The sequence below is a fragment of the Podarcis muralis genome, chromosome 2 (assembly GCF_964188315.1).
Source record: "Podarcis muralis chromosome 2, rPodMur119.hap1.1, whole genome shotgun sequence".
NCBI lineage: Eukaryota > Metazoa > Chordata > Lepidosauria > Squamata > Lacertidae > Podarcis > Podarcis muralis.
The window spans coordinates 63,311,491-63,383,333 of record NC_135656.1 but is presented as its reverse complement, the minus strand read 5'-3'; the positions used below and the strand labels follow the sequence as shown (position 1 = coordinate 63,383,333).

Here is a 71,843-nt window from a genome sequence, read left to right as displayed (position 1 = left end):
ATCCAGATTGTAGTAGGGCATGCCTGCAATTTGCATAGCGGGAGGCATTTCCAGAAAAGTGAATGCGGGGGGGGGGGGGGTCCAATGCAAATTGCAGGTGTGCTGAACAGGAGCAACAGAGGTCTGCATTATGGAAGGTCTCGAAAGATTAAAGCCCCCAACCCATTCCTTAGACTAGAGTCTCAATCCAAATTCACCTCCCCCATAAAAAAACCTGAATATTAGTGCTTAAAAAAACCCCCACCTCTTTCTACACTTAAAGGCAAATCTATGTGGTTAGCAGAATGTGTAGCTTGGCCTTTAGTTGTACTAGGGAATGGGTACTAGGGGAAATGAATCAACAAATATTGGGAAAGTTGAAAGTGGTTGGGCTTTGGCCCTCCCTCAAGCAGAGAGTGCTGCAACCGAACCAACCCAGCTGGCTAACTTGGAGCAGACTTTGCTAGGCTTGCTGGTCTACCTGGCTGAAGAGCGCCTGGCTCCAGTTGCCAACCTCATCCTCTCTTCTCCCCCAGGTGTCCTACGTGAAGGCCATTGATATATGGATGGCTGTGTGCTTGCTGTTTGTCTTCTCGGCTCTGCTGGAGTACGCCGCTGTCAACTTTGTGTCCCGGCAGCACAAGGAACTGCTCAGGTTTAGAAGGAGAAGGCGGCACCATAAGGTAAGTGATACGCGAGCCGACGCAGCCGTGTAGAAGAGCACAGCTGAAATGGATGGGTCCTGGGGCAAAGCTGGCCTGATCGAGAATGGGCACTGGAGACCATTTCATTTGGGCAGGCAAGATTGGAGCACGTCGGCGATGAGCCAATAAGACGAGCCCGGCAGCCATATTTGAAAGGGAGATTTGCGTATCGTTTGGAAGGGGCCAGGAGCTACAGCCAATCAATGCTCTCTGGTGCACGGTGGGCAGATGTAGTCATCTATTTCACTCCATCTCCCATCAGTTCCAGCAAGCATGGCCAAAGATGGCAGAAGCTGTAGCCCAAAGACATCTGAGTGGCCCTGGTTTGCAGGCAAACACCTTCCCTTCAAATGCTGTGCTACTCGCCAATGGTCACCATTATTGGCATTATAAACCTGCCCACTGTGTAAAGGGTAAAACTCGGCCCATAATGTGTTATATTAAGGTGGCTTGGGAGGAGCATTTGAGAACGGATGGGAAACTACCAAAACAGAAGGCCAGTGCAGTAGCTGCTTCTCTGACATTCAGCTTGCTCTCCCAGTTTTGCAAAAAGTTAACTCTACCGATTCAAAGAGCCTGTGCCTGTAACTGAAGCTCTCCCGGTCATGCTGTCCCCATTGCTTCACGTGCTGCAATATCATTCATGGGTCCATGCTGCTTTCTTTAGCTGGGTTGGGAGGCAAGGAATGGTCTCAGAACTGCACTGCTGAAGTAGCCGGTTTCCTATATAAAGGTAAGTAGAACAAACTCTCTCACCAGTCAAGCTCCCTGTTGGGTTTGCCGAATCATAGAGTTGGGGGGAACCCCCAAGGGTCATCCAGTCCAACCCTTTGCAGTGCAGGGATCTCAACTGAAGCATCCAGGACAGATGACCAGCCAACCTCTGCTTCAAAACCTCCAAGGAAGGAGAGTTTTTAAGCAGAGGTTGACTGGCCATCTGTAATGATGCTAAGCTGTATGGATGCGCTTTGTCAGTGACTGGCCTCAAGCGGAATAAGGTGAACTTGGTAGGCCTCCTTGTGCCTCCCCGACTCTGAATCTGCCTACTCCAAAGAAGTGTTTTGATGGGGCAAGACATAGATGAGACAAAAACAGCAGAAGGTTGCAGTATATCCCCAGCCCTTAGCATGCTCTAGTTCTACGCCAGTGTGGTGTAGTGGTTAAGAGCGGTAGACTCGTAATCTGGTGAACCGGGTTCGCTTCCCCGCTCCTCCACATGCAGCTGCTGGGTGACCTTGGGCAAGTCACACTTCTCTGAAGTCTCTCAGCCCCACTCACCTCACAGAGTGTTTGTTGTGGGGGAGGAGGGGAAAAGAGAATGTTAGCCGCTTTGAGACTCCTTTGGGTAGTGATAAAGCGGGATACCAAATCCAAACTCTTCTTGTTCAGGGTTCCAACCAGCTTGAAACAGGTGCTTTATATTTTTTTTAAAAGATATTTATTGAAGTTTCAAAAAAAAATTATATAAAATAAAAAAAGCAAAAATACAAACACAGACAACAACAAGTATAATTTCTATCCCTTATTTTCTTAATTCCTTACTTTCCCAACCTCCTCATACCTCCCCTTTCTGTATTCCAATTTCTAATGAAACAGGTGCTTAGTAGTCTTGTTCAGGCTTTACCAGAGAGGGCTGCAGGGGAGGTGAAAGAAAAAGGATTGGCTTTAGACCTCCTCTTTGGGCTTCATAGAAGCTAAAGCTGTGCTCAGACCTTCCTCTTTATATTGTCATTAGCCCTTGGGCTCCGATAACTTGCAAAGTATTTTGCAGGAGGCAGCTTGTGGGAAAGGGTCGTAACTCAGTAGCAGAGCACCTACTTTACACAGAGATGATTCAATCCCCAGCATCTGTAAGTAGGGCCTGGAACATTCCCTGCCTGAAATTCCACAGAACTGCTGCTAGGCAGTGAAGTTACTACTGAGCTGGCTAGAGGCTCTGGCAGATAGAGTGGAGGAAACCAAGAGTGGGTTCAACAATCAAGAAGCAAGTTTCTGCACCCGCTGTAGAGGGGGGGGGCAGATTGGCTTATCAACCTGGGAAGGTAGCCCATCTAGAATAAGGAAAACTCTGATCCTAAATCTCTGCTGCCTTGTGTCTATACTCATTCATGAGAAAGGCTTCTGGAGTAAACCCCAGGGGGAAATCCATACCCATTGTCTTTCGGGACATCTTTGGGAGAAGAGAAGACTATGGAGTAAACCCTACACAAATCTGGAGTATAGTCCCTAAGACTGCTGGATGGCACCTTGTACGCCTCCTTCTGATAACTCCTGCAGCCAAGATGGTGCCAAATATATTGCTCTGCTTTCCTTTGGTCCACATCAGCAAAGCCGAGAGAGGGGTCTTGTTGTCTGGGCAGCCCAGGACCTCCAAACACAATGCCCATGTTTGCGCCCTGGAGAGGTCACTTTGGTGCTGCTAACACAGCAAAAGCAACACAGGAGGCATAGTTATGAGTTACCAGTCTCTGCAGCTACAGCAGGCGCTGTGATTCTCTAGTTGTTTTTCTTTCCCCTGGAGACACATTCTATTGTCTCAAGGCAGATGGATGCCAACACTGGACCAAGGGTGTGACTCTCGGCATAAGGCAGCTTCTTGACGTGTTCCTGCTACCACTCCAGCCATTTGTTGTTTGCCTGCCTCACTCATGGTGGGTTTGTGAGGGTGACTTCATAACAGCCGAAAGCAAATGGAGAAGAGGGAATAAATATCCCACTGAGCAGGTGGAAAAGAGTGGCAATCTACTATTTTGCCACAAAAATTCTGTGAAGGTACTTTGCTTCTTCTTTTTTCTGGTGGCCTGTCGACTTTCTGCAGAGGGAGAAAGGTTGGCTGGAACTACAAAAGAGAAAGGGGGAAAAGAGGCTAGCCTGAAAATGATACTGAGAAATAAAGGGAACTTGTAATGAAACGGAAAGTTGAACAATGTTATTTTTCTGGTAAGGCAACATCTCTCAAATATAATTCAATATTTCAATCAAAATGCATAGGGACAATTAATTTGAGTTATCATTTCATTAAAGTTTCATCACCATCTTGAGGCTTGCCTCTTTTCTTTTCTTTTCTTTTCTTTTCATTTCATTTCATTTCTTCCTCCCTCCCTCTCTCTCTTCCCTTTTCTTTCTCTCTTTCTTCTTTCTGAATAAGGTGTAGATTCAATATCAGTCTGTACACCTAGTCTCCTGAATCTTGTGCCAGAATTAGCACTGGACATGGCGGGCGGGCAGGGGGGAAGCAGTTGAACCAGATCTCCTGGCTGCTTTTTCTTTGAAAAATATCAAAACTGGCTGGTGGGATGACTAGGTGCGTGGGAGTTTAAGATTACAGGCTTAATATTACAATGGGCTTCAATTTTACCTTCCCAAATGTAAATATACCCACCATTTCCACACAGACTTTTCTAAGTCCTTAGAGTTGAGCTTCTACCCGCATGAGTTTCAGAAGTCTATCTTTGTGGTACGGCTAAAATGCAGAATGTGACTCTTGGGATACAGATAAGTTTCTTGCTTCGCATTGCTGCCACCTGCTGGCCAGAGCAAGATTTTATTCTTTTTTATTATTATTTTTAAAATAGAAAGATAAGCAGACAGTACGTTTTTTTAAAAACCACCTTTGAAAAGCCCCCAAGTCATCTTGAGGTTAAAAGACTGCCTCCCGTCCCAATTCTTAACTCGCCCCTTCTCTTTTAACTGGGTGGTAATTTTCAACGCTTCATCTATCACGTAAATTAAAATAGCAAATTCCATTTAATAACTTGATAACCCACATTTGCCTGTGTCACCATAATCTAAATCTGCCTATTAAATAAATTGGAATCTCTTTTTATAGTTTAGTGCCAAAACTGTAGAAATAATAGTTCTATGAACTCCTGACTTCCTTTTATCTTGGTTCTAATTGAGGACAAATATTATGCATGCATGGAAATTCCCCAGGGGGGAGTAGCATACAGATCTATTAAAGTACTTGAAAGCAGGCAGCACCTACACGCAGTGCAGAACACTGGCTAGCACTGAGAGCAGCTGTTCTTGGCAGACTGATGCTGTGATCTTTCCTATCTCTCTCCTTTTATCCATTAAACCAGCATAAGATCATCTCCCCTTTTCTAGGTATCTTTCCCCAGGAAGAAGGATGAGAGGGGAAGAAAGGGAGGCTTTCTTAGACCCTGGGAATATTTTTTCATCAGGATACATTATATGGACCATCTGGAAGTTGAATGCCAGCATGTTTAAACAAGAGGATCAAGGAGGTTATAAAGCACAAGAATGATTCATTGGGGGGGGGGGGGAGGAAATCTTGACAAACCTACTAAAACAATAAAAAGTGCCCCAGACCTGCAAGCCAAATGCAAAGATACAATGAGCTGGGATAGCTCAGTTGGTAGAGCATGAGACTCTCAATCTCAAGGTTATGGGTTCAAGTCCAACGTTGGGCAAAAAGAGGTTTGGACTAAATGACCTTTGTGGTACCTTCCAAGTCTGTGATTCTAAGGCAAGCCAGTAATAAAATTGTCAATGATATGAAGCTGTTGATGGTTTTTAAAAAATGAAAACAGGAAATGAGCCCAGGAGGAAGCAAAAGTTCCAGATAACAAAGGTGAAAAGACAGGGACATTTCAGAGATTTTCTTCCCTCACCTAGTGCTGCACATCCAAACTGTGTTGGACTTTTTTTTTTATCAACTTGCGCAGCAGTTCCCTTTGCTTTTGAAACCCAGACTTTCCAAAGCACTTTGTGTTATTTCTGCACATGGGAGTGAAGGGAGTCTGGAAAAAGTAAAAAAAAAAAAAAAAAACCTCAACAGGATAACTCTTTGAATACCACCTTTAGAACATTTCACAGCCGAGAAAGTGCACTGGAAACATCAAAACCAGCGTCTTGCGTGGTGCCAGTTCAAGGTGTAAAAGGAGACATTGTGAACAGAGAGCAGGTAGCTAAAGAAGAGACCCCACTCTTTTGGTGTTGACTGTAGAGAGCCAGTGCTATCCCCCAGGGAGGAGAGGGGAGGAAAGGGAAACAGGGATGATGCGCTTACAGATCCAACCTGCTCCTGAGACTAAACGGTTCCATAGGTAAGTCATATGCCTGGCAGCGAACTCCAGATGAAGCAAAACTTCATTCAGTATTATTTGCTCAGATTTGCCAAAGCGCTCTCAACTCCATTCATACTTCCTTGCTGTGAACTTGTGGCGGTACAATTCATCCATACCATGCAAGGCCGCTCTTAAAAGATACTCTGCAAAGAAAGGAAAAGGAAAAGCCATGCATAGGGAACTTGGTCTAAATTAAAGTCCATCGGTTAACTGGTGGCAAATTTCACCACACCTTTTCCTCCAACTGCTTCCCAGCATATAACTTGGAAAGGTCCTGCTTCACTCATGATAATGAATGCAGAGTCTTAAACTGGATGTCCTACTCTGTGTGTACTGATATTTAAGAAAGCTTGAAAAACAGAAGCTTCTATATGATAATATCTAGGCCAGGATTTGCTCGTGGACAGCTGCTTCATATTCTGAATTAAAGACCGTCAGTTATTTGGCTTCTTTTCCTGGCCCTGACAAGAATTCTTATTTATTTAATTAATTTACCGTATTGGCCCGAATATAAGCCACTCCCCTAAAATTCCGCAGGCACTCACACCCGTTCCATTTTACCAGATGTCTGATTCAGCAGCAATATCATAAAAGCCAATTTTTGTAAGGTCACAAATTTAAGCCACACTTTAACTTTTAACGGTCAGAGTTTGGGGGGGGGGAGTGAGGATTATATTCAGGCCAATATGGTATTAAATTCATCTGAGGAGCATAGGGCAGTTTACAGTATAACATATATTCATACATCCCGTAGGTGACGTCTCACTATCTTTAATTTAATAAAAAAAAAAACACTAACTCTTTCAAAAATAGGCAGGTCAGTCTGAATGTAGCCTTTCTCCAGCTCATAGAAGCATAAAATTTTCTTTATTGGGTTCTTAAGTTTAGTGAGGATGCCGTAAGCGCCACTCACATTCCCACAATCCAGCAGAACCCAGTCCCAGAATCCCTTGTGATGACTGTTAGCCCAGTTTGAGCCCGTAGCTGTGCCTCTATGACCTTGAGGATCTCTGCAAGAGACCAGGGAAGGAAACAGAGTGGAAAGGGAAAGCCCCAAAGAGACAGAGAGGAGCATCAACCATCAAAACTGATGCTGTACGCAGGTATCTTTTAAAGGACGAGCCTTTTCTGCTCAAAGTCCATGTAACTCCATAGAAATCCACATGGAACGACTTTTGCTATATGAGTTACATGGAGCCCACTCCTTCTGGGCAAGCCAAGAATAAAGAAGGTATGGATGGGGAGGAGGGGCAGAAGCAAAACAGGGGATATCTTGTTGAGGACAAGGAATGGTTCCCGAAGGAAAGGCAGGTCAACCCACTTTCCAATGGATCCCCTGCTTTGCATCTGTGCATTGTACTGCACCCATCTATAAGGCTGGTCTCTCCAAGAGGGGGTTGCCCAACTCGAGCAAGGCCTGACAAGAGGGACCTGTCCCCAGGGACTTTGGAGCTGTGGTAGGAGAGCCTTATAGCAAGGGTGCACTGCCTATATCTTATTTGTAAGTAGAGCCCTATGTTTAATATATTTCAGGAGGACGACACCGGAGAAGGCAGGTTCAACTTTTCGGCCTACGGGATGGGGCCCGCCTGCCTTCAGGCCAAGGACGGCATCTCGGTCAAGGGAGCCAACAACAACAACACGGCCAACCCAGCGCCGCCCCCTTCAAAGTCTGACGCCGAGATGCGCAAGCTCTTCGTCCAGCGGGCCAAGAAGATAGATAAGATCTCGCGGATCGGCTTCCCCATGGCTTTCCTCATCTTCAACATTTTCTACTGGATCATCTACAAGATCGTCCGAAGGGAAGATGTCCACAAGCCATGAGCTGGGGTGCAAGGTTCGTAGGTGGAATTCCAAGAAGAAGATGAGGATGGATGGTGGTTAAAGGCAAGACAGATGGTTACTCTATACACACTACGTGCAATAGCAATGCAGTGATGCATGAATTTAAGAATGTGGCAATATCTATTTTAAAAAACAAAAACAAAGTGGGTGACTTTTAAAACAAAATATATGAACTGAGGAATATTACGGGGGGTGGGCAGTGGGAAGAAAGCTTTCGAAAACTTGAGTGGGGTAAGATTACGGGAGGGGCAAGTTGTTTTACCGCACTGGGAAGTTTAGGATTGCTACGGCGGCAGTCCAAGCAGTGTAATATATTAAATATATATTCATGCTTAATTATAATGCAAAAATAAATCCTTTTTTAGCCTATTAACAGCTTAGATTCTAAAGCCGATGGAATGATTCATGATTCCATGTGCAAAGAGGATTGCAATTACGCTTAAACCAGACTCTTGCTCTGTAAGGCCATACCAGTTTCTAAGCAAGCACGCAAAAAAAAGCAAAAAAAGACAAAAAAAGACAAGCAAAAGAGAAAAAAGTCATATACTATATACTGCCCCATGTTGTTCGTGTATGGTTTGAAGATGGAATGAGTTGGGCCAGGGGATTTTTAAAAAAAAGAAAAGAAAGGAAGAGTCAGGGTCCACTGGGAGAGATTGAGGGGTGCCAAAGTTGCATATTAGAAAGCAATCATTTTATGATCCAAGAAAAAAGAACCTATATTATATAGATATATATCGATAGCTAGATAGCAGTCCTATATCCTTTCAGAGAGTGGTGCAAATCCATGGCATTAAATCTAAAATTGTAACTTACATCCTTGAACATCCTTTTGGAGATGTGTCCATAGATTTCAGTGAGAAGCTGGTTGCGCCTCCAATTCTTAAATTGCAAGAGGTAGGAGTTGTGTTTTGGGGACAAAGACACTCAGTCACAACTCATACCTTCAGCAAGATTCACCTCAGTGTGATCATGGAGTCATGATGCAATGTGGGGTTTTTTTAAAAAAAAAATAATCTTAAGATGCTCGCCATGTTTCTTTAAATAACAAAAGCAAATTGTTACTGTGAAAAGCTAAGGCTTTAAAATGAACCCACATAAGGAAGGTATTCTGCACTACAGGAAAGAAGGTGTGTGTGTGTGTGTGTGTGTGTGTGTGTGGTGTGTGTGTGTGTGTGTAAATAGAAGTAACAGAAAATTAATTTTAATTGGTAAACCTGGGGTGGGCTATGGGAAAGAATGATATATATCTATACAGAAAAGATGACCATTATTTTTTGACATTTCATAGCATTAGTAATTTTCCAGTGGGATTGCTAGCCCAACTATATTTTTGTAACTCTTTGGTGCTGCATTTAGCTTTCATGGCTAGCAAGACACGAACGAGATTTCCATTTGTGCATTTCTTTTCCCAACCCCCCCGTATGGCTTCCATCGCTGCTACGTTGCAGAGAAGAAGAAACGGCCATGCACATTTACATGGACTGGGGGAGGTGACCAGCTCCACAGGGGAAGTTAAAACTGGCAGTGAGGAGCCCTTTGGGGCAGCTGAATGTTTAGTCAGTGTTTGGGGTGAGGACGGGTGAAAGGGAAGAGGAAGGATAGAGATACAGTGTCCTTCGGTACGATCTTCCAGACACAAGCTTACTGCTTTTGGATTAATTTCCCCTTTTCTTGCACTTTAGAAAGTTAACATGAAAAAAAGATTTAGTGAGCAGGTTCAGCGGGACAATCAATTTGCATTCAGTGTTGGCCCTGTATTGGCAAAGAACAATAGCCCAAACCAGGAGAGTTCTCCACTTTCAATTGCTGTAGTAGACAACGTCAGTCTCTTTCTTGCATTGATGTCCCCTGTAGCAAACGCATAAAGCATGGCCGTCATTGATATGTGCAACTTGGATCCAGCGAGGGTTCACTGATGTGCTTACATGTGCAGACACATGCAGGAAACTCCAGCGCAAGGCTGGTTTTCCCCACAGCTAACCTAACACATGGAGCTGCTCCTAGAGGCATCTTACACACATGGTCAGGTCTGCCACACTCGGGATGTGTAAGGAAGAGACCCAGGAAACCTGAGTAGCACACAAGTAAAGCATAGCTTTATTAAAGCATAGATGAAATTGCCGAGAATTTACAGCCTTTATCCAGAAAGCTCCTTCCCATAAGCATATATTGTTGCGAGGCTGAAAGAGGCAGTGGCGTAGCGTAGGGGGTGCAGGGGGTGCCAGCCGCACCGGCCGCAACATCTGGGGGTTAGGGGGCGCAAATCCACAGGTTAGGGGGCACAAATCCACGGGTTAGGGGGCGCAAATTACTTGCCTTGCCCCGGGTGCTGACAACCCACACTACGCCACTGGGAAGAGGTCATGACGTGGCAAAATCAAGCGCTTTGTCTTTTCTTCTCTTTCTCATGGCAAAGGCAAAATGGGGTGAGGAAGACTCGCTGATGCCCTCTTACTCAGAGAGCAATTAAATGCTGGAATGGGCCCTGTGGCTTGAAAGTGTCTGGTGGGAAATGCCGTTCTATGCAGGAGGGGTAGATTATAAGGAAAAGCCAGGGCATTTGCAGGCCTCCCTGAAAGCTTGGTGGCAGGCTGTTCTTTCCTTCCTCTTCATTCAGAAAGCTGTCTTCCCAAAGAAAGCATGTGCACATGTGCACAGAAACATAAACATGTCCCTTTGAAATCCAAAGCATTATAGCTGAGCTGCTGTTACCATGCGAAGGGCTGCACTCAGAGTCTTGTCTACATCCCCCAATTGCCACTGGCGTTGAGCTTGCTTGCTGAATCTGCTGCAGCACAAATGGTAGCCCATTGCACAAGCTCTGGGCTCAGGAAGCCGGCTCGCCACCTGGTTGTTGTCTGGAGTCAGTGTGCAGATGGAGGAGTTCTCCTTCTTCCTCCCTCTGACATGAGGGCGGTGTGTACAGCTACAGCTTCTCGCACACGTGCAACACAAACACAAAATCCCTTGGTGCCTCCCCCACCGTTTATTCTTTCTCATGTGAACTGGAGTTGATGTTCACCTTGGCACAGATGCTACAAACCAAGACACATGAAGCAATGGCTTGCACGGCTACCTGCCTGTTCTCTGTTCAGACTGGGTTTCTCTTTACCGGGCCAATTTTTCTCAGGTGTGACTCTGATGGCTTGACCAGGAGGTCAAAACATGGCTAAATCCTAATCTTTGACTAGTCATTATCTTTTCTTTGAGTTCTGCCACCCCACCCAAACCCCCTGCCTTTATTTTGGGCATGGCGGGGTACTATAGCATATTGCTTTCTTTTCACAGACCTGTTTCATTTTGTAAAATCTCGACTCATGCCAGACCTCCCCTAAGAAGGATGCCCTTTCTTTTTCCTTAATGGCTCCCTTGTCTGTGTAAGCAACTTCAGCATTCTAGACCAAAAGACTTTCTGAATGTCACTCATGCAAATGCCCTTGGATTATTAGCAACACATTGCGCAAGGCATCCTGTTTCAATATAGCCAAAGCTAAGGATATGGGAGCAATTCAGTTCAGTTCACATCTCAAAGAGGACCTACCCAATTCACACTTCCCAGAGCATTACTCAGGCCATAGAAACCTATTCCCAGGGGCTGTGGGGGCTTCGGCCCCCAAAATGAAATATTTGAGGGGACTGGGCCCCCCCAAAAGTTGATGGGCATTCCCATTCAAATGGTGTGTGTGCACTGCGTCATGTGATCAGTTATGCAGGGTGGTGCTTACCTGGGCCCCCACAATATTTTATTCAAGTTGGCACCCCTCACTCAGGCCAAAACACAGCCATCCTTCAAAATCTGCCCTTCTCTGAATTTTGCAGTACAGTTCTCCAGCCAAGTAATCCATTCAGAAATGTATATACCAAGTTGGGGCATGCATTTTAAAAGTGTTAATGAAAGCAACATACAATAATGCATTATATTGGACCAATTTGCTTGCCAAAAAAAAAGTGCATTTGAGGCATATTATATTCAAACAAATCTCTTAAGAGAAATTCGCTCTGAAATACTGATGAATTTCTATGAGAAAATGTGAAAAAGCTAACTTAATATTGGAAAAGTGATAAATTGAGACTCACCAGAATGGACAGACTTGCCCATCCTTTGCCAAAGCCCACAAGTATGCCTCGTCGCACATCTCTGCTGGACAGATCATTCTGCATTATCAAAGACTTTTTCATTAATCAATTCAGATTTGGGCTAGGTTGAAATTTCTTAGAAAGGACCTAAAAGGGTTTATCAAACTGCTAGAAAAGTGGAAAATTCCAGATCTTCCTTGGAGACTGTTCTGGTCAAATGCCTCCCCAGTTTCGCTATCCACAAACTTTGGGTGCTACTGTGGATCTAATTTTAATATTATTTACTTTTATTTTAATAGTGTTGAAGGAGGCAGTAGCCTTTACTCCTTCTCCTTCCAATCCTCCCCTCTTAGCCTATTGCTTTCTTTCATTCACCAATGTGAACTTACAATAGCATTTCATTCCATGTTAGGTGAGACAAAATTCCTTAGAAGAGAATTTTTGGAGGAAAACCTGTTGGAGAATTTTACCCATTATCAGCCCCAAAGAATATCTGGCAATATCCCCACCCAATGCTTCAATTTTAGTACCAACAAACAGCTTAGAGAATTTTGGGAGGGCCTATTCAACTTCATTGAGGTAGAAGTTTGAATGCTGCATCCCATTCCTATGCCCTGAAGGTGGTGCACATAAAATCAGGCTTCAGAGTCTCAGTGGATCTGAATCTTGCCCCTTTACCAGAGTAGCAGCAGTCATTGACCCTTCTACTTGCTGCTGGTCCCAAGGGAGCAGGTCAATGTCCAGTAAAGTCTTTGTTTGATGCTGCCAATGAAGAAGAGTTGTTATGTTCCACCTATACATGGCTTCCCAGGATCTGTTAGGCTGGCCCAGGAACACTGCTATCAATGCAGCATCACACATTAGTTTTGATTATGAGCATCAAGGTGGCATTGCTTTAGCTAACGCATTTGCGCCCAGAACCAAAATGCTTTTTGCACTATGGCAGCTCAAGTGGGTGTCTATAATCGAGGTGTTTTTCTTCTTAATTTCACTTTGTTTGCAGTGTTATTATGCCAAGACAAAACCATCCTCTCCAATTCCAATAAGCAACCATTATATGGGATCTTTGCCTAGACTGGCAGATATCCTTTCTAACCTGCTGTTTGTTTACTATTAAAAATCATTCCTCTTTTTTGGACAGCCTCCATTCTAGCCAAAAATTATTCTCCCACTTTGCTCTACAGTAGCAGGATTAGATGCTCCTCAATGCACAAAGTCCTATTCTTTGGGTGCCCTTACTGTTGACTAAAGAGAGCAGACGGGAAGAAGTCAAGGTTTCCACTGCATTTATCAAGCCACTTCATTATTTTGAAAGATAATTACAGCAATCCGTCATCCTTCAGGGTATTACGATTAGCCCTGAGACAGAAATTATTGCGCAGTCTTTTTTTTCTTTTACTTTTTAGAGTCATTAAGGCATCCCTGGATTCTAGCCTAGGCTCATCATGCTCTCCCTCTTATCAGTTGTGTTTACATTTCTGGGGTTTGGGCATATCTTTTTCTAAACAAAGCCATTGCAAGTCCCATTGGAAACAGCATTCATACCCTCACACCACCAGGGCTGGCATCAATTTCCTTAGACCACTGGTACCAAAATGTATGGGAAACCGCCCTACTAGAAAAGTTAACCAACAAACTTAAACTAGCACAGGGACAAGCAAAGGAGAGCTCCTTCACCCCAGTGTGGCTCCCTTTTATCTCATATGCAGCAGAACAAGACAATTAGCTATCCCCCCCCCTCCAACAGCGTGCAAATCAATATGGCTAGCCTGACGCAACAACACACACACACCCCACACACATACATACAAACCAACCAACCACACTGCAACCAACTGAACTCAACCAACCAAGCTCTGGACCCGTCCCTGCCCCCCAATCCTGTAATGCCAATAAAAATATATAAACAAAGGACCTACCCACATGATGCTGACACAAAAACCCTGCATAAACTCTCTGCAATGGAACGAAAGATCATTCTTCCTCCCTATCTTTCTCCCTCCCTCTTTCTCTCTCTCTTCCCTCTGCTATCCCCCAACCACACAGTGTCTATGACAATAGTGTCTCATACCAAATCTAAATGAACTGTGAAACGACTCTACGAACTGAAAGTGGAGGCGCTATATGTACTTTTCCCTGTTTATTTGTTTGTTTTGTAACACACACACACACACACACAATCATCCCACCCCGTCTCTCTCATCTATACAGTGGAACCTCGGTTTTCGAACGTAATCCATTCCAGAAGACCGTTCGGCTTCCAAAACATTTGAAAACTAAAGATCAATGGGCTGGCTGCAAAGTCAATGGGGGGAAATGAAAAATGTGTCTCGGAAGCTGTTTGACTTCCAAGGCAAATTTGGAAACAGAAGGTTTTCGGCATTTGGGTTCCAAATTGTTCAGCTTGTGAGAGACTCAAAAATCTAAATTCCACTGTATCTATATCCAGTATCCTCAGGCAGTCACTAGGCCCTCCAAGGCCCTGATAGAGCCTGTCCCTTCCCTCCCCTTCATATTATTTATTGACTTGGGCCCCAAGCAACTGGCACTAACCATTGTTTCAATTTCCCACAGTGTCCCAAAGCAGCCTTCCCCAGCCATGGCTGATGAGAATTGTTGTTCAAAACATCTGAAGGGCACACAGTTGGGGAAGGGGGCCCTTGGGTGATACTTTGCTGAGAGCACTCTCAAACATGGAGCTCTACCACCCATAAAAAACTGGCATTGCTCTGTCACAAAGTCATTCCTTCTGTGCCTGAGCTCCCATCTCACTCTTCTGCTTAGAAAAACCTGCAATGAAATTCAAATCAGATGCATGATTCAGTGCAGCCCGATTATATTCACCTCAGAAAGAGTTCCAAATAGCTAATGACGAGGCTGACAGGACACGCAGCAGCTCCAGCCTATAATGACTTTTTTTTGTGCATGTCCTTTTTTCATGGCATTACTCTTTATTGACCTTCCTCTTCTCACTGAACTGTTTTATTGTATCTGTAAATGGTAGGGAACAATTAGATAAGAGTCGGCGGTACAAATGGAAATTGTTGGCAGAGGGACAGGAAGGAAATATCTCCTATCTGCTAATCAGGTCCCTGGCATAACCATTGGCTTGCTGTCTGCGACTTCTGTTTAAAAGCTGAAAGAGGGACTCATCCTTCAATAGGCCTCGAACAGATCACGTTTTAAGAACAATGCTGAGGTATACCAGTAGCAGTATTAATTTCCACCAAGAGTGTTTCACGTGCTGAAGAAGTAGCAGAGTCGGTCATTGGCTCATAGTCAAATTCATGGAGAATTAGACTGTTAAAAGCTACCAACCATGATGGCTGTGTTCTCCTTTGTCACTGTCAGAGACAATATGTCTCTGAAGGCCAGTTGTTGGGAATCACAAGTAGGGAGAATGCAGTTGTAGGCAGGTTCTGCTTGCAGACTTGTGGTTGCTCACTGTGAGATCAGGACGCTGAAGAAGATGGCCTCTGGCCTGATTATGCAGGGCTCTGCTTGTGGTTTTAGTCATGACTGAATACTAAGAATAGTCCCTTTTTTGGATTTGAGGAGCGAGAGTTTTGGTGATGACCACACAACTGCTTAAATCAAGTGAAGGCTAGAGCAAGACCAGGATTGCTGGTAGGCCATATTTGGCAATTGACTGAAATGAGGGAGTCTGAGGCTATATGTATTTGAAGTTGCAGGCCTAGGAAATCGCTATCAAAAGGGCTTTTCCTGGCCAAGAGGTAGACGTGCAATGGGATTGCAAAATGCACTGCACGCAGTAGAGGAGAGGAAGCTACAATGCATATACATTGACACCCTGATCTAAATTTCACTTTTCATGGTCTAGATAACGTCATATTTGTTTCATTTATCTGTGACGACTCAAAATGTACACTATTGACATTTATAATACAGATTTTTAGCCCTTACAATATATTTGGTCCAGCTTTTATGTGTAGCTCTACCCTTGCAGGAGTCTATCTGCATGAACATAAGGATGCTGCACACACAAATACGGGCTAATTCTGGGTCCGGTTCCTGTTTGGATAATCTCATTCAAAAGTTTTTTTAAAAAATTAAATCAGGTGTGTAGTAATAATTCTCAGGAACCATATAGAAATATATATATATTCTGGTCCTCATTAAAAGCAGAAATGTTTTAAACAAAGATTCTAATGAACATTACTAACAGTATGATGGAAACCAGAACTTTTCTAGACCTTACGCTACTGTAGATCAAAGAAAGGCTTTTCCATCACAAGATGTTAAGAAATCTGTCACCCACCCAGTCCTCATGGCTCCGAAAATAATGAGTTGCCATTAAAAGCATTGGAGTTCTTTTAATTATTTTTCTTTAAAAAAACATAATGTTACAATAGAACATTTTTGCTTTTCATGGGATCTACTGGTAGATCTCTGAGTGATTTCCTCTAGATCTGGAATATTTCTGACTCCTGGTTATTTTACATGAGCAGCACAACAATCTATCCTCACCAAAATTAGGCTTCTGAAGTGAAGAAAGCTAACTAGGAGTGGAATTTTGTGGGATAGGATTGTGGCCTCAGTTCTGATCAGTTCTGATACTGAATAAAATGCCTAGGTTCAGAATATGTCCAGATGCTCCGTGTTCTTTAATTCTAATTATGTGTCTTTTGTACCTGCCTCTTGTTGTGGATATTAGTGTGCTAGTAAAAAAAACAACCCAAAGTTGATCTAACAAGTAAACAGAAGCCCTCCCTCCCCTGGTCTACACTGCCAGCCCAGTCACAATATGGAAGGATTGTGCTTATGCGTGTGGGAAGCTAACCATCTTCCATCCCCCTCTACAAATATTGTCAAGACTCTTCAGTCCTTCATGAAAAAATTCCTTCCTCACGAACATTTTTCTTTAAAAATTAGCCAAAGTTTCAATCTACGGTGTTTTTTGGGGGGGAAACTATGACATTTTATGTGTGCTGTAGAGTTATCCAATGTAGTTATTTTTTCCAAAACGTAGATCCCATCTCAGAAGGAGAGACTGTGCTTTTCTGACTAATTTTTAAGGCTTAAGGCAGCCTTTCTCAGCCTTGGGTTCCCAGATGTTGATGGACTACAACTCCTATCATTCATAGCCAGCAGGGGCAGCAATCAGGAATGATGGGAGTGGTAGTCCAACCGCATCTGAGCACCCAAGGTTGAGAAAGACTGGCTTAACGCAATGCTGTCCCATCCTTGGCCTTGAATACTTAGGGAATCTTGTCTGTACCTTTCAATGAAAATAGAGAGTCAAATTAACTGAATTATTTCTATAGCACCACAACGTACATAGCACTTTGCAGAAAAACATGAGCAGAAACAAAACCAAAAAACACTCAGTTGTTCACAATCTAAATTTCCACAGAAGGAGTAAAAAGAAAGGAGTAACAGGGTAAAAATATGTGTCAATAGTTTCTGGTACTTAGGGTTAGTGTCCGTGGGGTGTCAGTATCAGATGGTGGCCAAGGACTTCAAGGAAGAGATTTTGAAGACAGGCTTGAAGGACAAGAGAGGTGGCATTTATTGGTGGCCATGACAGATGGCCATAGACCCCCCAAATGTCGATTACCATTTCCAAATGTTCATGCGTGAGAATAGGAGGGGGTTAATATCATTACTCTCACAGTTTGGCATAGATCTCTCATGCAGAAGCATGTGCACACTCGCACAGCAAGTATCCAGGTAAACACCACTTAGAACAGCAGATCACAGCCATTCACTGCAACATAAAACACAAATTTTGATGCGAACGCCACACTTTGTGCTTAATAATTGAAGGTGTCCAGCCCTCCTCGCTTAAATAAGTTCTCCCTGTTGCTCTGGCCTATTACAGCACTGTCTGTCCTCCAGACAGAATCAATTTTGCTCAAGGCATATTCCCCTCAAGCTATACTTTCAAAGCACTCTGCGGACACCGTCAGCAGTAACTCAGGCACAGCTCAGAGGCTCACAATTTCAAACTAATCACTTGGCTTCAGTGAATTGATTTTGTAGCTGTTCCCCTTTGCAGGTGGCTCTACCCTTTTTGTTAAACAACAGCAAGTATTCAGACTGAGTAGCTCCTGAAGAACTGAGAAAAGGGGGGGGCGAGTTATCTGCCAGTTTCAAAAGAAACTAAGGGGAAAGACAGGGATGCAGCAGACATACTCAGATAACGCCAGGCAGGGTGAGTCTGTAATTCTGTGTCACAGAACCTGCCTTTACCACAACTGGCTTGCCCCATATCTGGATTTGTGTGGCAAGCAGCTCCAGATGAATCAGGAACTTTCTGGCCCTCCAGGTGTTGCTGAACTACAACTCCCATTAGCTCTGACCATTGGCCACAATTGCTGGGGCTGGTGGGAGTTGCAGTTCAGCAACAGCTAGAGGGCCAATGGCTCCCCACACCTGTGTTAAATCCCATATTTCCTAAACATAAATGACTTGTCTTCCATTCCCTCAAGACTACCCACTCTGTATCCTTTTCCTGTTTCTCCTTTATGCAGCACTTAGCTGTGTTTCCTGCATTGCAGAGAGTTGGACTAGATGACTCTAAAATTCTGCAAGGTGGCGCTGTGGGTTAAAGCCTCAGCGCCTAGGACTTGCCGATCGAAAGGTCGGCAGTTCGAATCCCCACAGCGGGGTGCGCTCCCGTTGCTTGGTCCCAGCGCCTGCCAACCTAGCAGTTCAAAAGCACCCCCGGGTGCAAGTAGATAAATAGGGACCGCTTACCAGCGGGAAGGTAAACGGCGTTCTGTGTGCTGCGCTGGCTCGCCAGATGCAGCTTGTCACGCTGGCCACGTGACCCGGAAGTGTCTGCCGACAGCGCTGGCTCCCGGCCTCTTAAGTGAGATGGGCGCACAACCCTAGAGTCTGTCAAGACTGGCCCGTACGGGCAGGGGTACCTTTACCTTTACCTTACTTACACGAAAGGTGCGAGTACTGGGGCCTGGAAGGCATCTTAGTAACAGCACAAGCCTATAGATATCTGCTCAGATATAAGTTCCATTGAGATCAGTGAGCCTTCCTCCAACGTAGGCAGATGCAGGATTGCAGCCTTAGTGAACCTTCTTCCGTGTCATCTATCTGGATGCAACAGCGAGAATGAACCAGTAGAGGCTGCTCCACTAGGGTGAATGCAATACTGCCCAGGCAATCTCAGCCTGGCTTTGGTCATTCCCCACCTATCTGTCTTTGTCCAGTCACGTTCCTCCTTCGCAGTCTTCATATCATCCCTGCATTAATTCAGGAGGTAGATGGGGACAAAACTAGAATGAGTTGGCTCTGCCTGTGACTGGCTCTGTCTCTGTCTCCTGTTGGCTTCTCTGCCTTCTACCCTATCAGTCCTAATAGACACTGGCCACAATTAGGCATCCAAGCACTGTATTGCATGATGGGCTCTACAAGTCCTGTTACTCCTAAACCAATCACACGCTTGCTTAGGGCATGTTTACATTGCACCATTCATCTGGTTTCATTGCCATGGCCTCCCCCTCCAATATAATGTGTGATCTGTGGGTGCTGTTGTTAAAGTGCTGAGAATACTGTTAGAAATTTCCTGATCCCTTTCTAAAGCACCAGCACTCAGGGCTTCTTGAGTACAGAAGCTTGCTTTGAAATTGGTTTAAGTTGCATGAATTGAGGCCATGCAAGGCAGCCTGCATTTGCTAAGGAAGAAGGCAGATCCGAGAGGCAATGCAGTTTCATGGATTACAGTCCCATCCACTTGCAGCCTCTTGGTGATCTATCCATAAACTAATGATATTAAGCTACTTTGTTTGTTTATTGTACTACCCATCTGACTGGGTTGCCACAGCCACTCTGGGCATATTCAGTTGAGTTACAGTCCAGGGCTGGCTCCACTATTAGGCAGAGTGAGGCAGATGTTAAAGGGCGTGGAGTAGATACTGCTTTGAAAATCACCTGGCTTGCCTCACACCTCCCAAGCTAGCATGTCTCCAGCAAAATATAGAAACACAATAAAACGTTAACAACTTCACCATACAGGGCTGCCTATGTATGGAACTGCAACCTTAATCCATCTTTCTTTCAGAAGAGCTGTGAAATGAGACGGATAGGGCCAACTTTAGAAAGTGCGATGTCTCCAGTAGGGCTCTCATCCAGGCACAGATAAGGTCCTTGTCTGCTTACTTTGAGTGATGCCGGCAACTCAGTTCCGGCACCTCTCAGGTGGGTACTATTGCCATTCTAAGAGAACAAAGGAGGCATTCATGGTTAGTTCTGGCACCTCTTTTTCTAAAAAAAAAAAAATAGCACTGAGCTATGCTACAGAGTGGTGACTGGGCAACCCAGTCAGATGGGTAGTCTTATTTATTTATTTATTTATTTATTTATTTATTTATCCATCCCCACTGAATTAAATGAGGTTCAATTTGGAACAGGCACCCCCAGAAGGCTTGTTACTTGATTTATTGCTTGATTTAGGGGTTAACTTTTTAGTTCCTGTTCATACCATACCTATTTAGTTTGGCATACTCCAGGCATAGGCAAACTCAGCCCTCCAGATGTTTTGGGACTACAACTCCCATCATCCCTATCTAACAGGACCAGTGGTCAGGGATAATGGGAATTGTAGTCTCAAAACTCTGGAGGGCTGAGTTTGCCTATGCCTGGCATACTCAAAAGCTTTCAGGAGGAATTTACAGGGTTGAGAAACTCTCACAGCTGACCGGAGACAACTTTGATACCAAAAGGTAGGACGGTTCCAGTCAAAAAAACCCAGCAACATAGGTCGCAATCTATAGTGGCATTGCTTGAGTAAAACAAACTTCTGCTCAAACATTGGGGCTTCCATTTTCTCTCCCCATCCCTGCAGCAGCTGTATCAGCCACTTTCACCCATAACAGGTAAGAGTGACAACAATGAAATACGAGCTATGATCAAACTAGAACAAAAATACACAGGAGCTTAACATCCCAATGGATGTAGGGCTTTTCATGAGCACTTTGTGAAGAGACACGGTGTTGCAACTTCCTCTGAGTTTAAGAGTGACACTTGGGTTGAGTCAGTTTCAGATCAAATCCATACAGCTAGCATCAGGAACAACGAGCCAAATGACAAGATCAGGAACCTCACCCAACTGCTGGTCCATACCCCATCACAGAGTTTGATAGCCACCTCTTACCTGTAAAAAGCTCCTGGCATTTATATGACTAATATGTCAAGGAGACATTTCTAATATAGCCTTGTCTTAGAGCAGGCATATCCAACTCCCAAGAGACTGCGATCTACTCCCGCTATAAAAAAAAACACACCTGGAATTGATCTATCCATTGGATTGACCAGAGTTGTTGAGCTTTTTCTGAGGAGGAAGACCCAAAGTTGTTGAGCTTTTTTTATTTTTATTTGGTGGGCATGACCCCTAAGGATCACGCGGTCAACCAACATCGACCAGGGGCACTCCACAGTCATCAGCCCTTACGAGGATTCTTATATTGGCAGGGTGGTTTTGTTTTGCTTCCTTGTATGTTTATTCCCAACGCATTCACAGGTCTGGCCCAGCAGCACCCCTCCTTTACTCAAGATACCCTTAAGACTCTAACCCCATGCACTTCAGGACCAATTCCATCTTGCAGCAAAATATGCAAGTCAGTTGTGCAGAAACATACCCCTGCAAGGTACTGTCAGGAGCTCGTCCCACTCTCGAGTAGCATTACTCATTGTGCAGGATTACAGACTTGCAAGTTGTGCAATTTACAAGGCGTTTTGTTTATTTAGTGAACTGAAGCTGAGGGGAGTGGGGAGGAAAACCCTCTTTCAATTCAACAGTAGTTTTTTTTCTGATACTCAACCTCAACCTGAACTAGTTCTACTGCAGTGGAACTGTTAAGGTTCTGGGAAGAAGAGTGTGTTACACACCAATGTGAGACCTGAAATTAATTTGTTAAGCAGTGCCAAATGTATAGCTTGGAAAAAGATCTCTTCCCTCTAGCACCATGTTTCCTCCCCTCAAATGAAGTGCCATATTTTATATAAACAAACTCACCCTACTGATACTTCCATAATACGTGGCCCAATCATTCATAAAAGAGCAGACCCACTCTACTGAACAGGAACACATCACTGGGAATCCATAGCATAGAAGTGGTAAAGTTATCATGTGCCCCAAAGGCTAGGAAAACATTACAAAGCCTTTGCTGGGCAGTGTGGGGAAGCTGTGGCCCTCACAGATGTTGCTGAACTCCAACTCCCATCATCCCATCATCCAACTCCCATCATCCCATGCTGGCTGGTGCAGATGGGAGTTTGAGTCCACGGCAGCCAGGGGCCACCCGACTGGGGAAGTCGGGTCTCGAATGAAATGAACTAGTTCAGCCCAGCTTTCTTATATCAAACTCCAGATTAGGTCTCCTACACACAAACAACATGGAGAAACATAGGAGCTCTTTCTCCTTGAGCCTGTCCACACAATGAAGCCGCCACATGGACTGAGAAAACCACACAGATCCTTCTCACTCAGCCAGGACACAACTGGGTAAGAAAGATCCATGCAATGGGTCCCACCCACATAGCTATGATATGCACATTCTTACTCAGGCCGTAGGGAATCTGCTCCCATGTATCTCTCTCCCCGTATGTGTGAAGTGCACCTTAGTCAAGTGAATCCTATAGTCACGTTTAATCCATTAAAGTAATAGCAAATTGACAGTGCCAGTACACAAGTCCTGCCTATGATAAGTTAGCACTAGGCCAACCATCAGTTGCACCCAAAAATACGACTCAGGTGGGAAATAAAGCAGTGGGGGGGATAGTTTGTTTTTAATGCCAATATTTTCAATCTAGAATTGTTTGAACACTGAAAACATGCACTTTAGGAGGTATTTCCTCAACTGAAGGACCTTCCAAAAAAAGGAAATCAAGTCAATGTGAAACACAGTCTGAGTAAACGATGTGGCTTATCGTTTTATAAGGAAGTGAAGGACTGCCCTGCCTTTTCTATGTGAAATTTGTATGTATGTGTCCCATTGGTATGGCCTTAATGCTCCATTAAGGATGTGTTTTGCTACATCGGACCCAGAGAACAAAGCAACTGCTTCCTTAAGAGTAAACATTTTTACATCATGATAACCTGTAACTTATATGAAGTACAGCTTGCATGAACACACACAAGGAGAAAAAGAAAACGTTCAGATATCAATGGCAGATTATTTTTTTGGCTTGTAAAAATAAATTTTAAGAGAAAAAAAATCTATTTCAGCAGTTTGAAGATGGAATGTAAATTTCTGTTAAGTGTATATAAAAAGTATATTTATTCAACCATACATTCATGCCAATTCCAATTAAAAACAAAAATAAACATTTTCTGACATTTTTGTTTGTTGTGTGTTACTGGCTGTGGGGGCATCAGCCCAAGACCTAACTATGGTTCTTAAGCAATGCTCTTCTGACTTTTATAAATATGCTGCCTCACTCTCCACACTGGTAATCAGGCAATCTGTATCCTGCCTTTTCAGCAGACAAAATAAGCATATGGTTTGTGTTTGCTGCTCAACTTCAGACTTCCTTGAAGAAGACCCATTCTAGTCAGGCTTTCGGCCTGGATGTGGGACCAAACTGGCCCTGGTTGCCCTAACAGATTGTCTCCTCCAGGAGAGGTGGAGATGGGCTGAGACAGGGGATTGTCCTGAACCACTTTTGATACCATTGACAATGGTATCTTATTGGACAAGACCTGGCAGTTGAAAGCAGAGTTACAGTGGTTCTTACCTACAAGGCCAGGTCCAGAAGATTGCGAGACATGTGTTTGACTCTGTGTCGGCTAACCTGTGGGGTCCCAGAGGATTCAGTTCTGCCCACAGTGCTATTCAATCAATGTCTGTATGAAGCTACTGGGCAAACACATCTGGCCTTGGGGAGCCGGGTATTATACCAGTATGCAGATGCCACCTCACCTGAGGGCATCAGGTTGTGGACCAGTGTCTGGCTGCTGTAATGGACTAGATGAGGACTAATAAATTGAAACTGAATCTAGATAAAACAGAGATGTTGTGTCTCTTGTGTCTGGGAATCAGGTGAATGTCTTAAAAGACCTACTTTGGCTCCCAGTACGTTTCTGAGCACAATTCGAAGTGTTGGTGTTGACCTTTAAAGCCCTAAACAGCCTCAGCCGAATATACCTGAAGGAGCGTCTCCACCCCCATCGTTCTGCCTGGACGCTGAGCGCTGAGGGCCTTCTGGCGGTTCCCTCACTGCGAGAAGCAAAGCTACAGGGAACCAGGCAGAGGGCCTTCTCAGTAGTGGTGTCAGCCCTGTGGAACGCCCTCCCATCAGATATCAAGGTGATAAACAACAACCTGACATTTAGAAGACATCTGTAGGCAGCCCTGTTCAGGGAAATTTTTAATGTGTGACATTGTAATGTATTTTTTATCTTTGTTGGAACCTGCCCAGAGTAGCTGGGGAAACCCAGCCAGATGGGCAGGGTACAAATAATAAATTATTATTATATTATTATTATTGTTCTTGACAAGGTTGCACTCTCCTTGAAGGAGCAAGTTCATAGGCCAAGACTGGTTTTGACTTCTACTGTCACTGGAGCCTCAAGTTTCTTCAATGGCATGAAGAAACTTTTTAACAGTTTGCCAGCCTGGCCTCAGTAATTTATGCTCCAATTCCTGGCAGGACTGCTGCAATAACAGGATCTCCAGTATGGCACCCATGGGCGCAACAACACCCTTAGACTTTTCCTGATGTCCACAAAGTCTCTGCGATCCTCTCGCCACTCCCCCATTTATCATGTGGGGGTGAGGGTAATTATCTTCCCCGCTCTTTAAAATACATGGAACTGTAGTCCAAAGAACGACACTCAGATTTCCCAATTTCTGTTTTGTGACTTATGTGCTTCTCAAGGCTCAAATCAGAAGTGGAGTAACCAAGAGTGGAAAGGGGCAGAGACTAGAGGGTATGGAGCAACTAAGAGGGGGGAGTGGGGTGCTTCGGGGGTGGGCCATGAAAATCTGAATATCTATGCCTTGATTTGTGGTGCTGGCAAGTACCAGAAGTGATTTTTACAGAGCAGTGCCATATAAAATCATGCAGATTCAAGTGGATCCATTTTAGTGCCACTGGATCACTTTCGCTCAGACCCCATGGAAAGCCCAAGCGTGCACGTGCACAGATGTGAACACACTTTCTCTCACCACAGGTGGATGGGGAGAGAAGAAACCATAGATAATGGTGCACATGGTACTTGCTCAAATTTCCCAGTTCCCACAGTATCGAAGTTTGGTGACCCTTGCAATGTGCTCTAGAGACTACTTGGAAACTGCAGCTATTGCAAATGCAGCAGCACAGCTATTGCATAGAACCACTAGTAAAGAGTTGCACTGCAGTAGTCCTTCAAGGACAGCACTTTGTGCCAGTATGTTTCCAGTCCAAAGTCAAGGCTTTGTGAGTGACACAGAAAAGCCTGAACAAGTTGGGACCTTCTTACCTGAAGGAGTACCCCACTTTGGCTGGAAGTTAAGCAGCTCCACAGTATAGAGGATGCATCACACAGGTGAGCCTTCTCCGTGGCAACCAGTCTTTGAAACTCCCCAACCCTTGAATTTACACTGGCCTATTATGTTGCTGTTGAACAGAGGCTTTTGGAAATTGGTGTTCAGTTGAGAATTATGTCTCCTGTTCTACTTGTTCGTGTGATTTTTATTCTGTGGTACTGTTTTATTGAAGTGACTGTTCCCCAGAAATCTTGAGATTAAGGGGCACAATATAAGTATTTTAGATCAATATTTAAAGATGCCGTTAGGAGCACACAGAGAAAAAACACTTATGCACCTACGATGGGATGGCATCAAAGTAAAACAATTCTGCATTGCGGTGTTGGAACTAGACAGCCAGCTTTTGGCCCCAGACCTGATGTTAACATTGCTCTCAGCTTAAAACAATCGGAATCCCTTGTTGCAGCATAAAGAACTAGTATTGCTAACAGCAGCTCGGATGGAGGCAGCTAGATGGTTGAAGGTCGCAGAAAGGCCCCAAAAAGAAAGGTGGTGGGTCAAATTATACGACGTAGCTTCCTTGGAACACTTAATCCATCAGAAATGTAGCAGAACATGGTCATGTTTGATACGACTGTCATTCATCAGCTTTAATTAACAGAATTAACACCTCCTATCGGTGCCCAATGGGACGCGGGTGGCACTGTGGGTTAAACCAGAGAGCCTAGGACTTGCTGATCAGAAGGTTGGTGGTTCAAATCCCCGTAACGGGGTGAGCTCCCGTTGCTCAGTCCCTGCTCCTGCCAACCTAGCAGTTTGAAAGCACGTCAAATTGCAAGTAGATAAATTGGTACTGCTCCGGCAGGAAGGTAAACGGCATTTCTGTGTGCTGCTCTGGTTTGCCAGAAGCGGCTGTCATGCTGGCCACATGACCCGGAAGCTGTACACCGGCTCCCTTGGCCAATAAAGCGAGATGAGCGCCACAACCCCAGAGTCGGTCACGACTGGACCTAATGGTCAGGGGTCCCTTTACCTTTTTATCAGTGCCCACTGACTCACATTGTGCTATAGCGGGGATGGCTCTTGGTGAGACCTTTATAGTATTGTTATGAAAATTATGTACTTGGCAATTTCCAGTTGTGCCAAAGCTGGAAATCTTGGTAAGAATTCTGCCATGCTGTTGTTTTCTTAATGTTTTGGCAAAAAAAACCCACCCTAATAAAACTTTGTTTGGGGGGAAAGAGCACACACAACTAAACAACAGGAGAAAACCTTTTTGTTGCTTGTATGCTGCTTCTGTATTGAAACCAAGTGGCTTATGTTAAAACAGACAAGATAAAAAGTTTATATATTGGAATAAAGCCTGGCAGGAATTAGTGCAATTAAAATGACAGCAACATGAAACAAACAATTCCAGCCAATGGAGCTAAACTGAACTGCCAGTGTTATTACGACTGGCACTGGAATAGATGAAGCCTTTGATAAAGCAGTGGTCATAGGTCTTTAAGCCCCTGTGTAGCACAGGTAGTTCCACTGGAGACAGGTCCCATGGTCCCTTGTTATTTTTGGAGCCTCAAAATACCACCATGGTCAAGCATTCTGGGTCAAAGTAGTCACTACATATTGGTGTGGTTTTGTTTTCATGGGGAGGGCTTGTAATGTGTGTCAGCTTGCAAATTTAGGACACAATTATTAAACTGAGATTTAAACATTTTTATTGACTAGTTAAAAGCATTTTGTTAATCCATCATTGTATTGTAAACACTGAGACAGTTCAAAACTGTCCTCTCTTATCACTAATCGCATCCCATTAACTGAATGTATTAGATCAGATCCAAGATTATGAATGTCCTGTGCTGTAAGAAGCTAAAATAATTAACTACCAAGAGTAACTTTTCCACTCTCTCACACCTTCCATATACTCTCAGGAACTAGCCAAACTCAGAATAGTACAGCTGGATTATATGCACCATACTGAACAGCTTATTAGATACAAAAGCTTTAAAGCTTGAGGAGGAAGTGATTAAGCATCTCCTGGAATAGTACGCTCAGCTTTGCAGAGTGAAATGCAAGAGAGACTATAGAGAAATTCAGATTCAGCTAATCTCTTGAATCATACGCTAGCAGAGTGAAGCTAGGGACCAAGAAGAAGTTATTTATATGAGATCTCCAAAGCCAGAGGAAGTGGCTCAATAAATTTAGTTAACTCAAAACAATGGAAAGTCGGACTATTGGTCCATCCAGCATATCATCAAAACTGAATGGCAGTGGCTGTTGGGCTTCAGACAGGACACTTTCCCCGCCATACCCGATACACAGGGGACTGAACCTGGAACCTGATGCATGCCAAGCACACATCCTACTCCTGACCAAAGGACCTTTCACAGCATAATAATAAAGCCCAAGTAGGGCTGGGGCTTCAAAGTGGACTCATGCAGATTTATAAAAGTATTACTTCGTTTAATGAATTCAAGCTGAATTGGGACTAGCTATTCTGTATCAGCAGAAGTAACAGCTCGAAACACTGAAACCCACGCACATTTGTGTAGCACATTGAAAAAACAAGTTACTTACCTTAACTGATGTTTGGGCACATTTGGTAGTCCATGGTATCCACAAGTTAATTATTTGAACTTTATAGTCAATTTATTAAGCAATAAAATACTCTAAACAAACTTTTGGGTTTATTCAAATCACACAGACCCTAATTTCCCATTTAAAAAATTCTAGTCCTTATGTTACAGAGATGCTTGAAACAGTTTAACAAAAAGCTAAAAGGTTGACTTTTAACAGAAATGGCTTAAAAGTCTTCTGAGGTTTGGCATTTCTTCACATTATCAATTGCAGAATGCAAACACTGCATAATTCAACTGCAGCACACCACAACTGTGCCATCATATTTGTGTGAAATAGGCAAGTTTGGATTAAATGCAATTTAAAATTGTGGCCCACAACACTGACCCAATTCCTACCGACATCACAGCCAGAGTGCTTCTAAACTGGGAACCCCAGTTATTCACCTAGATGCCTTGCACGTTGCCTTGTTCTCATTAAATTGTGCGCAAGACCATCAGCAACTCCAACAGCTGCAATGATGTTTCTGCATTTTATTTTATTCTGTATATACATTCAAGAAAAACAGATGTCTTAGCTTATGCAATACCATGAATATATCACAGTGATAAAGGTTATCATCAGAACCAGGGTTTAATCATTTCACCCTTATTTGAATGGCATTTTAAAGCCAATGATGAGTAACATCATCGCAACATACTACATATACTGCATATGTGCATACTGTAAAAATAACACACTGTAAAGATTTAGGGTGTCGTTTCCCATAGTCACATATGGAAGGCACTCGCTTCAGAGCTAATGACAGTATCAATACATAGTTGGGAAGTCCTCAGAAAGTATTATAAAATGTTACAGAATTCCATGAGGCTATTAAAAAACAAAACGTGCAACTCTAGAAAACATATATACCCATGAGGAGACATGAAGGACAAACAGATCTCTTGAAAGACTTCAACATACTCCAAAAACTGGATAAAGCAAATCTAGACTTTTTTATTTTTTTTAACAATTTGCCAAGACTGGAATGAGAGATAAATAGAAGGCACAACAATTTTGTTTTCGTTTTAATACAAATACAAACTAAACATGAAAAAAACTTCCCTATTTCAATAAAAAAAAAAATATCACAAGTTCAGGAACGGTGTTTTAAAGAGTCAAGTTCTAGACATTTAAAACCTATCCCGCAATCCTTGTAAGTGGTAAAACAGTAGTGAGAATTCCTTTTCGTGATCATGTACCAAAAGAGAGCATTCTATTGATACCCTTTATTCCACTTTTACAGCGCCACAGAGAAAGGGTAATGTCAATTTTCAAGCGGCAACATCTCCAGACCAAGGTCCAACAGGTCATGTGACCCCACCCCCCCCAAAGGGGTGACGGATTTCCCTGCCCTTGAAACGTTTGTCACGTACTAGTTTTTCCTATAGGCTCCTGAACACATGCAGCTGAAAAGGTTAATTCCACTGACTGAAGCGCACCCCATTTCAGTAAGGAGGGGAAAAAAGCGCCACACATTCCATTAGGAAAAACAACGGGTACCCAAAAAAAAAATCCAGTCCACATGTCTGCAGCAAGCAAGGATTCAGTTCTTTTCTTTTTTAAAAAAAATCCACTTTTCCCCGAAATATTGTTCCACAAAGCTGGAATCTGGGACAAAGACTAGAAAAAAAATATCACGAAACCAAACACAAACAAAATGGGCCAAAATAGTATCAAACGTAGCAGTCTATAACAGGGTAGGGCCACATTCCAAGATACCCAAGGCTGAAATTCACAAATCTGCAGGAAGAAGGGTTTGTCTCATCATGTCATCCATTAATCACTGGCGTTGCCCGATGCCCCTTCCAGTGCCAAATCCTGGTTTCTGAGACATTCCTCCACGTGGAGGCCCTCGGATCCCACCTCCCAGCCCCCCACGGGGGCCACCAGGCCCACGGGGTCTGTTGTCTCGGCGATCACCCTCCCTGGCTGCTCGCGTTTTTTTCTCTTCCACATTTAAACGCACTTCTCCTCTGAACATGATCGGCTGGAAGAGAAAAAGTGGTAAAGTGGAATCAACAAACAGGTAAGAAAGTACTAAATACGTACAATAATACATTGAAGTGAATTATTGCATGCAACAGACATTGCAGAAAAATAAGATCCTGATCTCCCAAAATCCAATGTCTTTGTTTACTCAGGTTGTGAATTCTTTCAACCTCCCACCCCACCCATATTTGGCAAGGATAGTTTTTAACTGTTGTGTAGGCCATTATTTTTAACTATAACTGCAAATTAATATTGTAATCTAGCCAAGAGCACCAACAGCTTTGTCTATCTATTCCCACTTCAGCTGCCACCCCCAAGTTAAACAAAGAAGCCATTCTAATTAGCTTCTCTTGGTTTTTTGTGTTTGCTTTATTTCAAAACATCAGTTTTTAGTACACCTCAGTATAACCTTTATCACTTAAATATCGTTTAATGTACCCTATTGGCAAGGATCTTCTGAACGGGCTCTGGATCGTCAAACACCACAAATCCAAAATTAGGGAGCTTTCCTCCACTGTTGATACGGAGTTCCACAACATTCCCATAACCTGCAAAAGAATTTCCAATTTCTTTGATCACACATTAGACTGTTCTGTAGAAATAGGCATGTACTTTTAGACACAACCCTGAAGCCCCACCACTAGGCAAGCAATATTCAAGACTTACGTTGGAAGAAATCCTTTAGTTCTGCCTTATCCACATCATGAGGGAGATTCCCAACAAACAGCTGGTGACTGTCTGGGTACCTCACAATACGCCTAGTTTCCATGTCACCTGGCTCCCCTTCCCGCACTTAAATTAAAAAAGATAGACATAAATCATTCATCATCTTTTGCTTTCTATAAACACCATCATAAGCTTTGCCTACTGGAATAATGGCAGAAGTCAATAGACAATAAAGCTTCAAATAAAACACAAGAAATGAGTGACTTGGTGCTCCCATTCAAAAGCCTGTAAGCAGACTGAAGTATCCACTTTAAGATTAAATTGTGGTACTTCAGATTTTGAAAGCATCTGGTTTAATTTATTCCCAAATTTTTTCCAACTCTTACGACATACTCTTATTGTATTTAGTTTAACATCTTTGAGTATCACCACAAAAGTTGACTTTATCTGTTCCAACAGTGAGCACTGCTTTAGTAGCTATATTGTTATTACCAAGTACACCAAATTTCTTACTTGGTCTAGGGCCTCTTTGTGGTGGGATATTTGTCCGTTGTTCTCTCACCCTCTGGTCTCGCTGAGGTCTCTGCGGTGGAGTCTGGGATTCAGGCTTTGATTCAGGACGGGGCTGCAAAAATGTGCCAGCACAAATGTAATGCATCTAAGTCATGGGTAGGCAAACTATGGCCCGGGGGCCAGATTCAGCCCAATTGCCTTCTAAATCCGACCCACAGACGGTCCAGGAATCAGTGTGTTTTTATATAAGTAGAATGTGTCCTTTTGTTTAAAATGCATCTCTGGGTTATTTGTGAGGCATAGGAATTTGTTCATTTATTTATTTTTCAAAATATAGTCCGGCCCCCCACCAAGGTCTGAGGGACAGTGGACTGGCCCCCCTGCTGAAAAAGTTTGCTGACCCCTGATCTAAGTCAAGCTTTGTCAACATCCTCATACCCTAACCATTCTAAACCTGGGAATCCCAAGGAAAAGGAAAAACACAAGTTCAAATGCCAGAATAGAGGAAGATTTATCGGCCCTTTCACTTGAAATCATATGCAAAGCAACGAATTTCAAGAACATTTCCCCTGAAAAGGATGCTTTTGCAGAGAAAAACAAAAAACGAGCATGTCCTAAAAAGTAAAAATAATGCTCTACTTCTTGAAATACTATCGATTTGCAATTAACCTGACAGTTGTTGATCCTGGTTCAAGTTCATTAGTTGGCTGGTATATTTTTACCTGTGATGCAGGCAATTTGACAACGTGAGGTGGTATGCCCGATACTGGAACAGCTCCACTAGGTGGGAGATTCTTACTGGTTACAGATGCCCATGAAGATGTCTAACAGGAACAAACAAGATTTCATTATTTCTGAGTAACACCAGGTATCTGTGCTCTTCAAAATTACAAAGTTTCTTGGACATGTACAAATTTTGACATCTTTCTTCAAATAATTCTACAGCCACAAATGTTTATGTTAGAGACAGCATGTGGGCAGACTGCACCTTACTTAGAGGCTTTCGGTAGATTTTGCTGTGACTGCCAAAACTGCAACCCCCCTCCCTCCATCAAATTCATGCCACCAAATTTAGTTGTGCTCCTCACTTGCATGGCAGGCTGAGGGGAGCACTGCTTTCACGGGATGGCTCTCCCTGCATGCCTTTCTACCTTCGGAAACTGCACTTTTCTAAGCCCAAAAGGGTGTTTGGTGGCCCGGGGGAGTGTGATTATATCCATGAGGGATATCCCTGATGTGTTTCTATCCTTGGAAACCACACTCCCCCAGCCATACTGTTTAGCATGCTAAGGAAAACCCCATATCCGTGGGTAGCTGGAGCACAAAGACCCCCAAAAGCCCACAGCCTGTGGCTACTAGAAGAAAAAAAGATTGCCCATTCATTTTTATGTCTTTAAAATATTTATAAACTGAACTCACACAAAAATATATTAGAAATGTACAAAAATAAAATCAAGGAAGCAGAAAGGCTATTTATAGAGAGCCTTTATATAAATAGTATTTAATCCTTGGAAATTAAGGTTCCTTTCAATATCTGGAATGCAAGCTTAAGGTGTGCCTTACAAACTGTCCTAAAGGTCTAACAAATGGCTAAACCTACACAATTTATGAATGGCTGCTATTGTCAGGCTCTTTTTGCCAGCAAGATACCCAATAGACAAAGAGTATTCTTCCAGATACTACTTAGAGCAGTTATGGGGAACAAAAATAGAGAGGTTTTTTGGACTTATACAATTCTTATGCTACAATGTGATATAGGGAATGCTGTAAAGACTGAAGCTCTACAACTTGGCAACTACAGTACAGTCCGAACAATTGCCTTCTTGTTATCAAGATAGCAGCCACTGACTTTCTGCTAAGATACAACTGCCTTTTCTTCAACCAAATGTGAGTACACAGGAATTATCTTGAACATCTTGACAGCTCTTGTAAACTTTCTCACTTCAAACTTAAAAATACACACGAGTAAATGTGAAAGGGGATATCATTAAAATCATGCATGTTACCCTTGAGTCCTCTTGCACTACGGGAGCAGGGTCCACAGGGACTGGAGAAGGACTCTTCTCTACAGTCTCTTCAGGTGCTGCTTCCTCCAGCGCTGGCTCAGCTTTCTCTTCCTGAGCCTCTGGTTCAGGCTCCTGTTCAGGTTCAGGTTCAACTTCTTGCTCCGGCTCTGCAACTGGTTCCTCCAAATGTTCCTCCAAGTCATTGCTGTTGGTGGAAAAATATTTTCATTATGGTAACAATGCATTTGCAGAGCTCAAGCACCAGGACCATAAATGGAATCCCAATATTGTGCTATTTCAGTACCAGGGTTACAAACAAACATCCATCCAATCTGAACCCTCATGCAACAATGCTTTGTTAAGTCAGCAATGTTCCCTTTTTAATCAGTATGGCTTATACTCATTCATGTCCTCTCTCTCACATACACACTCCCCTAGAAATCTGAACTTCAATGCTCCCACCTCAGTAAATTTTAAGAAAGGCCTGGTGGACTTTTAGTTATGCAAAAAGACTGCAGCATTGTTGAGTATATTGATGGACACTTGTTAGAACAACAGTCTTGAGATCAGGCCCTAAATTATTATTTTTTGCAGTAAAGTCAGCACTGATTCTGCAGGAGACCATTATAAAACAGAAATGAGATTAGGTTTAGTCTGAAAAATTAGTATTCTACAGAATATGGATCTCCTTCCTACATTTCAGCCAGCAGTTATAGGCAAACTGGTTAGAAGCAGTGGCATAGTTATGATTGCAACCGTGTCTGAGTTACCTGACAGACTGCTCATAGTAGGCTGCTGAATCATCAGCAACTGCCTCAGGAGTCTGTTGCCTATCCTCAGGTTCCTCTGCTTCCTCCTCAGATTCTGGTGAGGTAAAAAAAAAAAAAAAAAAGATTTTACACCGATCAAGTACAGGACAAATTTCCACATTGCAGTCAGAATGTACACACAGTGGCTGCATTCTCATGTTATAGTAAGCCGTGCTAATGGTTGACCATGAACATGCAAACTGCTTCTATCTCGCTCCTCTTTCACTAGCAAACAGGACATCACTAGCACACCACAATGCTTACCTTCATGTTTTGTCAAAACTGGAGACTGTTGCTTGTTTCAATCAAACGAATTATGACTGCTAAGCCAAGAACAAACCTTGGCTTCAGATTGGGTTTGGAGTGAAACAAACCGCAGCCCCCAATCTGGACATTAACACTAGGCCAAGAATTTTGATTCGTTGCTCCTGCTCGCTAGCAAGGAGTATAGGAGAGACAAACTCTGCATTCCTGGTCAGCCACTTGCAAATATACTCAGTGTTTTACATATTAGGCATGGGGAAATTTGATTTTTGTTAGCTGAAATATCCCCTTACCTTGACATTATTTTAATTAAATACTTAAGATTTATAGCCTGCCCCCCTCCAACAATGCTAATACCAGGCCATTATAAAACAGAGTACGCAACCAAATATATACATAACCAACAGTAGAATGGTTATGTATCCCAATCTAGTTGTTCACATCATTGTACAAACAGCTGATCAATGCTCAACACATATTTCATAGGCATGGTTTTGACTTAAGCTTCTAAACTTCAAGTAAGTACAAAGCACAGGGTTACAAAAGGTATGAATGACAGCTGCTAAAGTTAAGAGCTGGTTTTAGCCCCTTAACCAGCAAATCTGCTTCTATGTCTTGGCATGGCAATTACAGGAGATTGAAATGCTGAAGAGAGTAGTGAATCCCAGTAGTAAACCTAAACCATCACCAGCAAAGGCCATACCTCCAGTGACATGTTCACTATTTTTTCTTCTGTTTTGCCATACTACTTAACAGTCTCTTCATATACAGCTCACACCAGGAGCCATCTTAGATAAGGCGAGTGACAGTTTATGGATGGGATTGAAATTACATAAAAATGGCAGTGAAACTTCTCAAGACTGGTCTTCATCAGTTATTGACCAAGATCAAATTCCTACATTTGGTAACTTTAAAAACTCTTATATAGATGTAAATAAAATTTGGCTGGCTCAAGTTTTAGCACTAAGTTTTACTGTTGCTATTAAGGTTTTAGCATGTTCTGATGTCTGGGGAAAAGGTGGGATATAAATATATTAATAATACTAAGTTTATTATTTGTAAGCAACTAGAATTTGACTGGGCAAATCGTGTTACCATTTTTTTATCACAGAGAACTAATTTAGGAGGAAAACACATTGACAGTCTTGGTACTTACCCTCTGGAGGTTCAGCATCTAAATCACCAAAAACTTCATCCTGGTAACGGAATATGTCATTATGGACATAAAACTTGTTTGCAACAGAACCCTGAAGACAACACAAGGAGAAAAGGACGTTTAGTCTACTGCATTCAGTACCAGTGTACTATGAACACGGTGTTCATGTTTAATCTGGCAGCACAAACCCACTTTGCTTATGTTTGAAACAATCTAACCCTGTTTTACCTACTTGCACCATGCTACAAATATAGAGGGACACTTCAATTGTTACATAAACATTACTTCCTGAACCATATCAGAAGTACGCTCTACTCAACTAAAAAGCATTCATTCAAAGTGTCAATGATCAGAAGAAAGCTAAAAAACAGTTTTTAAAAACAAAAACATAATAGCTTTTAATGCTTAATTTATTTATTATGATTTACTAAATTTATATACATCATGATATAGGATTATCATGGAAGCAGAGATTTTTAGTAAACTAACACAGCCAATTAAACAGTGAGACGTCAGGATTAAGACAATGAGTCTACCAAAGCCAGCAAAAATTTAAGGAGCCGTCACACTCAGACATTTAGAGATTTCTTATTTATAAATTACTGGAACCAGGCCTTATGACAAATAGTGCTTTTCAGTCATGAATGCTGATAATTATCCCTTTGTCTATGGTATGCAACAAGAACAGAAAAAGGACTTAACACATACACAAATGCTAGGCTTATTCTGGCAGAGCCACATATCCAAACACAAGTGCATCACAGTTGTTAATGACTCTAAAGTAAAGAAGTTCTGCAGCCATTGACAGAGGGGAGCCAACTGAACCTTCCTGGCATCCCAATCCCACTGCACTGATATAAAGTCACACACTGATGTTGGGCATACTGGTTCACAGACTAAGATTCCCACAGGCTACATACCTCAGGAGCAAGGACAAAAGTCTGCATGAATCTCCGCATGGGCTGTGTGTTATTGGAGAGCTCACCCATGACCTGTACAACAACACCATCATTCAGAGTAGCATGAGCGTCCACGTGGTGGATCTTCGTGCGGCAATCCTTAAAATTCAGTGACAAGACCTTCTTGTGGATATCCTACAGAAATCATATTGAAATATGTATGAGCTACTTTAAGGATTCAAGCAGAGATGAACTAGAAGTGTCATGTGTTTAGTACTGCAAAGAATTTAAAAAAACCAAAAACCTGAAACATTAATAGGCCCAGACTACCTGCAGTCTGATTTAACTGAAGTCTTGCCTTTCTTACAACAGTCTTCTATTTTATGAAAGCTTTCTCCATTTAAAAAGGGACTTAATAATTAAGAACATAAGAGCCTGCTAGATCAGGCCAATGGCCCGTGTACACTAGCATCCTGTTCTCACAGTGGCCAAACAGGAAGCGGAGCATAGCCATCATGGCTAAAAGCCATTGACAGACCTCTCTTTTAGGTCTAATCCTCTTTTAAAGCCATCCAAGTAGGTGGCTATCATCAGCTTCTGTAGGAGCGAGTCCCATAGTTTAACTATGCACTGCATGAAGCAGTACTTTCTTTTATCTGCCCTGACAACATTCAGCTTCATTAAATGTCCTCAAGTTCTAGTGATATGAAGAAGAAAAAACTTTTCTCTATCGACTTTCTCCATGCCGCATCACTCCTTACTCGCATTTTCTCTAAACTAAGAAGTCCCAAAAGCTTCAACCTTCCTTCACAGGGAAGTTGCTCCATCCCCTTGATCATTTTGGTTGCCCTCTTCTGAATCTTTTCCAACCCTACAATATTCTTTTTGAGGTGGGGTGACACAGCATTCCAAATGTAGTTGCACCATAGATTTGTATCATGGCATTATGCTACTGGCAGTTTTACTTTCAATTCCTTTTCTGATTATACCTAGCATGGAATTTGCCTTTTTCACAGCCACTGCACACTGGGTCGACATCTTCATCGAACTATCTATGATGACCTCCCATTCTATGACTGCTAAGCTTACTCATGAGTCTTTGGTAAGGTACCTCGTCCAAAGCTTTTTGAAAGTCATAGTACACAATAACAACTGGATCACCTCTATAAGTTTGTTGACACTCTCAGAGAACTCTAATAGGTTCATGAGACAGGACCTGCTGTTGCAGAAGCCATGCTGTCTCCCACTTCAGCAAGGTTTGTACTTCTATATGCTTGATTATCCTATCTGCAACAAAACTTTCCACCAATTTTCCTGGGGCACATATTAAGCTAACCAACATATACATTCCAGCATCCATTCTTAAAGACTCATGCCACCTTACCTGAAAATACATGACCCATAGAAATCTAGCAAATATCTACTTCAATCGAAGTCCATTCACTGAATACCTAAGGACTAAGAATTCACATAGCTGGCACAGAAATCTGATGCTAGTTTCCCACCTCCTCAAATTCTACTTTCTAATTTGAAGGTGTTTTCCCTCACTTTGCACTGCATCTTGACTGTGCCTCAGTCAATCATAAAACGATTTTGCAAATGCTTACAGACTGCCCGTGGACTGCATCAGCTGGTTTTCCATTCGAATCCAAGCCACCGTGGACATAAGAAGAATTCTTTCCATAGAACCTGTGAAAGAGCAATTTACATCCATTTCATCAATGTACAATTCCATCACATGGTCCTTTGCAGCACTAAAATGTTAGCCATATTGTTGACTTTAGGCGTAAGCAATCTTTTGTTTCAATGTGGGCTGATGGAAGTTATCAAACCAGTTTCTGCAGCTGCTCGTTTTCAATAACAAGTCTTTTAACTGTCTGTCTCCAAGGAACACAATCCCAACTTTATCATGATTACCTGACCACCACTGGTAACTAGAAGTTCCCTGCAGGTAACAATCTACATACTGGTGGCACTCAGCTCCCAATCACTACTGGTGACCTTATTCCCCAGTGCCATAATACTGATGTTAAAAAGCATGGGGGACAAGATGAAACCCTGCAGTATATACTACAGTCAACTGCTAAGGAGTTGAGTAGCAGTCCTCTGATGCCTCTTCTCTGGTAAAGGTCATCAGCCTGTGCCTTAAGGCTCTTTCAGTTCTGATTTTAGGCCCAAAGCCAGATTGAAATGAGGTCAGATAATCCTTTTCCTCCAAGCACATCTGAAGCTGACCACCACTCAACAACCTTGCCCACCTACCCCACATGGTTTTCTCAATGTATAGTTCCATGCAAGTGTCTATAGTTCGCATAGTCACTTAGGCTTCCATCCACTGCAGTATTGCAAAACAATGCGTTTGATAACAAATGGACTTGCTGTGCCCTGTTGGCTGTTGTTCTGGAGTAAGGTTCCATGTGATTGTGAAGCACCATGGCAACAATGAGCTATCATGACTTGCTTATTGAATTGTATTGTTTTGTTTAATTTGTTGCTGTTGTTTGCTTTATTTATAAGCTATTGCGTTTGATATTATAAGGAATGCAATGTTTGGAGTTTTTAAAAATGTTATTGTGATTAATGTGAGCCACTTTGAGCTTTGGAAAAGTGGAATACAAATATTAAATCAAATAAAAAACCAGGTTTTCACAGATTGCTAAATTTGCCTTATTTTGTTAAACAGTCCTTTCGCATTAGAAGCCCCTTGCTGTTTGGATAAGAGCTCTACTGTATGTAGAAAAGAGCTCTGCTTTTTGTGTAGTTCACTGTTCAATAAATTAAGATGATGCAGTCCACATATTGCCTGTAGCCTGATGTGGTCTTCGCAAGGAACTCTCATCTCAGGCATAGGCAAACTCGGCCCTCCAGATGTTTTGGGACTACAACTCCCATCATCCCTGACCACTGGTCCTGTTAACTAGGAATGATAGGAGTTGTCCCAAAACATCTGGAGGGCCGAGTTTGCCTATGCATGTCTTATCTCCTTATATTTGCATTTTATTTGCCCAGAGGCTGGGTTATAAGGGAAGATGAGACTGAGGTTTTGCTGATCCTCCAGGAGCTACAACTTCCATGGAAGAAACCAACCTGGAAACTACTTTTGTATGGAGTTTTATTATTACTATTTTAGGGCAATGCAAGAATAGTGAGTGACGAGAAGAATGTTGAAACTCCGAAGATTATAGGCACTATCCAACTAAATCATATTCAGAGAAGACTCAATGAGATCAATAGGCTCAAGACCACTGATTTCAAGGAGTCTTCTCTGAATATTACTAACACTGAATATCAACTTATTACTTCACAGTGGTGATAGAAGAGGGAATCTGGTCCTGGAGCATATACAACTCTGGCTCAAATTTAAACTGCGGGGAGGACAGAGAATGGAAGAGATGTAGAAGTTTATCTGCAAACTCTACATTGCACCCATAATTTTTGTTTTGCTTTTGGCAAATTAAACTTGTGAAGAGGAGCCAGTATTTCTGTACAACAGTGCCCCTGATTCTGAAATATTATTTTAATTAATTCAAATAGGAGACTTTACCTGTGCAAGAAGTCTGGTGCTTGGTTCAGCAGAATATAATACTGTCTTACGAACTCCCGCCCAACCAGCAGGGGACTTGGCTTCTCCATCACCATTTCTTTGGTCAACTGAAAACTGAAGACCAAAACATTTGTGAAAATATATCCAATACTCAACCTTGCCGAGGAAAGCTTATATAAACTATAACCAATTTCTCACACAGTTGCCAATTTACTGCACACACGGCTAAATTACTTGAAACATTTCAACGGTAGGGAAAAGAAGACAATAATCCAAATATAGCTTCTTGAAGTGATTATATATAAAAAAAACAAGTGCCCAAAATTTCAAGTATAGCAGCAGAAAATTGGTGGCAAGCAAGTAAATCTTCTTGTAGAATTTAAGAGGCTATATATGGCTGTACTAATTCCCATTAACCTTGTCTGACTTCAGTAGCTGAACTGAAAGGCTTCAAGAAAAGGTGCAATGACCTTTAAGTTCACATACAGTAAGTCATCTAAGCAATAAGCTGGGACATGATACCTCTTATCTAGGAACCCAATTTTTTACTTGATTGGCTCTCCACCCACCCACTTTGCCAAACTCTTCGCGTGCACGCACACCTCACAAACAACCCCCCACAAGAAAACAGTGGAGTCCAGAGCAGAGTAGGGTAAGGTGCACAAAAAGGTTTCTGCAGTAGCAAAATTTGGGCACCATCATTCCTTCACCCACCTTTCAGTAAACTGGATTATTTTTTGTACACAAACAATGCTCTTCACTTGAAAACACATTATTTTATAGGAATGATCATTCCCCTCCATAACAGTACATCTGTTAAAGTCAACTATTCAATTGTTTTCCATTGAAAAACAGCCACTTCACAATACAGTACACATTTCCTAATGCATAAATTTGAATCCTATGCTCTTTCAGCTCGTGTGTAGTATGAACGCAGAGGGAAACTTAATCACTCACTAGCCCATCCCACTGCACATCCATAAGAAGCCTAGCACGGGCAAATGTATTCCTGCAGACCATGTTCTTATCTTCATCCAGCACAGAGGGAACCTGACTAGCCAAAAGTGAGAAACAGGGCTTTCCTTTGTCAGGAGTAGGATGGGTCTTTAAAAGCTGAACTGCCATTGGAGCTTTGTCCTTATTCTTGTTGACCGAACTGGAAAGACAATAATGCATTCACCTTCATGATCATGGTATTTGGCTGCAGGAGTTGCCAGAAGGAGGTGTACAAGGTGCCATACAACAGTCTTAAGGACCCCACTCTGTATTTGCGTAGGGTTTGCTCCTTAGCCTTTTCTTCTCCCAAAGACAAGGCAGCTGCTGTTTAGGATCGGTGTTTCCCTTCTCCTAGATGGGCTACCTTCCCAGGTTGACAAGCCCCATCTGTCCCTCACTTCCCTGTACACCAAATGCAGGAACCGCCTTCTTGACAGAGGGACACACTATTTGTCTCATCCACCCAATCTGCCACAACCTGTATTTGCATGCATAGCTGAGTGCATTGTGGGGACCAAAAGTTGACGAACTACTCCGAAGGAGCAGTGTCCCCCACCAGAGGTACTACCCCCTCCCCTAACATCCCATACACCAGTAAAACAATTAAATACCAGTAAACAATTAAAGTTGATGTTTTATTGTCTTATGGCTGTATTAGGAAAAACCCTGTGATCCTATTTGGATACAAATCTAAAAGTGATACAGTCTAAAAGTGTGTGGGGGGGGACTGTCTAAAATAAAATGAAGATTGAACCTTTATCTCAGCTACCAGCTAAGCAATATATCATAAACTTGGGGGAAAGAGTGGATATAAATACATCAAATAAATAGATAATATCACACACAGATGTTGTAGGAAGAGTCAGAGTGGCCTAGTAGACAAGGCCTTAAATTTGGGGGGCCCTTCCATGTTCCAAGAAATAGAAACATATTGGTGGTCTTAGAAAACTACAAGTCTGAGTTTTAAAAATGGAAACAATCATCTACCACACTGAGTTATCACAAGGAGTATAAGTGCTCTACAAAGGTCTGGCTACATCAAGCATCAGCACATTTGAGAAAAGCCAGCAGTTAGTTTTATGTTTACACTATGAAAGAGTTTTGATGTATAGTGAAGTTAACCGTAATGCTTGCCTGTGGCTGTTGAATTTTTCTAATATTAAACAGTAACATAAATGAGAACTCTTAAATATAGGTTGGTCATGACTAACTGAGCATTATATGGTTTGAATTTTCATTGTTGCTTAATTTAAAGAACAACAGAAAGAAAGAAAGAAAGAAAGAAAGAAAGAAAGAAAGAAAGAAAGAAAGAAAGAAAGAAGACAAATCTTTGGAGGGCAATAAAGAACTAGGTTTTCTTAAAAAAAAATTAAGACACATCAGGTGGTATCCAACTAAACAGTTCTGCTAGTGCAACCAACAAAACAGAACTTCTCTTCATCTCCTTTCCCCATGCGCTCCCTAGATCTGCTCCTGAGGGTTGGGGAACCCCAGAACAAATTTAGTGGCAGCAGGGGGGGGGGGGGTGGAGTCTTGTAGCACAGCCAAAATTGCCTACACTACCATAACTGTTTAGTTGGCTACCACCCAGTCATTTAATGCATAGTCACTAAGAAAGATCACCAGATGGCTTAGGTAAGTTGGTCTGTACTAAGGGTTACTTTTTAAACCTGAACTGCTTGATCTACCCCCTTAGTTTAAATCTGCAATAGGCTAACATGGCGTTGAGAAAAATGTATGTTTAAGATGGTTCATACCTGCTTTCAAATTTACATCAAACTTTAGTGCATGAACAGTTATGTATCATTCAACCACTATTTTTAATGACTTATCTGAAAACAGGCCATAACCCCCAGTGCTTAAATTACTAATATGCCAACATTTACATTCCCAAGCACACTGAAGTTTGACATCTGTCAGACTTGACACACATTTGTTTAGAGCTGCTTCCAGAGAGATGGCTCCTAAAATTAATAATCAACCTTTCTTTCAGTGTAAGATGCAAGTGGAATTGCAAATGGTTTTCCGTGCTATTAGGGATATTGCACTTCTATATGTTCTGTTCACACTAGTGCGAGTGACATAACTGCTACAGATGGGAAGAATGTCCAGTTCACCTGAGCAGCCACCTGAAGCTCCGCACATCTTCACTATGTGTAGAATTTTATCACCCAGCCTTTTAAATTGACCTTTAATCAGCATCAAGACTTTTCTGATATATTTTCTCCCCAAAAGTAACATATTGTTGAAATGTAACTTAAAAATGAAACCACAAGAAGGCATTAGTTTTGCAGCACATATTAGTCTGTGCACATAGTAGCAGCATAACAAAGGTCTGTGATCGATAGAGCAGAGCATGTAATTTACTTCCAATACATTACTCAACACTTTTACACAGCAGTCCAAGGCATGCTGCTTGTGGTGGTGGGCGGGAGGGGGGGAATTTTTTCAAGATAAAATATTGCAGTCTGACTACTGCAGTGCAATCAGAATATTAAGTCTTCCGAATTTCTGGATTTTTCAATGGCCTGGTCTCGTCTTTACAAAACAGTCAATACGTATGTTAAGTTTCCCTTGTGTTGAAGAAGAGTTATCCAGGTTTGGTGACTGTTTAAAGTTTTTATGTCTGGAATTATTAACACAAGCAACTCAGAATTGTGGAAAACTAATATAATCTCTTGCAGCAAGGAAATTACACCTACACAAAAACACATTTAAAGGGAAGGGCACGCTTTTAAAGAAAAGCACATGCTTTCATGAAATACAGTAGGTTCTTGGTTCAATACCTGAATCTCCAGCTTGGGAAGGAATCCCATGAGTGGGCCAATGGGATGGACAAATCGGCTGACTCAATTAAGTTAATTTCCTATGTACCTACTATGATTCCCAACTATAAAGAGCCACAAATAAAAGCAGAGTAAGAAAAATGTTTATTGCTGTACGTGGCTTCACAAAACAGTGGCAAATATCAAGCTCAGCCTATCCACTGACACCCTAATGCAAATTATTCTTGTATCCCCAGTCCCCATTGCACGTCTGCCAAAGTCACCTTACAAAGACCCTTTTTCCAGGCTAAAAGAGGTCCAGCCATTTAAGCCCTTCCTATTATAGACTGAGGAAGAGGAATCATGTGATCAAAGCTGCTATATTTGAGCTCATCTCCTTAAAGGGAGATGAGCAAAGTCTACAACTCTTCTTGTACAGTATAGCCATTTTATACCCAAATTACCCTACTACAAACTCAACAAAAAACCCTGGAAGCATTCACTTGTTTCACAGCTACATTTCATTTCAGTCATGTTGCAAACTGAGGAATATCCAAGAATCCTTTATTTCTGTCACCTATTAATGAATGAATCAGCTGGAAGCTATAGAGGGTTCTTATGACCATAAACACTTTGTACGATTAAATTTCACCCTACATGTTAAGTTCCAGAATAGGGCTGGGCGATATCTGGTTTTCCACATTGTGATATATCACCAGCTAAACATCACGATATACTGAAATATCACGATGCCTGAAATAAGGATGGAGCTGTGTAATCATTGGCTGGCTTCATGGATTTTGCATTTGATTTTTGCATAGTGCACACACACACACACACACACACACACACACACATATTAAGGCTAGGCAACGTATCAATACATAGTCAAAAAATCGGTTTAAAGTCCACATTATGGTAACAGTTTCATAATATTCAACATAGTGATATATCATGAATCACGATGTGTGTGCTATTTTAAAAAAAATTGTGATGTGGGAAAAACCGTGAAGCCAATCACTGCTTCTCTCATGATTCCTGTCGCTTTGTACTATAAAATAACAGTTGTAACAATGTTACAGGTAAGTAAAAATGTATCAGTTTTAGACTCCTAAACAGTAGCAGTTGTCAGGACATTACCTCGTGCACCTCTACATAGTTAGAGCCTTATTTCAGACATCGTGATATATCAGTATATTACAATAAGGCTGGTGATATTTCACAATGCTGAAAGCAATACATTGTTCAGCCCTAACACACATCATGATTTGCGATATGCCAGGTCAAAAATTATGAAACTGATATCATATGGACTTCAAACTGGTTTTGGATATATCAGCATATTGCCCTATGCTACCACCTGTCCTACTACAGCTACCTTTCCTAACCACAATTACAGAAGACCTCCTCTCAGGCACACACAGAGGTTAAGTGCCCATGCTGTTTTTGGCAGCACAAGTACCACTTAGGAACTCTCATGGCACAACTGGTCATCATCTCTTGCATTCAACCAACTACAATTTGTCTAAAAATTGTGTAACATATACTTATCTACAAAGCAAGAGAGATATGACTTTCCATATTCAGCTACTTCTCATTCATTCTGCTTTTCCAATCTCCCAATATTAAGACAGACACTATGAGCAACCCCAGCCAATATGAATAATTCTGGAGATCTCTTGATTTGGACCTACTTTTGGAAGTTGGAACAAACTGTTTCAGTTCTGCCTCCCTTTTACCACTGTTGCACCTTGGGCTAAATGAAGGACACTGGCTGATGTACAGAAATTCAATCTTTACGTGCTCTGTAACTCACTAACCTGGCTCCAACAGATACTCAGAACTGAAGGTCACCCTTTTTTATGACGAGCCTGATTGAGAGAACATTTCACAGTCTAGCAATTACTGCATACTCAAGACCTATTATGTTTCAAAGACTTACAAACTAAATTGCTTAATATCAAATAATGATGCTATAACCACATTAAACATTTCTTACTGCCTGATTCTCTGCATGTTTACTCAAAATGAAGGCCCACTGTGTTGGATGAGGCTTACTCCCTTGTAAGTATATGTAGGACTAATCTCAGGCTGCAGTTGAATACTCACCCAAGAATTAGCCCCCTTTAAGTCAATGTAGTTCAGCAGACATGTACAGGGATAGCACTCCTAATCTCTGTGTTTGTGCCTGAGGCTTACACCATCTCAAACACCAGAACTGATTTTAATTCATTGGAAATATTGTCTATTTTCTCCAGAGTAAAAACATTGTCATTTAAGAGTGGAGCTGGGTTCCATATGCTTTGCACAAACAGAATTGGGGGATCCTATACTCCAGAGGACTGGAGGGTGGCTCTTAAGTCCAACAGCTTAACCTCCTACATATTCTTGGTAGGAGGTATTAATAAATAAGAGGGCAATCTAACACACATAAATGGTATTTGACTTGGGGGGGATCTAAAAAATAATAATTACCTCACTTTAAGTATAGTTTTCTTTGTTCATCTGATAATGTATCTTTATTTTCCAACTCAAATAAGTCCACAAGAAGCCTTCAAGAAATAAAGTGCTATAAACCACAAACTTTAACGAAAAACAAGTAAGTCCAGTAGTAGGACCAGCACCCTTTATCTGAGCGCACTTAAGTAAGATGCATGTGGCTTAAATTCAATGTGTGATCTTAGTTGCTAAGAAACTAATCTCAATGACTTAGAAATCCAAAGTTATACAGTGGTGCCTCGCAAGACGAAATTAATTCGTTTCGCGAGTTTTGTCGTCTTGCAATTTTTTTCGTCTTGCGAAGCACGATGTCGGAAAAGTTTTGGAAAAGCTTCAAAAATCACCAAAGTCTTCAAAAACCTCAAAAAAGGCTACCACACCGCGTGCTATGAGTTGCTCCTCGAAACAAGTCACAACTGTATTAACGGTGTTAAGAAAAAGGAAACAAACTTGCAAGACGTTTCCATCTTGTGAAGCAAGCCCATAGGGAAAATCGTCTTGCGAAGCAGCTCAAAAAACCAAAAACCCTTTCGACTTGCGAGTTTTCCGTCTTGCGAAGCATTCGTCTTGCGAGGTACCACTGTATTTAATATTGATGGTTGGGTAGCAGAACTGTTAGAATTGCCATCCCTAGAGTATGTGATGTCATACAATTACCTTACACAAATTTAATGCCATGAGAAACACCATTCCAGAGTGCATTGATGGCCATAGTATATTGCTCCAAGCAAGAAACATTGTGACCCAATACTTTTATCTGGCTCCTAGCCAAATTGACAACAAAAATTCCCTCCCAACATTTATACTGAGTCGCACCTTCCTACCGACAGAAAACATTTGAACTGTGCATTCACAGAAGCGAGGCAGCATACAAGAACATAAATTATTAGGAGCTTGTTTTCTTTTGAATAATTTTATATCATGTGAGAAAGGCCTGGTTCGTGTCCCTTTAAACCAGGCATAGGCAAATTCGGCCCTCCAGATGTTTTGGAACTGCAACTCCCATCATCCCTAGCTAACAGGACCAGTGGTCAGGGATGATGGGAGTTGTAGTCCCAAAACATCTGGAGGGCTGAGTTTGCCTATGCCTGCTTTAAACAATAAATGAAACATTGGGATAAAGCAAGCAGCATGCTGGTTCACAGCACTGTGGCACTCCTCTTCCAATTCTACCCACAGGACCCTGGAGAGAAAGCAAGAGAGAAGCTGACTTGGCATTATATGTCAACCAGTGCTCATGCCTTGTAACTAGTATTCTGCACATTCTTGCTATATCATATTTAACTTTTAACAATGATTTACTGTAGTGTGCCAACTGGGCCACTGAATTTGCTTTCCTGGGTTCTAAGATTAATGTTGTTGGGGTTTTTTTTATAAAAAAAACCTATATTGTTATTTGTAAAGAAAATAAATATTAAGACATCAATTGACTGATTCTTGCTATTTTTAAGCTTTAGCATGGGGGTCCCGACATTAAATAATTCAAAAGCAAAGAAAATCTTTGAGGTGTCGATTACAGGTACCACAAAGTTCAAACATCTACTCAGAAATTCCATTTTTGCTCAATTTGTTGGAGCTACAGATGTGACAATGCCAGGCTAGTCTATAAAGAAGTATGAGTTGCTTGGATCAATTTTGAATATATCCCCCGTGAATGCTGACAGTTTGCCATTATGAAAACCACCACATGTACTTTGGCTCTTGAACAGCGGAGTTGGTGAAGGTCAGCGTCAACGAACAGTGGTCTTCTAGCCAAGACACTGAATGTCTTCCTGGAGAAATGGAAGGTTTCTCCTTCTTTAAAGAAAGTACTGACCATTAGTTAGGTAATTTATATATAGCTTTTCATTTCAGAAAGCTAAGAAAGCCTTATTCTGAGTTGGATCTTTGGCCCATCTTCAGCTTTGTACATACTATACCTTTAAAGCACACTCAAAGCATATCCTTTCCCTCTAAGAATTCTACTCATGCCTCTGTAGCTTTGCATTTGCTGTGGCTAACCAAACCACAATTTAAAACCATGGTTAAACTAAAGGAGTTGGATTAGCTCATAAGGCCAAATCATAGTTCAAACAAGTCAGTTTATAAACCAACAAACCATGGCATCACATAATGGTTTGTTATCTGAGAACAAACCATGATGAGTTGGCATACTTAAGACATTTAAATCAGACCTCACTTTGACTACCCCAACCATGAGAGTCAGATCTATGTGAGCAAACCTATCGGCCAATGCAAAATGCTACTGTGTGCCTTCTACTGCAATTTCATCAGATACTACTGTTTCTGAGCTCAATTAAAAGTATTAGTTTCTGTGTTAAGAACCCTTCAAGTCACTGAACACCAACTTGGACTAGTTGCATTCAGAAAATAAAGCCCTGTTTTATGTCCCCTTCATTACCTGAGGTATTATTTCCTGCAGCTAGAAGCAGAGCACTTGCAGCAGTGGCTCTGCATGTATGGAGCCAAGTTCACATTCAGACCTGCTAAGACTAAGTAGTGTATCTGTCCTGATCTTTGTATAACTAATCTTCTGGCAGGCTTTTGAATGAGTTTAGCTGCCATTATATAAGCACATAAAGAACAAGAACTTGTCATTTGCTCTGGTTGAACTGTGGATTTCTGGATTTTCAGTGGCTGTAAGCATCTTCAGCTGCACATATCAGTATTGCACTCAAAGTAAAAACCTCTCTTAAGCCAGGATTAGCTTAAACAATTGCTACCTAATAAAAACAAGAAAGGAAGCAACTGGATTCTTTTGCGGGCTCAGACCTTGATGACCAGAAATGTGTAGTCATAAAGAAGCACATATTTACGTAATAAAGAAAATGTTTGCACATAGGTACTGTCTTTTTGGGGGAGGGGGACAAGCCAAACAAGTCCCAAGGATTGAACAAAGGGAAATTCATCGCCCCAAAGCTGCTGCTTTTGTAGCCAATTTTGCACTAAGCAGCCACCTTATTTCAAGGATAACTTGCACAAGTTAAACCAAAATTTTCCCTCCAGAAAACTTTATATGTACCGCTGGAAAGAAAACATATATGGGAAGAGGAGGGTCATGCCCATATGCTCAGCTGGTATGATTTCATGTACAGTACTTTGGTTCAACTATTATTTCTGTAGCACTGACCCAAGCCCTCCCACAAGTGTTTATGTGCTTAGTACACGCAGTGAAACTAAAAGTACTGTATCAGGACCAATTTAAACAAAATCCTATCAAACTATTTTATAATATTTGAGAAGCAATTCTACACCACAAACTTAATCCTCTCTTCTCCTACATGTTGAAGTAGCAGCATCCTATTGAACGCAGGTGGCGATGTGGTGTAAACCACTGAGCCTCTGGACTTGCCAATTGGAAGGTTGGCAGTTCGAATCTCCGTGACAGGGTGAGCTCCCGTTGCTTGGTCCCAGCTCCTGCCAACCTAGCAGTTCAAAAGCACATCAAAGTGCAAGTAGATAAATAGGCACCGCTTCAGCAGGAAGGTAAACAGTGTTTCTGTGCGCTGCTTTCACCAGAAGCGGCTCAGTCATGCTGGCCACATGACCCGGAAAAACTGTCTGCAGACAAATGTCAGCTTCCTCGGCCAGTAAAGCGAGATGAGCATCGCAATCCCAGAGTCGTCCACGACTGGACTTAATTGTCAGGGGTCCTTTACCTTTTTATTGAATGCAAACTAGGAAACTGTAGCTTAATCTCAGACTACAAACTCAGATATCAAACCAGGATCAGATTATGGTTTGAAAACATATTAAGCCAGTTTCCCAGTTCGGATATAATGGAAGACTATGGTTTAACAAACCCCAGACATTGTCAGCTGCGACACACAAGAGAAAGGAGGGCAGAACAGAAGCACAAGGCTCTCAGTCAAATAAATGATGGTTTACTGGGCAGAGATCATTAGAAAGCTAACTGGGCATCAGTTGTTCCCTTCATGTCTGAAGAAAATCAGAAGACAGATGGGGCTTGTTAACCTGGAAAGGTAGCCCATCCAGGAGACCTTAAACTCTGACCTCAAACCTCTGCTGCCTTGTGGCTATACTCATTCGTGAGAAAGGCTTCAGGAGTGAACTCCCAAGTTTAAAACGCTACCTTAAACGCTACCTTGTGGGACATCTCCCACAACGCTACCTTGTGGGACATCCTTAAACGCTACCTTGTGGGACATCTCCAGGAGAAGGAAAGGGTAAGGACTAAACCCTACACAAATCCAGAGTCCCCAAGGCAGTAGGATGGCACTTTGCACACCTCATTCTGGCAATTCCTGCAGCCAAGCTAGTGCCACATGTACTGTTTTGCTTTCCTTTGAACTACATCAGCAAGGCTGGGAGTGGCAGAGGTGGCGTTGTCATCTGGACAGCTGAGAACTTCCATATACGCTACCAAGACTTCTACACTGGAGTTTTTCAGATGGTGCACTCTATTGTCTCTCAAGACAGATGGATGCCAACAATGTGTCTTACTGCTTCCCATCTTTCACACAGATTAGCAGAATAAAAAACACATACATACCCTATTTATTCACAAGTACTAGAAAACTAAGAGAAGGATTTGTCCTATATCTTCTATCCATCCCAGGCACAGTAATTCTCAACAATGGGCAGCACTGATGTGGTTCTTTATTTTTCTATGGGAAGTGTTCTAGCCCTAGGCTGGTGGTTTTCAACCAGTGTGCTGTGGCACCCTGGGGTGCCTTGAATGATGGTCAGAGGTGCCGCAGACAACACTGGCCTCTGTCCCTCTTTCCTTCCCTCGTTCCTATGATGCCCTCTTGTGTGTCTGCCTCACAAAGGCTTGCACAGCTGTTTATAGCCCTGGCTATAAGCTCTGCAGGCAAATGGTGCCCCTGGGAAGCACCTGGGGAGGGGGGCAGTTCAGAAACCAGGGACGACAGCAGCAGCAGCAGCTGTCTGGAGGACTCCCAAGAAGGGAGGAGAGGACTGAAGGAACACTCCACAAAGGAGGGTGTTCAAAAAAGAGAGGCTGCCAGCTCTGCTGGCAAGAGGTGACATAACTGGACTTCTGAGCCCCAAAGGGGTGTCACAGAAAGAATGCAGTTGGTTAAGGGAGCCGTGGACTCATAAAGTTTGAAAACCCCTGCCCTAGGCATCAGAAAACTTTCCAGCAAACCCACATCACTGTTGTGCAGAGAATCTTGAACTTCCTGTTGGGTATCAAGACTACCAGCATGCTTTTATCCATACTCACCTTTTAAGTCTAGAAATGGGCTCACATCAAAGAAAGCCATTTGTCAAAGTCCATGTGCAAATACAAGTGTTTTATTATTCTGGCATACCAATATTGATGCCACAGCAGGTGCAGTGTTCGAAACTCCCATTGTTCTAGGCGCATTTTGAGACAGGGAATTTCATTAGCACAAGCAGTTTCTGAGCGCAATATTGTGCCTAAGATTTCAGATTAAAACTGCATAGTGGAAGGAAAGGTGGAACTTTTTCTGCCTCCCCACTTCCAGCTACTCTCTGAAGACTGGAGGAGACCCTCTTAAGAATATTAGGGGAGTGGGCAGGGGAGAACTAAACCATGTGAAAAATGAACATATTTTAGCTGAAGTTCATTTTTAGCTTTGTATTCTTGATATTAAAAAAACGCACCTACACACACCTATTACCTAGGTTTAAGGCGCCATTTAGCTCCTAGCTTTCATCTGTTTCTAACACTGAGTAGATGTGATAGATATGCAGCTCTACAGATGTTAGACTGCAACTCTCACCATCCCCAATAACTTTCTGGCTGGGGATGATGGAAGTCATAGTTCACAAACACCTGGAGGACCACAGGTTCGACCCCCCGCCCCCAGGGCTTGCAAGGTTGTAAAGATGTTGATGTAACGTGTAAGAAATACTTTAAACATTAAACGTAACTTTTCTTAGGCAATGTTAACATTTAAGGTGCTGAAAACATTCAATCCTTAAAATTCCTTATTTTACCTAAATGTAAATCATAAAGGTAAAGGTAAAAGTACCCCTGCCCGTCAGGGCCAGTCGTGACCGACTCTAGGATTGCGTGCTCATCTCGCTCAAGAGGCCGGGAGCCGGCGCTGTCTGAAGACACTTCCGGGTCATGTGGCCAGCGTGACGAAGCTGCATCTGGCGAGCCAGCACCAGCGCAGCACACGGAAACGCCGTTTACCTTCCCGCTATAAAGCGGTCTCTACTTGCACTTAGGGGTGCTTTTGAACTGCTAGGTAGGCAGGAGCTGGGACCGAACAACGGGAGCTCACTCCGCCGCGGGGATTCGAACCGCCCACCTTACGATCAGCAAGTCCTAGGCACTGAGGTTTTACCCACAGCGCCACCCGCCTCCCAAAATGTAAATCATAGCGGTTTGCAAATAGTCAGAAGTGAAATGCAACTGCTAAGCTGATTTGCACCTTCTGGATTTCACTCGACTTATTTTATAGAGTGCATAAGATCCAGTAGAGTGTTTAAACTGCCCAGTCTGTACTTAAGTGTGGTTTTGACTTAAACACCACTGAAGATGGGTGATATCACGTTTAAAACACAGAATAACATTTCAGAAATGAAACTTAATTCAGAACTATGAATTTGAGTAACTGTCACATGTAAACTGTTTGTGGAGTGTGGGGAGAGGTAAAAATGTAGTTAATCCTAAACAGTTTTATGTAAAAGCTTTTTCAAACTCATATTTCACAATTATTTCTTCAACAGCAGGTTTGCCGTTTGGGGGTGCTTCTGGATCCAGCTCTATCTCTGGAGGCTTAGGTAGCCTCAGTGGCTAGAAGTGCCTTTTACCAACCACGGCTGGTTTGACAGGTACAGCCATTCCTGCATCAGGAAAGTCTTGCCACAGTAGTTCATGTGTTGGTTGCTTCAAGACTGGATTACTGCAATGCGCTCTATATGTGGGGCTTCCCTTGTGCTTGATCTAGAAGCTGCTGTTAGTGCAGAATGCTGCACCATGACTACTGAGTGATGCCTTGTCAGCATATAACACCTATGCTCAGAAATCTGCACTGGTTGCCAATTTGCTACTAGGCAAAGTTCAAGGTGCTACTATTGGTACATAAAGCCCTCAACAACTTGGGACCAGTTTACCTACAAGATCACCTTATCCCATGTGCCACCCAACCTCTTCAGTCAGCAGAGTTGACACTACTACAGGTGTCACATAATGCCCATTCCTTAATGTGACACTCCCTGCACTTTGGAATTCACTGCATATTGAGATCAAGCACTAATAAATTTATGTATGTATAATCAAAAACATGTATAAATAAATGTATGTGTTGATTTATATAATTTTCAAACCTACTGTAATTTTGTAGCTGCTTTTCCTGGCTATCTATGGATTAGCTATTGATCACTACAACCCTACATTTTTCCCAATCTTAAAAAGCCAATGTCAGTTTAGTGAAGGGATAGGAAACCTTATGCCCTTCAAATGCTGATGGAACTCCAATCTCCATCAGTTCCAGTTAAGTATTACCAACGCTCAAGAGTTCTGCAGTGTAGAGGGTAGGGTCACAATTTTATTTACTTTATATAGAAGATCTCAGGGCAAGTTATAATTTAAAAACAATAGGCCAATAACACACAGTTAAAATTTTCCAGTACAATTCAACAATACAAGGATCTGAGATGGGATAGTGGAATGTAGTTATACGTAACTTGGATGGCCTGGAAGAAAATAAAAGTTCACTCCAGTGGTTCCTATCCAAACCTCAAGGGAAAGGACGCTCTATAATGGAGCTGCATTGCCAAAAAGGCCTCCTCTGATCTGAAAGCCCATACAGTTTGGGGAAAGTAGCTTCTTCGGGTAACCTGAGCCTAAGCTATTCAGATCTTTAGTTGCCAAAACCAGTATCTTGGTCTGGAATGGTTTGAGTTCTGGTTTAGCAATATCTGGAGTACGTCAGGTTTCTCACCCCCTAGTTTAGAGCGTCACAACTCTAAAATTCTACTGCAACTTTCAAGCAGCGGACTATGAGTGGGTAAATTTAGAGAACATTAATCCACGACAAAATGACCCATCAAGGCATTTCTCTTGTCTTCATGCTTGTTTTATTGCTAGACTTTTAAGTCTAGGTGAGTGAGCAGAAGTACATTGTAAGAAAATTTACCCAACTACCTTATTTTCTTAGTCTGTCTTTGTTAAGGTATCCTTAGCTTAAAAGTCAATAAGCCAGTAGCATATCTGAAATATGTAAGTCATCTCCATATAAAAGAAAGCAGAAGTTTGTTTCATGTAGTTTGTCTTTAAAAATGACCTGTAGGGAATACCTATTATTAACTCCTTTAAATTATTAGCGTATGAACAACCAAAAAAGGAATCTGTTAAATCCAACATTTCATTACCCAAGACCCTATTGATTATGCATATACAATCTAAAACTCCTGAGATTGTTTTATTCAAATACAAAAAGTTCAGTACACCAGGTGAAAATTTTAGTCTAAAATGGATTCTACCACCAGGGTCTGCTATTTTTAGATATAATAGTTCAAGCAGCACTTCCAGTTAAGTACACAGAAGAGCATGTCTGGACAGCACAATGCAAACTTTACCATTGCTGTTTTGGCTGCTACAAACAGAAGTGCAAAAAAGATTTGATGCCAAGCAATTGATAAATTCATTTAAGTCTCATTTATACAGTTAGCAAATTTGAAATGGTTGGCATCTTTGTGAAACCTTATGGGAACACATGATGGTATTTTTCCACTTAACCATACAGAACACATTAGCAGCGGAATTATCTTTTACTTAATGACTGACCAGAGCCTTGCAAGTGCCCCCAAAACAGTAGCTCTTAATAAATGGGCATTTTTCTATAGCTTAGTAGTCTGCCTGCGTTTCCTAAACCTAGCACTGTGTCCATGGGAGAGGCAGACAAAAATAGCACAAACTGGAAACATGGCTACTTGCTACAAATACTCTGCAATAGATTATGATGCAGCCACCTGACACAACCAGATTTCAATTATCAGAAAAACATGCCCGTGAACGATTCCCATTAAAGCTATTTCAATAGAAAAACTAATAGTTTTTAGTAAGATCCTGGAAATTACTAGAAGCTCCAGGCATGCTTAATCTAGTTTCTATGAACACGCCAAGACTGACCTTGAGCAAGTGTCCTTACTTTTCTGCCTTTATTACTTTATTTTTTACAGGCAAAAACTTGTTGGGAGGGCTTTGGTTTTTTGGCTTTTAGGCGTCCACAGCACAGGGTTGTTTAAAACACTGCCGATCTCATCTCTCAAGTGAAAGGCTACGCCACTTTAAAACAAAGCTACTTAGCTCTCTATATTCCAGCCTAGCTTTTTTGCCTGCGCGCTAGGGAAAAGCAGGCTGCGTGCGGGCAAGGGACAAAAGCTTGCAGCTCCGTCTGCCTAGCCTTGCACAATGAAGCACAGCTCACTTCCGCGGCCCCTTTTCACAAGCGTCTGCCCCACTGAAAAGGAGCACCATTATGCTCCGGTTCCTACGCAGCTACTCCCGCGGACAAGTGAACGGAGCGGCGTCTCGCACCTCCCGTCGCTTTCCCCCTCCGCCCCCTACACCGGTGGAACGAGCACCGTTCGTGCATTTCCGCTCTTTCACAAAGCTCGCGGGTTTTTGTTTGGTGGGGTGGGTGGTTCTGGAGGCGCGAGAGAAGCGCGGGGAGGGCGGCAACGGCGCTTCAAGAGGGTCCCGTTCCCCCTGCCCACCCCCCTCCCCTTTGTAGGCCGCTTTACATGCACGATCAGGAACCTTCCTAGTTAGTTATTCATAGCGCGGGGCGAGCAATCGAGTAGGGAGGGAGAGGACCGCGCCAGGCTGGGCGCCGCCTCCTCCGCATGTCAGAAAGGAGACCCTCGTCGTTAAGCCAGCACCGAGTTCCCTTCGCAGGCCAGCGCAGCGACCCGTTAACAGCCGCCCAGCCGCTCTCTCTGCCCACTTCTTCTAGATCACGCACTACGGGCGGGTCCTTCTCGCCTCGCTTTTGCTACCCAGAGGGCTTGTTAACGGCTCAGGCCCGGCCTCGCCGAGGGTGTCCCGCTCGCCGCTCCCCGTTATGCCCCAACCTCCCCTTTCTCCCCCTCCTCAATATACCGCCAGGCAAACGCCCGACAGCCCCGAGCGCCCCCTCGGCTCAGCGGACACCCCCACCGCCTGCCCACCCGCCACCGGCGTCCCGCTCCCGCCCCGAGTCTGAAGGCCGCGGGGCGAAAAGCGGCGCGGGACAAGGAGGGGGAGGAGCGCCGCCGCAGTAGCCGCCGGGACCCCGCGTGTCTATGGCGACGGTGGCGGCGGCGGAGACGCTACAGGGGTACGCGGCCCCCTCGACCCCCGTGAAGGACGTGACCCCTCTGCGCCCCTCCCGCACCAACCTGCGGGCGAGGCGGAGCTGGACGCGGAGGAGGAGGAGGCGGTTTCACTCCGTACAAGGCGGGCAGGCAGGCCGAAGGGGACGAGAAGCACCTCACGCAACAGCGTGCTCAGCCACCGGCTAAATATACCCGGCGCGCAACCTAACATTATGGCATGCCCGCAGCCAGTTAGGAGCCGGCTCGATGCCCAGCTCGGAGAACGATAGGCCGTAAGGGAGGGAGGGGAGGCGGTTGACATCCAGAGAGGCCAATCGCGCCACAGCGAGCGCAAAGCCGGTTAGTAGGACTGACGTCCGCATTAGTCAATAGCTGTTGCGGAAAGAGTTCTGAAGGCGGAGATGGTCATCGCCGATTCGGACGAAGACCAATGAGGCGACGCTCCTTTCGTTATTAGGAGAAAGGTTCTGTGGAGGTGTGGCTACTTTGCCCGCCAAGGATAGGTGCGCTGCACAGTAGAAACCCTGGAAACTGAGGCCTGGAAACCCCGTGTGAGGAAAGGCGTGGCTCCAGAGCGGCATCGGGCATACAGTCCAATTACGAAGGACGTTACCCTGTGACGGGCAGGCGAGGAGCTCGGGCTTATTAAAGAAACACACTTTGCCTTAAAAGAAACAAAACCCCTTTTCTTCAAGATTCCTCTTAAACCTCTCAAAGTCGCATTGCCCACTATAATCCCCCTCACCAAACACCACTAGTTACCCAAAACACACACTCTAAAAATAAGTGCTTGAAATCAGCTGCCTTCCTTAATAATCCCATAATTAGCTTCCATAAAGGAGATGAGCCCCGCAACCCTAGTCATCTGCTACTGGACTTAACTGTCAGGGGTCTTTTACCTTTACCTTTTAATTGTCATAACATGAGTATCTTCAGTCACATTGGATTAGATCAGTACAATGCACTGTATGTGGGGGCTATGCTTGAATACATTTTGGAAACTGCAACCACTATTGGCACATGTACATTGGCTGCCTTTATCAATCAATCAATAATTTCATTTGTGTGCCTCCTTTCCAAAATCAATACCTTGCTCAAGACAGCTTACAACATATGTTTGTAGTTATGTAACGTAAAAAAACAACAACACAAAAGTAGTCATAATAAACAAAACACCAAAAAGAACACAACTGAACAATTTCCACATAAATCATAAGATACAAAATAAAGATACAAAAAAATGACCACAACAACAACCCTTTCCCAGCAAAAACCTCTAAATAATACCCCAGGCCAGGATTCTGGTCAGAAGCCTCAGCTTTTGTAGCTGGAGTCAGTCAGGGCCTCACCCTCCCATACCAGGTGGGAAAGGTGCTACTTTAATGAAATTTGGCAGGATTCATCCCCTCAGAAGGAGATACTCTGCTTGCAAATTGGGTCTAATTCTGCTAAAAACAAGAAAGTGAGATTGTTCTTTTGTTAGAGGAGGTCTAAATTTTGGAAGGTGTCCAATACAAAAAAAAACCCCTCTGGACCTATTTGTCTATAATTTGGCAGGTCTTACCTACTAAGGAGATGCCTGTATGCCTGCTAACTTCATCCACTTGTGTCAAAAGGAAAACAAGGGATAGGGACAAAGGTGAGAGCTGTTTCCTAGTTCTGCTGGATCTCTCAGCGGCGTTTGATACCATCGACCATAACATCCTTCTGGACCGTCTTGAGGGGCTGGGAGCTGGGGGCACTGTCATACAGTGGTTCCGCTCCTTCCTCCTGGGCCGTATTTAGAAAGTGGTGGTGGGGGGTGAGTGTTCAGACCCCTGGGCTCTCACTTGTGGGGTGCCTCAGGGTTCTGTCCTCTCCCCCATGCTTTTCAACATCTACATGCAGCCGCTGGGAGAGATCATCAGGGGATTTGGGCTGGGTGTTCATCAGTATGCGGATGATACCCAGCTCTACCTCTCTTTCAAATCAGAACCAGTGAAGGCGGTGACGGTCCTGTGTGAGTGTCTGAAGGCGGTTGGAGGATGGATGGCGGCTAACAGATTGAGATTGAATCCTGATAAGACAGAAGTACTGTTTTGGGGGGACAGGAGGCGGGCAGGTGTGGAGGATTCCCTGGTCCTGAATGGGGTAACTGTGCCCCTGAAGGACCAGGTGCGCAGCCTGGGAGTCATTTTGGACTCACAGCTGTCCATGGAGGCGCAGGTCAATTCTGTATCCAGGGCAGCTGTCTACCAACTCCATCTGGTACGCAGGCTGAGACCCTATCTGCCTGCAGACTGCCTCGCCAGAGTGGTGCATGCTCTGGTTATCTCCCGCTTGGACTACTGCAATGCGCTCTACATGGGGCTACCTTTGAAGGTGACCCGGAAACTACAACTAATCCAGAACGCAGCAACCAGACTGGTGACTGGGAGCGGCCGCCAAGACCATATAACACCAGTCTTGAAAGACCTACATTGGCTCCCAGTACGTTTCCGAGCACAATTCAAAGTGTTGGTGCTGACCTTTAAAGCCCTAAACGACCTCGGTCCAGTATATCTGAAGGAGCGTCTCCACCCCCATCATTCTGCCCGGACACTGAGGTCCAGCGTCGAGGGCCTTCTCGCGGTTCCCTCGCTGCGAGAAGCCAAGTTACAGAGAACCAGGCAGAGGGCCTTCTCGGTAGTGGCGCCCTCCCTGTGGAACACCCTCCCACCAGATGTCAAAGAGAACAACAACTACCAGACTTTTAGAAGACATCTGAAGGCAGCCCTGTTTAGGGAAGCTTTTAATGTTAGATGTATCACAGTATTTTAATATTCTTATGGAAGCCGCCCAGAGTGGCTGGGGAATTATTATTATTATTATATTCATTTAAATAGGATGGAAATATTGAAGCCCTTTTACAGTACAGTGGTACCTCGGGTTAAGTACTTAATTCGTTCCGGAGGTCCGTTCTTAACCTGAAACTGTTCTTAACCTGAAGCACCACTTTAGCTAATGGGGCCTCCTGCTGCTGCTGCGCCACCGGAGCACAATTTCTGTTCTTATCCTGAAGCAAAGTTTTTAACCCGAGGTAATATTTCTGGGTTAGCGGAGTCTGTAACCTGAAGCGTATGTAACCCGAGGTACCACTGTACTTTCTCTTTTCCTAGAGTAGCTCTCTAAAGACACCTTCTCCCTGTGTCAAGAGTACTGCAGTCACTAAACTGGCATTTTGACATCCTCAGCTTTTAGTCCTCCCTTCTGCCTAGCTATTTAGGAAAGTGGAACCACTGTGCAAGCTGCCAACTCATAAATCAGCGGCTTAGGCAAAGCTTTTGTAGAACTGATATGAAATAAATGACCAAACAAGAGAGATTCTTTTTCAATAAGCCAACTCCCACACCCAGCTAGTCTTCCAGGAAGAAACTTAGTGCACCCAGCCTGAAACAACAGCCATGGTGACACACACAACACATTCCCTGCTCTTGCACTAGTCATCCATAATTCCAGGGAAACAGTATCTTCCTACACCTCTGTTTAGCGGTAGTGCAGCTAAACTGGGAGAGGGAGGAAGGGATCTGGATGGCTTTATGAATTAGCTGAGCTAGCAAAGACTAGCAGAGAAAGAAAATACTGATCCCTGCCTGTTCATTATGCTTCTCCCTACCCTGCAGATGAAAATGATTTTCCTTCTAAGGGAAAATTGTTACAGCAGGAAAACTGTGGGGCTCACTAATATAACAATGCATTTCAGGCCAGGTCAGAATCCGATCTCAAGGCCCTCTGAAAATATCTGCTAACACAGTGGTTCCAGATTAAATAGAAGAGGTGCCTCCCTTTCTTGGAGAGCTGTTTTACTGGGGTGGGGAGAAGCACACACGAAACTGTTCCTGGCACTTTTGCCGGGGGAAAGCATGACATAGATTTCTGCCTGTCACGCAGAAATCACAGTTTCTCTGAGCGAAGACGGTGGCAAGCCTAGACACTAGAGTCAGCAATGTCTCTCATGCAAAATGAGAGACTCATAGAGAGTCTGGAACTACCATTCAGAAGACAGAGAAGCAAGGAACAAAATGGATAGTTTTGTTGTATGTGTCTGCCTGTACTGTGTTCTGTTCTGGTCGCCTCATCTCAAAAAAGGATGTTGAGGAGCTGAAAAGGATAAAGAAAATGAGAACTAAAACTATCAGGGGGTTCAGCCATCTCCTGTAAGAGGTTACAGGTTACAATGTTGAGGCTTCTTAGTGTAGAAAAAAAATGAATTTAGGTGGGGGGCATAACAGAAGTTTATATAACTGTCCATGGAAGAAATAATGTGGATAGGGAGAACTTTTCTCTTTCATAAAATTTTTACCACCTGGAGCCATCCTGTGAAGGGTGAGAGATTCAGGACAAACAAAGGGAAGAACTTACAACAGTACATACATAGGACTTGTCCACATCTGAGCATTATTTAGCTATAAATCCCCTCCCCCCCTTCAACTGCTACTTCGACTGGAGTAGCACACACCAACATGTTATTTTGTGTATGAGGAACAACTTTGGTATTTCCTATTCATACTAGTAGCTTTCCCTTTTGTATTTGTCCATGCCTTCTAATTTGTTGAATCTATTATACCAACTGAATACCAACTGTGTATGGGACCAGATAGGTGCATGTGCACTTTGTTTTTTAAAAGTTTCGATTCTACCAAAAATAAATAAAATTGAGAGCAGTAGAGCAGCTCAAACATGCAAACTAATATATATGAATGTTGGCATCTGTCTCGAGAGACAATGGAGTGAGCCTTTGGGGATGAGGTCAAACCGCTGTGCTAGCACACTGAAGTGACCTTCCTAGGGCACAAGCTTGGGTGGTGTGTATGGAGGGGCAGGGCTGCCCAAACATCAAGAACCCCCTCTTGGCCTCACTGATGTGGACCAAAGGAAAGCAGAGCCATACATTTGGCACCAGCCTGGCTGCAGGAGTTGCCAGAAGGAGGCATGTAAGATGCCATCCAACCATCTTAGGGACTGCACTCTGGATTTGTGTAGGGTTTACTCCTTAGCCTTTACTTCTCCCAAAGATGTCCTGCAAGGCAATGGAGGTTTAAGATCAGAAATTTCCTTCCCGTAGATGGGCTACCTTCCCAGGTTGATGAGCCCCACCTGCCCCTCAGAATGAATGAAGAAGAAAACTTACACACCCAACATGTTAATTCCCCAAGTTTCTACCATCACCCTCTTACAGATCTAGAGTTAGTGAATGTTAAAAATTAGTAAAATGGTAGAATTTAGATAATACTGTATTTAGGACATTGAAGGGAAAATACAGGCTGCAGCAGCTCTCCTGAACTGTGCCAAACATGGGAATTCCTGGGGTTAACCTATGCAAACTAACCTGGCCAGGGCTAGCTGAGTGCAAGCCATTATGAAACAATGGTCAGTTATTAACATATTAAAGAAGCACCTTTGGGACTGGGCAAAACAGAGTTGCCTTGGTTACTGTGGAGGGAGAAAGATTGGGAGGAGGCAGGCAGTGCCCACAAGGAGAAAAAATGTCCTTTTACACAGAGGCTCGGAGCCAGTCGTCCACAAGAGCAATGCAACTGACTTCAATGATATCACTCCTAGTACACCATTAATTACAGTAACTATGAAGTCTGTTTTTCCTTAGCATAATTTTGAAATGTAACACCCCCAAAAATAAATATTATGCAGGAAACATAACCAAACAATATAAGAATAGTCAAAAAATAAGGAAGGACAAAAATTTCAGGAGTTCACTTTCGAACCATTGGCATATCAGGCAAAAGAAAATAAGGATACATTACAAAATGCAATGTTACATTATAAAGCATAATAACCAATATTTCAATCTTTAATGAAACCAATCACCTGTCTCCTTGATCCTTGCCCATCCTGGCTTATAAAAGCTAGCCGGGAAGGGCTGGGCAATGGGCTTTGCGGGGTGGGGAATGCTTCTCTCTGTGAGGGAGCCATTCCAGACCCGCTGAAAGAGGCGGTTATCAAACTGCTTCTTAAAACACCATCTTTAGATGCTGCCATTATGGCCAACTATCGTCCAGTCTCAAATCTTCCATTCTTGGGCAAGGTGATTGAGCGAGTGGTTGCTGAACAACTCCAGGCACGCCTGGAAGAAGCGGACCATTTGGATCCCTTCCAGTCGGGATTCAGGCCTCATCATGGGACTGAAACTACCTTGGTCGCACTGGTCGATGACCTCCGGCAGGCTAGGAACAAAGGTGAGAGCTGTTTCCTAGTTCTGCTGGATCTCTCAGCGGCTTTGGACACCATCGACCATAACATCCTTCTGGACCGTCGAGAGGGTCTGGGAGCTGGGGGCACTGTTAGACAGTGGTTCCGCTCCTTCCTCCTGGGCCGTGTTCAGAAAGTAGGGGGGGGATGAGTGTTCAGACCCCTGGGCTCTCACTTGTGGGGTTCTGTCCCCTCCCCCATGCTTTTCAACATCTACATGCAGCCGCTGGGAGTCCCTGAATGACCAGGTGTGCAGCCTGGAAGTCATTCTGGACTCACAGCTGTCCATGGAGGCACAGGTCAATTCTGTGTCCAGCGCAGCTGTTTATCAGCTCCATCTGGTACGCAGGCTGAGACCCTACCTGCCCGCAGGCTGTTTTGCCAGAGTGGTGCATGCTCTAGTTATCTCTCGCTTGGACTACTGCAATGTGCTCTATGTGGGGCTACCTTTGAAGGTGACCCGGAAACTACAACTAATCCAGAATGTGGCAGCTAGACTGGTGACTGGGAGTGGCCACCGAGACCATATAACACTGGTCTTGAAAGACCTACACTGGCTCCCAGTACGTTTCCGAGCACAATTCAAAGTGTTGGTGCTGACCTTTAAAGCCCTAAACGGCCTCGGTCCTGTATACCTGAAGGAGCGTCTCCACCCCCATCGTTCTACCCGGACACTGAGGTCCAGCGCCAAGGGCCTTCTGGCGGTTCCCTCATTGCGAGAAGCCAAGTTACAGGAAACCAGGCAGAGGGCCTTCTTGGTAGTGGCACCCGCCCTGTGGAATGCCCTCCCACCAGATGTCAAAGAGAAAAATAGCTACCAAACTTTTAGAAGACATCTGAAGGCAGCCCTGTTTAGGGAAGCTTTTAATGTTTAATAGGTTATTGTATTTTAGTGTTTTGTTGGAAGCCGCCCAGAGTGGCTGGGGAAACCCAGCCAGATGGGCGGGGTATAAATAAATTGTTGTTGTTGTTGTTGGCATGTGCCTTTGACAGCTGTGTGAATAGCAGAATTCAACAATTGCAATTTTCCCTGGCATACAAATACAATGATGGAGTAAACCACTTTTTCAGGATCTGCTTGTCACACAGCTGTTAAGGACATAAGGGTTGGGCCAGAAAAAAATGTGGTAACCTTAACAAACAGAGTCTTCTGTCAGTAAAGTTGATACTTTTTCATTTGTCTTGCTCCTATCTACCTCAAATAAGAGCTTGCAACTTACAAAGTCAGGAGGTAAAGCTTTTCCTGGGAAGGATATTACAGTGGTACCTCGGGTTAAGTACTTAATTCGTTCCGGAGGTCCGTTCTTAACCTGAAACTGTTCTTAATCTGAAGCGCCACTTTAGCTAATGGGGCCTCCTGCTGTTGCTGTGCCCCCAGAGCACAATTTCTGTTCTCATCCTGAAGCAAAGTTCTTAACCTGAAGCACTATTTCTGGGTTAGCAGAGTCTGTAACCTGAAGCATATGTAACCTGAAGCGCATGTAACCCGAGGTACCACTGTACAGTCATACCTTGGGTTAAATGTGCTTCAGGTTGAGCGTTTTCAGGTTACGCTCCATGGCGACCCGGAAGTACCGGAGTGCATTACTTCTGGTTTTTGCCGCTCACGCATGCACAGACGCTCAAAATGATGTCATGTGCATGTGCAGGAGCAGCGAATCACGACCCACGAACGCGCAGACGTGGGTTGCGTTCACTTCAGGAAGTGAACGGGGCTCTGGAACAGATCCCGTTCGCATCTAGAGGTACCACTGTAATGGCTGAAAAAGTTTCACTTTTGTAGAGAATGATCCTGGACAAGTTTGTTCTAAAATCAATCCCATGGAGTCTAAACAAACTTGCTCACAGAGTCCTAGAGTTGGAGGGGGCCTTTTGCTATCATCCAGTTCAAGGTTTCCCAGTCTTTGAGTTCATTGACCCCTTGATGGGCTTATAAAGTTGTCATCAACCCCAAGCTAAAAATTTTTTGGAATGTCAAGAAATATCAATATATAATCAACATTCATTAATCAGCATTAGTCACCATGACCAGATATCATTTTTAAAAATAAAAAAATAGGAATTTGTGAGATGTATACTTTTTCCAGGAATGATCACAGGAGAAGATGTGGCAAGTATTAAAGCTCCAGCAGATGGCACCAGATACCTGTCCTTAAACACTGTGGCATTGGTAGTAGCATCTCTCCCTCTAAAGAATAAAGGCTTGCGGTACCAAAAAACATTTATTTAATCAGTTTTGCAAACTGTGCATGGGCGTATCACAACCCAGCAAAGTGGAAAAAAAATAAATCAACAAGGAAGGCCAGACTGGGGTAACTGTGCCCCTGAAGGACCAGGTGTGCAGCCTGGGAGTCATTTTGAACTCACAGCTGTCCATGCAGGTGCAGGTTAATTCTGTATACCTGAAGGAGCCTCTCCACCCCCATCATTCAGCCCGGACACCGAGGTCCAGCTCCGAGGGCCTTCTGGTGGTTCCCTCACTGTGAGAAGGGACTTTACAGGGAACCAGGCAGAGGGCCTTCTCGGTAGTGGCACCCGCCCTGTGGAATGCCCTCCCATCAGATGTCAAAGGAATAAACAACTATCTGACTTTTAGAAGACATCTGAAGGCAGCCATGTTTAGGGAGGTTTTTAATGCTTGATGTTTTATCGTGTTTTTAATATTCTGTTGGGAGCCACCCAGAGTGGCTGGGAAAACCCAGCCAGATGGGTGGGGTATAAATATATTATTATTATTATTATTATTATTATTATTATTATTATTATTATTATTACTTTTTCTGGGGAGACGCAAGGGTACACATACCCTTAAACATTTTGTGAATCTAAGTTTGGCCTCTTTGAGGGGCAGTATTTCAATATGAGTAGGAAAATTGTTGTTGTTGTTGTTGTTTAGTCGTTTAGTCGTGTCCAACTCTTCGTGACCCCATGGACCAGAGCACGCCAGGCACTCCTGTCTTCCACTGCCTCCCGCAGTTTAGTCAGACTCATGTTAGTCGCTTCGAGAACACTGTCCAACCATCTCGTCCTCTGTCGTCCACTTCTCCTTGTGCCCTCAGGGTCTTTTCCAACATCAGGGTCTTTTCCAGGGAGTCTTCTCTTCTCATGAGGTGGCCAAAGTATTGGAGCCTCAGCTTCACGATCTATCCTTCCATTGAGCAGTCAGGGCTGATTTCCTTCAGAATGGATAGGTTTAAAAATTAGAAAATTAGAGTGTCCCTAAAACACTCTAGGAAAATTAGAGTGTCCCTAAACATTTTCTTAGAAAATAGCACTGATTACTATACCCAGGAAGAATCTGCTTTAGGAGGCTTTTAATCTCAGACTTGTGGGTTCGAGCCCCACGCTGGGCCAAAGATTCCTCCTGTCTTGCAGGGGATTGGACTAGATGACCTTTCGTGGTCCCTTTCTCCCTCTTACAATTCTAAGATGCTACAGACGCGTGGAATTTCTCCTCCTAGCGGCGCAAAGTGCGAAGGGCGCGCGCGTCCCCGCCTTCCCGACGCCGACTCTGCCGGAGAAGGCTTAGCGCAGGAGGGGGGGCCGGCCAGTGGGAGGGGCGCGAGCTGGTTTGGTGGCCTTTCATTTCGCGGAGGCTGGGAGCCGCGTCGTTCCGCTGAGCAGCAGCCAGGAAGGCTTCGGAGGAAGAAGAGGAGGAGCAGCCGCCGCAGCAGCAGCAGCCATGCCGGTGGGTGGTGATTCCTTCGCTAGGCTGGGCAGTCGCGCCGTTGCCCTTTCCGGACGCAGCATCAGCCTTTCCCCACATCCATCTGCCGTTGTCGTTTCTACTGCCGGGAAAAGGAGGAGATGGACTCGCCTTCCGGGGATTCCTAACGATCGGGCCCAGTTTGAAAGACGCCCGCCCTCGGCCCCGTTGCGACTCGGGAGGCGCCCCTCCAGCAAAACGGGGTGACGATGTGGAAGGGTGCTGCTCAAGGCACGGGGTGCTCTGCGCTGGGATCGGGGCGGTACCGGATCTGCGGCTTGGCACAGGCTTCCCTTGGCGGCCTTGGTCATGTCACTTAAAGGCTGGTTGTAAAGGGGTTGTTGTTGTTGTTGTTGTTGTTGTTATTATTAGTTTGCTAGTATTTATAAAGCGCTTGATCGCAGGAAAAAACAACCTCCAAACAGTTTTTAGGGTACTGTGAGGTATGGGCATAGTCAGGATGGTGTGGGAGGGGGCAGCTGCCGCCCCAATCAAGTAAATACTGTAAATAAAAATACTTAACTAACTGATCAGTTGTGTTGCAGATACTGTAACTTGGTTCTACACCCCACCCCTTAACATAAGGCCTGCTCCCCACCCCACCCCCAAAATAAATCCTGGCTTACACCCATACTGTGAAGTGGTGTTGGCACCAGATTTGCAACGTGGTTTTGTCACACACATTATCGTGGTTCTTAAACTGCTTCTGCTCGCTGCTGCTGTGTGGCCCGCCTCTCTTGATCCATTTTTAAGTCTTCCATAAGGAGGGTGCGCTGCCACCGTTTGCCAAGCCAGGTAGATCACACTGATGATGAGCTGTGTGTTTTAAATCAAGTTAGGGGGAAGCAAATTAAGAGGTTCCCAATAATGAAGAAATGGGAGCCAAAGCTGTATGTTTTGCTTCACCTGAGGGTGTGTGTGAAGGTTTAAAGTGTTTTTATCCCTCTATTAAGTGGGGGGAAAGTCTCTCAAAGCTTCTTACACATATCAGTGCTAAGACCAGCCTTAACCAACCTGTCACCATCCAGATGTTTTGGACCACAATTCCCACCAGCAGTCTGGTTGTCTCTGAGTAATATCTGTGCTTTGGAGGAAGGGTGGTATAGAAATTTAAATAATTACAATATAAACCCTAAGCCTGAGGCCTTGATCACCACCCCCTGTTGTTTTTCTTCATTGCAATCCCAATGGGTAACCTCTGATGGCAGCAACCCATTGCCTCTCAGACTGCAGTTATGAAAAACCAGAAGCCAATCCTAGTGTTGTATTCCACCCTCACAGGATCACTTTGGGAATTGGTCCCTAGGAGCTGGTGTTACAACAGGACTGCTAATCTGTGTATTGCTTGGCTGTGAGTGCCTCCTTCCTTGAGCAAGGCCTGATAGTGCCCCTCGCATACAAGGACAAGAATACATTTTAAACGGAGCGTGAGGATCCCTTCAAGAACATTTTGTGATCTTCAAGTGACGCATTAAAGAACAAGTTGTATTAAGGTCTCCCACAAAGCCTAGGACTTGCCGATCAGAAGGTTGGCGCTTTGAATCCCTGCGACGGGGTGAACTCCCATTGCTTGGTCCCAGCTCCTGCCAACCTAGAAGTTCGAAAGCACCTCAAAGTGCAAGTAGATAAATAGGTACCGCTCCGACGGGAAGGTAAACGGCATTTCCGTGTGCTGCTCTGGTTCGCCAGAAGCGGCTTAGTCATGCTGGCCACATGACCCAGAAGCTGTACGCTGGCTCCCTCGGCCAATAAAGCGAGATGAGCGCCGCAACCCCAGAGTCGGTTACGACTGGACCTAATGGTGAGGGGTCACTTTACCTTACTTTAGTGAAAGTGTCTCATTTGAATAAACCTTTCAGCTTCTAGCAAAGATGGAAGTGACTTGAATCCATGGAAAGATTCTAGGGGTTTGTCCATCTTATGTCATCCAGTTCTGTTTGGCCCATCCCTGATATAGAACAGATTATGTGGCTTGGATTTCAGGCCTCTCTCCAGTTTCATCTTTATGAATTGTGTTTTTAGAGGTGCTAGGAAAAACTGGTTAGTAATGCAAGATCTGGCTCTTTTTTCTCCTCACTCTTCTCCCTGCCCTCCCCCAGTAGACTCCAGTAATATTACACAATAAGCCACAGGGACATACAATTCTCTCAGGGCTGGGCTGTTTACGAAGGATGCAAGTTCTGCCACAACTTTTAAACATCCTGGGTTGGGTACATACTTCATACTATGAAGAAAAAAAGTACTGTTAAACTGTCTACTGAGGGGTGTTGTTGTTTACTATAAAATGGCTATTTTATAACTCAGTGTTGTAAATGTCTCTTTAAAAAAGATAGTCTAGTTAAAATTGAAGTACAAATTAAACACACAAATGTTTTTAGACTGAAGGAACGGCCCTCTATAAAGCAAATAGTTAAAAGCTGTTCTTCTGCATTAGCAGAAAAGCAGGAAAAATAAATATTTTGAGGCCAAACATTAATATGGCATAATAAACGTTATTATGGCCTTGATTCCAGGACCAATGAAGTATCTAGTCATCTCTGAAAATCATTCCAGACCCAGAAAATGCCATTCTGGCTGATCATCATCTGCATCAACCCGAATTATCTCTTGTAACTGTGTTAGCTCTGCAATTTGCTCTGTAGTACAGTATTTGTTTTCTATCAATAAGGACATTTCCTTTTCGTCTTATGAAAAGAAGCTGTTTGCTTTTTTTGCAGGGTGGGGAGAATGGGTCCTTTGTTGTCTTTAAATAGACATTACAGGTCAAGTGTGTTTTTGATTGTAACGGATTTTAGCTACTTTCTGTTCTTGTGTGGAAATACTTTCTGTTTCTGGTGTGGGGCAAGGCAGGAAAGAAAGCAAAAGTGAAAAAATACACCACCACCCAAGAAAGAGTCCTGTTGGATCAGACAAATGCCTATTTAATCTAATACCTTGTTGCTTGCATTGGCTATTCAGATACCCACCCCATGAGTAGGACTCAAAGGCAATAACTATCTCCTACTGTTCCAGTAAATAATATTCAGAAAGCAGCAATACTATAAAATAGTAGTGTAAATGTTTCATGTAGATGTAGTGTTATTTAGCTAATTGTTTAGGAAATGCATGAAGTACCAATAGAATTTCCTAAATCAGTCTTCCCCCACCCACCTTGGTGATTTAAATTGCCTTGATTTAAATTAATTCACCCTGACAGAAGGAAAGGAGAACATCATTTTGGCTGACAATGTATTCTTTAAAAAAATGCATCTACAACTTGATCGCAACATTTAAACAAAGTCTCAGCAAGTTATGTTCATGTGCATACGCTCAAAGACTATGGAGCACAGGTTTATGGGTGCTCCAGTTGACATCAACCTGAAATTTATTTATTTATTGCATAAATTTCAACATTTTAACAAGGTATCCAAACCCAAGCAGTTAAGGTCAAGCTTTGATACTAGCTTTTATTATTGTTTAATAAACTAGTGTTATAACATCATTGTGCAGTTGCTCAGCGAGAGATATTTCAATGGCCTCTCCATTCTTTCTCCTTGCAATTTCAGAAACATGAATTCTTTGTAGACATGACCTGTGAAGGGTGCTCTAATGCCGTCACCCGTGTTCTCAACAAGCTGGGAGGTGAGTGATACCTGGCAGACCACAAGACTCTGAACACTCAAGGCTTCTTCTTGCACTTATCATTACGCTTAAAGTATTCCTGCTTGCATTGTTTGAGGCTCCTCATGGGGTCCCTGCCATGGGAGCATATTCACCCAGTGCTTTTCCAACTGTACTGGCTCTCGGTGGAGTACAGGATCAGGTTTAAGGTGCTGGTTTTGACCTTTAAAGCCCTTCACGGTCTAGGACCCTCGTACCTATGGGACCGCCTCTCAGTATGCCCCACGGAGGACCTTAAGGTCCATAAATAGCAACACCCTAGAGGTCCCGGGCCCTAAGGAAGTTAGATTAGTCTCAACCAGAGCCAGGGCCGTCTAACTTGGTTTGCAGTTGTCAGTGCAGCATGCTAGAAAATGTTCCCACTCATAGTGCATTCATCTTTGCATATCGTATTTTCATTGCAGGGTTTTAAAAAGATTAAATGAGCCACTTAAATGATGTGCAGCTTTTGCTTCATTCTTTGCCCTAGCTGAAGTAGCAAGCAACTTCTAGAGGGCTTGCTACTTTGCTCCTAATACAGTGGTACCTCCAGTTATGAACTTAATTCGTTCCGGAGGTCCGTTCTTAACCCGAAACCATGCTTAACCTGAGGCGCGCTTTCGCTAATGGGGCCTCCTGCTGCTGCCGTACCACTGGCACGCGACTTCCGCTCGCATTCCAGGGCAAAGTTCGCTACCAGGAGACCTACTTCTGGGTTAGTGGAGCTCATTACCCAAAGCGTTCGTAAGGAGGACAGTACATAACCCGAGGTTCCACTGTGGAGGTAGTTAGTTAGTCAGTAACTAAATATTGATTGTTGCTGGAATGTTTAACTTTCATCCCGTGTCCCTTAAGACTGCGTAATTTACTCTTCTAGACAGTTGTCCAGTCAACTTTATTCTGTTTACAAGATCAAAGGCTTACTCCAAAACTCATTTAAATCATTGACGCATAACTCTGGTTGCTTCTGCTCTGCAGTAGGAGAGCTGAATCTGCTGCTGTCTTTACCACCTTAGCAAGCGTCTAATCTCCTGTCCTCCATTGGTGTCAGCATAACTGTTGCAAGACATTGAAGATTGCCCCCACACAAAGGATTTGCTACACATAAATTTCTTCCACGTTGGGACAGAAATGAACCTCATGTGCCTCACAGTCTTCTGCATTTCATTCTGTCGGCATATACTGAGAAGCTGCATGGTGCCTTTTTGTGTATATGTAACATGCGGTGTGTGCCTGAAGTCCCCATGTGTGGTTCCATGCAGTTTCCTACCCCGATGTTACTTCCCCGTAGGAAACCACCAGCCTTGATAATGTACCTCCTTATAAAAAGTTCCCTTGGTATAGAAAGCTAGCATGTGCAAGGTGTTCTTCTTTCACGAGAACGCCTTTCAGCTGCAGACAACTGATGTTGCAGCCAGGGAGAATCCAGCTCCCAACCATCTTGGATTCAGAGCATATGGCCCTTCCTAAGGGAAGATAGTCTAATGGAAGGAGAAGTAAGGGTGAAATTCTAAAGGAAACATCTGTCTCGCTACAAAAGCCCAATACAGAGAAGCCCTTGGTCCATCTCGCTCAGTATTGACTGGCAATGGCTCTTCAGGGTCTTAGGCAGGGCTTTTTCACATCACATCATCTGCTACCTGGAGAGGAATATGGGAAACTCCTTTTACACAGAGTCAGACCATTGGTCAATCTCTCAGTATTTTCTTAAGCTGACCAGCAGTTGCTCTCCAGGATTTCTGACAGAGGTCTTTCCCAGCCCTACCTGGAGATCCTAGGGATTGAAGCTGAGACCTTTTTGCCTGAATGCTCTACCAGAGTTTCCCAAACTTGATTATCCAGCAGTTGGTGGACTACAATTCCCATCAACCCTAGTTGCCAGGACCAGTGGTCAGGGATGATGGGAATTGTAGTCCAACAACAGCTGGAGGCTCAAGTTTGGGAAACCTTGTGCTCTACCATCAAACTAAACCATCTTTTACTCATTTTTCAATGCTTAAGATGTTTTCATGCCTCTTTTGATGATTTTATCCCTGTACTCCATCTTACTATAGCTGTCTCATAGTGAAGATTACAAATCTGTAAACAAATAAGCATAAGATAAAATACAGCCCCACCTCA

At 43.4% G+C, this 71,843-nt stretch overlaps 3 protein-coding genes and 1 non-coding gene across 5 annotated transcripts in view; 3 read left to right on the top strand and 1 right to left on the bottom strand.

The window, feature by feature from the left end:
* Positions 1–8,767, top strand: part of GLRA1 (glycine receptor alpha 1) — an 85,177-nt gene extending 76,410 nt beyond the window's left edge. The window contains exons 8-9 of the mRNA XM_028718319.2: positions 516–662; positions 7,307–8,767. Coding sequence (XP_028574152.1) covers positions 516–662; positions 7,307–7,597 — 438 coding nt within the window. The 3' untranslated portion in view covers positions 7,598–8,767. The remainder of the gene's footprint in view (positions 1–515; positions 663–7,306) is intronic.
* TRNAE-CUC (transfer RNA glutamic acid (anticodon CUC)) lies at positions 5,044–5,116 on the top strand. The gene has a single exon. It is a non-coding gene; the product is annotated as a tRNA-Glu (tRNA).
* Positions 8,768–27,808: 19,041 nt separating the features above from the next.
* Positions 27,809–56,370, bottom strand: G3BP1 (G3BP stress granule assembly factor 1). Of its 2 annotated transcripts, none has more exons than XM_028718317.2 (12): positions 56,216–56,370; positions 39,609–39,722; positions 37,672–37,753; positions 36,086–36,259; positions 35,166–35,256; positions 33,707–33,800; positions 32,937–33,141; positions 31,653–31,754; positions 30,931–31,042; positions 30,418–30,543; positions 30,190–30,320; positions 27,809–29,749 (listed from the first exon to the last, which is right to left on the bottom strand). In XM_028718317.2, exons 2-12 carry the CDS (start codon positions 39,701–39,703, stop codon positions 29,543–29,545), a joined length of 1,419 nt encoding a protein of 472 aa, XP_028574150.1. In that variant the 5' UTR covers positions 39,704–39,722; positions 56,216–56,370; the 3' UTR covers positions 27,809–29,542. The 2 variants fall into 2 exon arrangements, with proteins under 2 accessions (XP_028574150.1, XP_028574151.1); XM_028718318.2 differs by having other exon boundaries at positions 30,190–30,299.
* A 9,568-nt stretch (positions 56,371–65,938) lies between these two features.
* ATOX1 (antioxidant 1 copper chaperone) overlaps positions 65,939–71,843 on the top strand; it is a 9,613-nt gene continuing 3,708 nt past the window's right edge. Inside the window, exons 1-2 of the mRNA XM_028718316.2 lie at positions 65,939–66,065; positions 69,629–69,704. Of these exons, the coding sequence (XP_028574149.1) occupies positions 66,060–66,065; positions 69,629–69,704 (82 nt within the window). The 5' untranslated portion in view covers positions 65,939–66,059. The remainder of the gene's footprint in view (positions 66,066–69,628; positions 69,705–71,843) is intronic.

What these genes read in the sequence shown, in the direction of transcription:
- G3BP1 (XM_028718317.2), bottom strand. Translation starts at nt 39,703, where the DNA reads ATGGTGATGGAGAAGCCAAGTCCCCTGCTGGTTGGGCGGGAGTTCGTA. An exon ending in ATGCAGTCCACGGGCAGTCT is followed by an intron (nt 36,260 to 37,671) that starts GTAAGCATTTGC and finishes TGATTTCTGTAG; the next exon opens with GATATCCACAAGAAGGTCTT. An exon ending in TACTATGAGCAGTCTGTCAG is followed by an intron (nt 33,142 to 33,706) that starts GTAACTCAGACA and finishes TTCCACCAACAG; the next exon opens with CAATGACTTGGAGGAACATT.